Genomic DNA, 72,089 nt, shown 5'->3' with positions numbered 1-72,089 from the left:
CAATTAAAGTTACATCTCCTTTCCCTGAAAAACTAGTTGTTCTTTTTTTTATGTATGATTTTACACTTGGTTTTGCATGCCCTTTGTCAAATGTCTGATTTGAACCTGAAATCAGGTTGGGCTGTGGTTTTGGAAATGAATTGTTCAGTCAGGTCAGCTAATCTATAAAATCTAAGTGTGTTCATGATTTCTGTCTTGGAGGGAAAAAATCCCTTGTTCCAGCAGAACAACAATGTTAACGGTGGCCAAAGAGTAGGGAAGCAAGACAGTTTTTTAAGTATTCTATTTCTACAACATTGAGAACTTTTGAAAAATGAGAGCAGGAGAAGATACACATGAACAGTGAGATGTTTGAAGTGTCAAATAGATACTTCATGGGTCCCTTCCTAGATTTAGAGATTAGAAACACAATCAGAATCAGTAATTTGGATGCTTTTGTAAAACTCACTGATTATTTATCTTCACGATTAAGTGGCCTAAATACCTTTGTAAACTGCCTTCTTTGTTGCAACAAGGATGTGATCCCAGTGGGAAGTTGAGAAAACATGAATGAGATTTGATTAGGGATTCCTTCCTGTTTTAGGATAGCAAGCTTCTTGATTTCTAAACCAAGTGCTGCTTTTCAGGCAGGCCAAAATACTCTGTATTTGATACCGTGGGACCATAGTTAGGACACAATAAGGTGGTCATCAACCAAAAGGTTGGGAAACAGTTCTCTAGGTAATCAGTTCAGTGCCTTGATATTCTGGGCAAAGACATTTTGATATTTCTGCATGAATGGCTAGTGTTGCATTAAATGAAAGCTATAAATGTACACCCTCTATCATTAGTATGTCACAGTGCTGGCCATGGGCCTTAGACTGTGTTTGTTGTCCCTCCTCAACTGACCACTCTTGTGATGTTACGGACTGAAACAGGGAAACCACGGCTGTCTTCTGTCCCCTTTGCCAGTTTGTCCCTCTAAGGGATACCCAAATATTGCTGCGCTCCACTTCTGTCCCAGAAATGGCAAAGGAAGTTTGTACCTAAGGGGTTAACAAAAAACCACATTCAGCTTCCTCAAGACTCAGCAAATCCACATTTCTCTACTCTAGGAGTCAACCTTCAGAGCTCCCCTGCGAAGCAATTTGCAAATGACTGTGTTGGACAAACCTATTTTGTTTCCCTTGATTCCGAGATCAAAGTCCAGAGTACAATACTTTTGTATTTAGTACGTAAATCCTTCCTGCTTCAGAGGCATCCACTTAAAGGAATATATCGACTATATATATATATGTATGTATGCATGTATGTATCTATCTATTTAAAAGATTACATTTCTCACACAGCAGACAGAATGAAGAGCAGAATACCCTGCTAAAAGTATATTTGAGGGAGGGATAAACTCAGTAACTAAAGACTCAAATTCCAATTCACCAAGTAGGGATGAACTTAAAGAGACCCAGCGCTGACACAATGTGTTTGTTGCTCTTGTGTTTAATTTTCCTGCCCTTACAGTGTGGAAATTCATAGAAAGTCCATGTAAACCAATCTTGATACACTGCCAGAGTCTTACTGGTAACTCAGTAAAACACAGAAGCTGAACACAGCATAACCTGGGCAGGTGCTTCAGAGTGGGGCAGGAGGGATAGCAGGAGAGCTGCTAGAGGGCAGTTGTCCTAAAAGGCACCCCTCTTTCTCATGGCAATGGCCCTGACAAGCAAAGGGACTCAGCCAGTCATTCCTTTTTGGCTTGAACATAACAGCAGAAGTCCACATTCCCTCCCTGTGGCATCCAGGCTGTGCCATGGAGGGAGCTCGCGGAGGCCTGGGAGCAGCAATGAGGAGCCTGCCAGAAACCCTGCTGACTGCCAGCATGGTGTAACAGGGACATACCTCTCGGTGGAGGTGAGGGGGTTAATGCGCAGCACCACAGTTGCAGCCACAAGCAGAGAAGCACTCCTTTCCTGCCCCATCTCCCTGTATTGCTTCCCTGCCTCAGGCTGACCTGACACATTCTGGTCTTGCAGCAAAACCAGGGTCCTGCTCCCTGAAGCTTTTAGGACCCAGTTGCCACCGAAAATAAGAAGAAAAAGGTACCCAAAGGGTTGTTAGGGGCAGTGTCTCAAGTTCTGGTCGCTTTTAAAATGAGAGGTGCATTTAGTGTGAATGAAGCTTATAGGTGAAAAAGATGTAGTGGTGAATGCAGTTCCTGATATTTAGCGATGTGTCTTCTCTCTGAAGAGAGACAGCAATTAGTGAACTGCATTCATCTCTTACCTCTGACACTACCTCCTTCTGTGACCTTGGTCATTTTACTTTTCTATGGCACATAAAAAATGAGAATGCCATAGAAATACTTTAACAGGCTCTGGAGACTGACATTATTATAATATATATATATGTATGTGTGTATGTATGTATGTACGTATATGCAAATATATGCAGAGTTTTATTTATCAAGGTTAATTTTATTCCAGACGTTTCTTAATTACCATCATCAAATTATCATCATCAAAGGAGTGTTTTGACATCTCCCTTAGAACTAATAAAATAGTAGCACTGCCAGTATGTGGATCAATACAGAACTGTCTAGTCACAGAGAGAGAATATATACTCTTATATACAAATCTATTACTTGTAAAAAGCATAACAAACCGAAACAGAAAATTTGTACGTGTGTGGGCAAAATAAAGAGACAGAGAGAAAGGGAGAGAGAACAATGGAGAGGCAATGTTATACTTCATTTCTGTCAGTTCTTGCTATAAGTTTGAGGAAATGTCTGTGGAAATCAACGGGAGTATTCCTGTTGCTACCAGTGATCTCAGGACTACATGCAAGTCAGATCTTCAGAAGATGCCAGGACTGTGGATAGACAGCGAGGAATGGAGACACTGCTGTTTTAGTTTTGCTTCATTGCCTGAGATTTATACACTCTGTAGCAGAATAATTGTTCTATATGTTGAATGCATATCATATATGAAGACTACTGAAGAAATATACTTTTATAGAAGTTAAAAATTTCATGATGTGTAGCTGACTGCAAAAAAAAGTGCCTTTTCCCCTGCCTCTATTCCCCATGCATTGAAAAATTTCATCTTGCTCTCCCTCCAGGGTTTCCTTCCAAGTCGAGTGCTGCCAGGCCATTCAGGCTTGCCACGACACTGTCACAGTAGCATGGACCTCCAAGAAGCCAGGAGACTATGAGAAATGCAGATTTTCTCACAGAAATGTGGGCAATCTTACACATCGGGGGGGGGGGGGGTTGGGTGAGGTCCTAACAAAATTAGTGCAGTTTGGATTCACTACTGTTATTTGAGTATTTTTCTAGGTGTTGCAGGCCATCTCTAGGGATTTTTAAACATTGGAACTAGAACTTGAGTCCCATGCAGCTTAAGAGAGGAGAAAATTTAGTGAATGGGAGACAAAGTCAATACACTTTTAGTGAATGGTTTTTCTCTACTCTCTGGAGCAATTGAGTTTTTCCAGGTCAGAAATTTGATTCATCCTAGCACCCTAAGCCAGACTCTCCAGCTGGGATAAACTAGCAGAAGTGTCCTTGAGATTATGCCCATATATACAATCTGAGAAGCTGCCCTGATTCCTCTAGCATTTCTTCACTATGTTTTAAGAGAACTCTGCCTTTGAGGGAGATGACAATACAGGCAGAAAAAATGAGAATGAAGTAAAACTTGAATACAGACTAATTTGGATGTTTTTGTAAAGTCTTGCAGCCTTCTCTCCACAAACCATTAAGTCCTAATTGCCATACTAATGTTATTTTATATTGTAAGTGCAGCTCCCAACTCCCGATATTATGGCACCCAGCGGAATTAAAGCAGGCACTTAGCTTTACCACACTCTCCGCTGTAACCTTTTCAATCCATGATTATTATTCTGCCAATGCACGCTTGTTCATTATTACTTAAAGGTGTCATCCCTTTCACCAGGACGACATACTGCTGTGTAAATTAGAGCCTTAACTAACCTGGTTCAGTGCTGAAGCAAGCACCTTTCTTCTTACTAATTATGAATTAAGGGCTTCTTTTTTTTCCTGGTGGAATGAGTCTCTCTCCTTCATTCCTAATAAGGGCAATGCTGAGGTGGATTTAAAAGGTTCTTTTCTGGTAAAAGGGTTTGATCTGTGATAATCTCTTGTAATCTGGAGACTAGGAACAAACTGAGCATTTGGTTTGGACTGCAAATCCACTCTCAACTCTTTTTTTAAAATTTCAAAACTCATTTAAATATGCTACCTTCCTTTCCCATTCCATAGGGCACATCAGGGAAATGCTTTTCCAGTTAGGATTCAAATTTGATTAATTATTATTAGTTAATCCCAGCTCTGGTAATTACATTCCTCCTTCAGAAATTTCACAAGCCTTTTAGAAATTATACAGTATTAGGCTGCATGTTGCATGTTATAACTCTTTGTTAGCCTCAGAGCTGATATTCTTGCCCTGCCTGTGTATGGAGTAGAACCTGTGCAGTTCAGGAAAATCATTATTCCTTTTTTAACTGACCTTTAAAGCTCTTAGAATTACATTTTCCAAATAATCATCCGATGAATTTAATTTGTTTTGTTCTCAGTTTGTTTTCATTCATGAATTGCTTCTGACCTATCCCGATTTTAGCAAATCTTAGTCTCATTTGCACAGAATTTTGGAGAAAGATATTTTATTCTAGGAGTTGTATTTACAGTGTTCATTTCAGCTGCTGCATTCCCCATACAGCTGTTTGTGATAGATCAGATGTTGTTATTTCTACTCCCTCGCTGGATGAGAATAACTTTTTCTAAGTACAAGTAATGAAGAAGACATGATGAACAGCAAATAAAGAATGGTGAATATTTGTGCTCATGCAAGAGTAACTGTATGCTAATGGAGGTAGTGGTAGGAGGATCATTCCCCAGGCATTCATATGAACGAAAAATAACTGACATGAATATTTACGAACTGAAAATAACGTGGGATAGACAAGCCATAGTAGAACCAAACACATTTTGAGTCTGGCTAGGTTTTCACTAACACAGGTGGCAAAGAGAGCTTCATCTCCCCTTCAGCTGCTGGTAAAAAAATATCAGTGGACAATACAACCAAAGGAGACTTTTACCAGTACAGGAAAAGATTGGTCCATGGCTGTTTTGGAAAAGGCTGTTTTGGGAAATCCTGCTGGGGGTGCTGAGGATGACAGATGAGAAGACAAAAATGTTGTCCTGAAAAAGCAGTGTAGCAGCCTGTAGAACTGCTGTAATTTAGATAGGTCTCTAGCACAGGCTAACTAATTTTGGGGGTTGTGAAGCCAGTTAAGACCAGAAGAATGCAAATCCACCTCTGTTGACAATGTTTGGGGGTGAAGTTTTGTGCAGAAAGCACACATAAATATTGCTGTCAAGAGTTATTTCATATTTAGTTTTAATTATCCCACTCCAGTTTGTGCTTGGGGTATAAATCCAAAATAAATCCAGAATAAATCCTTTCTTGAATGGCTGAAGATTTACCCCCTGGTGTATTTCAGAGGAGATTCAGTCTAATGCAGAGGATTTCATTCTGCACAGCAGTAAGGTCCATCTGTACCCACCTAGTAGTATGCACAATAGGAGCATCCAGCCTTACACTGTTTATATTTATAGATATGAATTTTTATATATATACACATATAAACAGAAAAATTAAATGTATCCTAATTAGTTTATAAGACACATACAGTAGATTCTCCAGAATAGCCAGGAAAAGATGGGGCCTCTGAAAGGCACGACATCCTCTCCTCATGAAAATGAGATCCAGGTCACCTGTCCAAGAGACTAATTTTGAAGCTCTTCACCAGGTGTAATCCATATTAATGCCAGATACAATTTAAATGAGTGGCATTAGCAGTGAATCTAACCTACCTGACACAGTAATACCTTTTAGCTATTTGGAAACTGGGTCACCAGTTTGATATCCTTCTCAAAACAAGGATTATTCTTTGTCTCCTGCTGGAAGAATGACAAAACAATGGGTTGGTTTAGTCAGCATATTTTTGGTTAGTTAGTTAGTTTTGTGGTTGTTATGAAGAAGTTGTCCTGAAATGGGCGTCACTGGACTATTTATCAGGAGTGAAGAGTTAGCAGATCCTCTGATACTGATGTATGTACATACCACCTCTTGGGAGAACACTTGAAGATAACGAATGCCTTTCAGGAAATTGGGATCCTCAGTTTCTGTGTGATAAAGGAGCTGAATTCATCTGATCATTTTGTTACGCTGAATAATTCAAACATCTGTAATTGTAATCATCAATCTCTGTAGCCAACAACAAAATTGCATAAGGGTAACTAACTGAGAAAGGAATATGGCCAGAAAGTATATCAGCCAAAGTCTGTCCGCCTATTCTCTGGTGGTTTGCTGTTACCTCATAGCACCAGCTGTGCTGACGTGTACTGCAGATAAAAATAGCCTCTTGCCTAAAATCAAATGATAAATCAGTGAAGAAACAGGGAAGGGAGGAGAGGAGAAATGCAGAAGGGAGGGAATTGGTGGGTTCCAGAAGGCCAGGCTAGAGCTGTGTGATCCTTCCCTCATGAAGAAACTGGAGCTGTTACAGACTGGTCTAGATGGCAGAAGTGGAGCCACCTTATGGATCGAGCTCCCAGAGCCATCTATGACATACCCTCACCAAGGAGGGACAAGTTCCTCAATCTCTTTCAAGCTCACACTCAGTTCTTTTCCTGGCAGAAGTCCAAACCATGTGGGTCTAACTCTCTGACTCTGCTCAGCCAAGGTTGGAGGTGGTGCAGTGATTCAGGCAGCCAGCACCATTCACGTACTGCAGCCTAGAAGTTGCAACAAAAAAACATATTTCTCTCATCTGTATTCTTGACTTCTAACCAGTGCTAACCATTAGCCAACACTCAGTGTATCATGGGCAGTTACGTTTCAATCATTTGAGTCTGTGTAGTCATTTCAGAAGTGTTTGTGTAGCAGCCCAACCGTACGGCTAGTGAAGGCTCTCTGGCAGCTGCTCCCAACCATTTGTATTAACGGCCCCAGGACTGACTGCATTTTCACGTTCCTGCTAAGCTTTGCACTGGCCTTGCAACCCAGCTTCAAAGATCCACAATCCCATTGGGGTTTCTTCATTAGAAAGCCATCATCTTATGGTCTGTATTAAACAGGAGGAGAAATAAGATAACTTCTTTTGTTGATCTTAAATCTATGGACACCAGTTATTAGGGATCAAATTAGTACTGTGTTTTCTCCTTCTCATCTCCAAATATTACTACACAACCCTGCTATTGCAGTGTGCAATGAAGTCTTCTGGAAGATGGGATCCTTCTTCTATACAAATTTTCTATTATATGCATATTCAAGGTATTTGAGTGTAAGAGAGAATATCTGGTCCTTTGTTCTGCCCAAAGTCATGTGAGAAAGGCACTGTTAGAAGTTATGGTGATGGAGGGAGTTGCTTGTTTTATGGCACAGATTTTCATATTTGGTGAAGCTCCTATTTATTGTTGTTGTTGCTGTACACTTTGCTCTGGGTTTAGTGACACTGTGAGACACACAGGAGGTGCACTCTGGCCTCTCGCAGGCGAGGAATGTTCTCATCATCTCTGTACATACTCATCTATGGGCTACATTTCCAAGCTCCTCGGGCAACTCAGTCTCAAATGACAAAGCTTATCTTTTTTGCAAAGTCAGGCTTGACAAGGTCAGAGGCAGATAACAGAGGAAGAGTCACTCAGAACTCATTTTTGTCCCAGTTTTAATTCTAAGTTGTGCTTTGCTTTCTGGGATATGAATTTTGGAAGAAACTGTCTGCTTCCTTATGGAGGACAGAATAAGGACATGTTCTCCTTATGGAGAACAGAATAAGCCCATGAGGCTTGGGGTACAGCTCTCTGAATTTTTCCTGAAGATGCTTTTCCTGAAACAACTGGTGTTGAATCTATCACAGGGTATTGGTCTAGAGCAATTGATCCCAACTAGCCAGACCTAGCATGTTCCTACATTGCCAAGCCACCTGTCCATGCCTGTGACCTGCCAGTGATCCAGTGCTGGGGCTCCTGCTTCACCAGGTCCAGCCCTTGTGCATAAACACAGATTCCAGCAGTGACCCACCATGCAGTCCTCTGCTGCAATAACACTTGGATCTCATCAGTCCAGTGAGTACCATTTTTCTGCCTGTGGTACATCAGATTTATGGGTCAAATTATTTAAAGCTTCACATCTCTGAGTCATGTTCGAAGGAAGGAAGATTAACACATCTCCTCTCTGGATTTCTGTTTCAGCCTCATTACAACAGGGTAAAAAGTAGATGTTTCACAGCATGCAGGCCTGCCTGTACTTTCTCAGATCCTACATTTCACATCAATGTACCAATAATTCTGGCAAAGAGGGCCAACTTCCCTGAAACAATAGAATCTATTCTTTCTGTGCAGACACCCATCTTGTGATTTGACTCATAAAATGTGTAGGTGATAATTAACTGCTCAGTATTAAAATATTCCTGCATTGTTCATTGCAGAGAAGAGGATGGGAGTATTAATACTTTCAAAATAAACTAGTGCTGCTAAAAGGAACCCTATGTGAAAAGCATCATGAAAGACATCCATTCAATTTATCATTGCTCAAACAATATTTCAGGCAAACATGGCAGCACGGCTTATTAAAGGTTCCCAGCACATTCCCTTGGAGCTCTGGTTTTCAGTGGCTGAATTTTTATTTGGAAATTTTCAGCCAAAAGGATTCAGCTATTTTCAAAAGAAAAGGAATGGAAAATTTGTTTGCTTATATGAAAAAAGAAATCCGGAGACAGTTTTAGTGGTCCCCATGCTTTGAAGTGCAGCCTGGATAATTTGTGAGTGAAGGGACAGTGTGTCAGGTGTGCTTTGTGCTACTTTTAGGGAATGTTACTGAGACCTGGCCAAACCAAAAACCCATGAAAAAATATGCAGACTGCACATGCTCCGTGAAGACCTCATTAGATTTATCAATAAAAATCTCTGGAGACTGTGCATGCTTTGTCTCCTCGCAGCTCCTGTATGTGACCAAACTGCACATGCACCACCCCACAACAACGCAACTGGACTGGCTCCAGCTACGAGCTATGGATATTCCTCGGAAATGGCAGCTCCAGGCTAAGTGCACTGGAGCTTGGAGCTCATCTCTCCTGTGCTCTAGATAGCTCTCTAGTCAGCCTCGAGGCACTGTGGAGAGGGCAAAAACTGGATTTGGGCTTAGGAAAAGGAACAGGCTGAAGCAAAGAGTTTGATAAGCTACCTAGAAAGAGAAGTTTCTGCTCTCTTTCTTTCTCCTGTTACTATTTCATAAAAAATTTTGAATGTTTTATTGCCAAACCAGAAAAGCTCTACATAACAAACCATAAGGTTAAAGAACATAACATATATGGGTGCATGTGTTCACATAAGCGTGTGTGCATGAACACAGATGCACACATATGCTGATATATCTATATATATTTGTATCTGTGGCATTTGCCATCTGTTGGCAGTGTAATGCTGTGAATAAGCATCTGGCATTATTTCATAGAGTAGGGCCTTTTGACAGCTGATGCTAGGCAATGCGTACCATTGGGGATTAAGGAGCAATTAATTAGGACCAGACAAACATATCACAGAAAATAAAATCCCTATATTGAAAGCAAGAGTTTCAAGGTACTCTTTGGTTTAATTTTCATTGGGCCTAAGACCTAGAACCAAACTAAATATAACATATGTGGATGGAGCCCCTCATCATGTTTAAGGTAATTTAAAAGTAAAACATGTAAAATGTTAATAATGTCATTTGTTAATTCCACATTCAGAATATTATTACATCTCCAGAATCACCCAAGTAATGAATTATAAACACTGAACACAGAAGGGAGAGAGTCATCGATAATGGGCTCCAGGAAAATAGGCTTCAAGGAGTAGATGGGGGAACTGTATACACCATATGGTATGTTGTGTATTACCCATGGGTTAATGGGTACAAAACATTGGAAACAGATGTGACACTTAAGCTATTCAAAGACTAAGATGTGTTCTTTGTTATCAGATGGAATTATTCATTGGCTTCCCAATCTGAAAGTGCTTAAATCATTACTGCATTTATTGCATTTGCCCAGATGCCTCCAGGGGCTCTTTTTGGTCAGCTGTCTTTGCAACCCTTCTGCTGGGTGAAATGTGAGAATGAAATAAGCAGAGTCTTTTGAAACATTAATTTCTTCTCTTTCCAGGGCGAATCAGTTCCATGGACTGAGATATAAATAAGCTTAGCCAAGGGAATGCTACAACCTTTCAGTCCTGCATTGTGCAGTGCAGTGGTACCTTTCATTGCTTTGTTGTAATGCATTGCTTTATGAATGGATTAATCTGAATGGTAACCAGCTACTGGGTGGAGTTTGGAGAGATCTAAAATGCTATGGTCCTCTAAGGACAAGGGGAAAGCAAATCAGCTGATGTTTTCTAGGGCTGGCAAACTCAGAAAAGACATTTGAAACCAGAAGCATATTCTAATTCATGCAAACAGTAAGGAAGATACAAATTGTGAGTAAATAGTATGGTCGGCTTTGCTACTCGCATGTACACACACACACACACACACACACTTTCATATTCATATACAACCAGTAGATTCCCAGCAGTCATCAAGTAAACACCACATTATCAGAAATTTCAGAGTTTCCCATTTCATTATCTTGTTTTACAGTCTCCAGGATGATATTCTGGGGGATTTGGGTTGTTTCTTTTAGTAGGACTAACTATGTGCAGCATTTCATAGTGGAGTCATATCCTGTTCTTTCAAGTAAATGGCCTAATATATTTTTAGAAACAAAGTTTATGCTGCTATTACAGAAGATGCCAAAAAAATTAACTTAGGTTACACACCCATGTACAGTTGTCTTTAATTATTTCCACAGGCTTCACTTTGAATTTTGCAGCATCTTTAATTGTCCAGGCTCTTTTTTCAGAAGGTTTTTGTCGATCTATGTTGTTTTCTTTACTGTCTACACTACATGACACTTGCATCTAACACACAGTGCAGCTGCATGCCACACTACCACATTAATTTATGTGACAGCACTCTTACTTGAGGTCTGCATAAATTTCTCAGCATAGGGTTGTGGGATTGGGGGACTAGTGCATTGGAGCTAGCTCAGCTCCTCAGCAACATGTGAAAATATTTACTACACTCAGGTAAGTGGATATCTATATATCATTTCATCAGCCACTGATATGCAGTTGCCCTCAGAAGTGGAGCAAGGAAGAATCCATTCCATGCAGCAGCACTATACAAAAATAATCAAATACAGAGATGCTGAATGAGGTGCACACATGAAAACTACAGCAGAATATAGACAGGATAGAGCTTAGTCAGGGTGGGGTATTTGGAAAAGGACCATGGGATTGCACTCATGTGTTAGCAATTAGGGTGTTGATACAGGGTTTGACACAAAAGGCAGTGATGTCTGCAGCAGTGCAGAGGTCTGCTTGGTTGGTGGGGCAGTGGTAGTCTGAAGGATAGTCAGGATCCAGCAGTGCTCCAGGTACTACCATCTCAGGACTCCTGGCTGGCTCCAGTCATCTCTAAGGGTTGTGTCCATAGGGGTATTTGCTGTGGTCCTCATTATTTTTTAAAGCTTGAGAGTCTGTTAGGTAGGATCCTTCCCAGCCCCACCACTTGAGCACTACTGGGCACCTGCACTTGTGAAAAGGAGGGAAGGGGCAGGGCCCAGACTGCTGGAGGAAAGTTGAAGGTCTCTGCCAGCCTGGGAACCCTGTGCTGAGCTGAGGCACAAGAACATTAGCTCAGGGCTGTGTGGAGGCACTGTGGTCACTTTCTGATGCACCCTGCTGGTCCCTGCCTCCCCCAGGAGTCCCTTGGTCCTCATGCTCCCAAGTGTTGTGAGCACGGAAGATAATTGCTGGGTATGGGTTTCATTTTGCTCACTATTTGCAAATTTGCTGATGTGGATTGAACCTCATTCATTAAAGCTAGATGAACTGAAATCATGATTAACAGTTATAAATGCAGCTGTTTGTTAGATTGTGGACTTTATTATCTGGGTCCTTTGGCAATCACCTATTATTTTAAAATAGCATCTGTTGACTTATGTGTAAGCTTGTATGAGAAAGTGAAAGAGATGTTTTCCTTTTTTACAAAGAAGACGGTACTGGATTTTGCTTTTGAAAATTCATGGCTGCATATGCTACTAATACTGATGATGAACTCAACAGCTAAATTAAAAACAACCCAGATGTCATGTTCAAAGGGAAGCAGAAACATAATAAAAAGTAGTCTGACCACACTGCAGCATAATGAGTAAAAGAAAATCATTACATGAACTTCTTCAAGAGTCTTCGGTACAATGTAAATGTAAGTAAGTGTCATCAACAGTTAATAAGAAGCTGCCATCTGGACAGTTGGATGATGTAGACTCTGGCACTGGATGTGTCATTCCTCCTGAAAAGCATGAGAAAACCAGAGGCTCTCAAAGATGTTGCAAATAAAGTTTGCCTGGAACTCTTCTGAATATATAAATGTTGGCTGTGAGCCAAAAGCCTACAAAGTTAGTAAAAAAAGGTTTTCTCATATTTCAGCAGATTTCAGATCCAGGCTTAGATCACTGTTAAAACATATTAGTGATAAAGATCTGTCTTAAATATAGCTATAAAAAAAGATGGTTTTTTGCAAGTTTTTTTCCTATGCATTCCAAAGAGAGTTGTACCACTTGATTCCTACTGTATGTCTAAAATCCTGAAGACAATGATCATTTGAGGGAAAGAGAAAGCAAGCATATAACTTTTCACAATCATTTTTTAAACAATTATTGTTCCTTGTTTAGGTTTCAAAGCAGACCACAGCAGAAAAAGGAAAAACAGGTGCTTTGCTTTTCCCCAAGAATGTTTTTACTGTACATTTTTTAGCAAAAAAAGAAAATAAAGGAAAAAAAATATTCTGATCACAGAGATGTAATTTTCTAAAACTCCAAGTAAGAAACGTGACAAATACAAGATCAAGTACACAGCCATGTCACAATATATCTCTGCGCCTTTAAAAAAAATATACATAGAGTTTTTCATGTGTTATTTTCTCTGTGCCTTGCACCCTTTCTCCACATCTTTTACAAAATCATAGGAACAATGTGCAATTTCAGAATGGTTCCCAGTAGCTGATTGTTGGGAGACGACAAATAAATAAACAAAGTAAGGACAGTTGCAGTAGCCACCAGAATGCTGGAAATCACAGTAAAGTCACTGAGGACAATGAAATCAGTTGGGTGGGCCTTGTGCATTCCCAAAACTGCAGTAATGCTCCCCCAAAAGGAATCAGAGAATCAGTTTGCAAGCCCTAAAGAGCTCCTGTTCTTAGTTAGCAAGTACCTCAGTGAGGGTGAGGGACAGAGGCTTAGGAGTATATGGGGGACTGGGGAACAGCAGGCTGTAATGCAGGGGACAAAAGGGAGACACTATGTTCTGAGACATCCAAATTTAACTCAGTTTCCATGGCTAATTGGGAACATACTCAATCCCCTGAGTATGCACAAAACTTACATTTCCTGTGATTCTACTGATACAGTCAAGTCCTGTTGGGGCGACTGTACAAAAGAGCTCTTGTCACAATAGAGTGAAAGTGTGTGTTTTCTTTGTTTCATTGTCAGCTGAACAGAGAGCGACAGCATGACCTTTGCCAGAAGCAATTGGTATTCATAAAGTGGAGAATACATGGGAGACACTTTTGTTTTCTCTTTCTTTTTTTTAGATATGAAATCTGATTACTATTTTTCCTATCTTTGATAGCTAAACTCCCACAGATATCAATAGCTGCTGCAATCTGCCTTGTGCATTGACAAGCAGAGACTATGAAGAAGATGGAAAAAAGAGGAATTTTTTTTAAATTTATTAGCCCCTAGATTTCATTTTTTCCTAGGATACAAAGGGGTGGTGTTGGAGGTGGGTTATACAGTACATCAGAAATTTGACCTTTGTACATATCCTCCTTTTCATCAAGGGGATTGATGAGAGACTGAAAACAAAAACAAACAAAAAAACCCTCATGAAAACATACTTTCTGCTGTGGGGGAAAAAAACAACCTCAAACCAGTAACAAGGCAAATAAAAAAATCATCAAATCCCAACCAAAAGTCCACTCAACAAAAGGTATTATTATTTTTCCAGATGTCACTGTTAACACCATGATATTAAGCTTAACATTTGCTCTGATCTGTCCCTCTGGATGCCCTGTCTGCACTTTTGAGAATGTCACTTGCAATAACAGCCAGAGACATCCTAGCACCAGTCTTATATCCACAGAAGTGTATTTCTGAGGTTAAAAGAAGAGGGTGGAAAAAAACCCAAACCCTTCAAAATTAGATTTGTGCTGTTAAACCCATTTTACCTTCCTTGTTTAATCTTGTTTGACGGTTCACCAAGAGGCTGAGAAACTTTTGGAAAGCAATGCTAAATACAACTAGAAAATTCCTTGAAACATTCACGCATGGTTTAGCTGGGGCCAGACATGAAAGGTGCCATACGTGCCTATTCACATTTCATGACCTTCTTCCTCTTTATCCCCATTACTTATTTATTTACCTATCTTTTTGGCCATTATGATTGAGAACGTTCCCACCCCTCTCTTTTCAAATGCATGGCCCTGCAGCAAACCATGCTTTATCACACATGAGGTGAGAAGAGAGAGGGAGACACTGGTATTTACACTGTGCTTTCCATTACCCATTCTGAGCTCCCAAAAGTTCCTTTTGCCCCTATTAGGTCATTGTCATCATACTGCAAAAGCATGCCGTTCACAGAGAGGCTCCTCTTTGTCCAAATGTTTGTTATCTTTTTTGGGTAGGTGCAACACTGAGATGTGGCAAAGTCCCCCATGTCAAAAGAATGGCTGCGTTTAGTTTTGCCCTCCAAAGGCAATGTGAGGAGGCTGCGAAATTTGGACTCTGCTTGGCCCAGCAGTGGCTCTTTGTCCGAGTGGCGGGCCACTGTGGAAGTTCTGGAGTCTGTTGCATCCTCCTTTTTCTGACATTTCAGTTCCAGGGAGGCAAAAGCTCCCATTAGCCGGTCAATATTGTGTTTTGACCTAGAGGGGGGCCTCCACTTACTGGACAATGTGCCCTGTTCACTTTGGAGGCTATAGTCATCACAGTCGCGGTTATTCGCGGAGCTGGAGGAAGAGGAGATACTGCTCCGCATGGACTCACAGTTAAACTCCATAAGTTCATTTCTCACCACCACTTTGGGGTTGACTTGGGGCAGGACTCCATTCTGAACTGGTTGTGCTCCATTTGTTTGTGAGTAGACGTTGCTGACGTTGGACATCTTCCCCTGTGAATTGTTGCAGACCTTGTAGCGGACCATGAGTATAATAATGAACACCAATAAAGTTGCCACAATGATGCCTCCAATGATCAGAATCATGGTCCCACCCAGGAACTGGCTGTGGATGGACTGGCACTGAGGATAGTCTTCTTTGGTGAAGAACTGGGCACATCCCACAATGTTGGTGGCAGTAAGGGTCGTAGCTGTGTCATCCCACATTGCCAGGACACAGAGGTCATAGCCTGTCCCAGAAACAAGGTTGTTTACCACAAAGGCTTTGTTTGTAGCAGGAATCATCCTTTAAAAAGAGAGAGAGAGAGAGAGAGAGAGAATAAAATAGGTTACTCTTGACACTAAGGGAATAGACAGGAGGGCAGACATAAGAACAATGTGGTGTTTACTGTGCTGGGTCCTGGCAGAGATGAGCCAGAGTTATGAAGTTCAAACATATGTTCAAACTTCCCAATCCCTGTGGGTCCAGTATCCCAGCATTTAGCAATGCACAAGTTTTCAGGGCCATCTCTCTAATATGCAATAAAGGGTAAAAAAGAAAAAGCAGACCAAACTAGTCTGTTTTTTTTTTTCTCCTCACCTGCATCTGTCCTAATCTTAAATATACCTAAACCTGAACAAATAATTCAGAACAAAAATACCTGCCTGCAACAAGCAGTTCTTTCTGAGCATGCAAATGATCCTTGCCTTTGCTGAGTCTGAACCTGGCAGCCGTGACATTGCTTCATGGGTGCCTGAACATTTACTTTGTAACATCAGCAGGTTGCTTACCTTGTTAAGACAAGAGGCTACATTCAGGCTGCACATTTCCTGAAAATGCATGGCAGGCAGCCACCTCTCTCTCTTTCCCTGCTCCCCACCTCCTTTCCCCATCCTCCTACTCCCCGCTATGGAAAATGGCTCCTAGAAATGCAGATATCTACTTTGCCAGAGATTTCTCCTTGCAATCATCTTCCTCTATTTGAGTCAAAAAGAAATACTGGCATTGGCACTATGAGCTATGGAAGTGAGAGGAGAGGTAGGAAGATGCAAGTTTTTGGGTTTTTTTAACCTACTCAAAACAAAACCTAATTACAGCAAACTAATAGATAGACCCAAGCTGTACTCCAGGTTTGGTCATTTATGAGTGTTACTCTTTGCTGCCACAAAACTTAAGCAGTCATTTGCACCCATGCAAGGTTAGAGCATCGCTAGCATTCAAACTTATCAGATGGTAATGAACATGGTCTACCCCCACTTCACACTGGTGAAAACTGCAGCACAATAGTCAGGGCAGTGGCAAATCTCAGATTTAGTGCCTGGTGGGAGGCTAAGAATACAACCAAAGAGGTATCCTGTACATTTTTCTCTTTACCTCTCCATAATAATGGGTTTGAGTGAGAGAAAAAAGTTGAAATGAAAAAAGGAGCCCATTCTTACTTAGAACTACAGCTCTTTAGCATCAACAGCAAAGCAGCCCTCGAGGCACTTACACCACGGAGGAAAATGGTGTGAGTGCAAAGAGGAAGGCAAGGCCTGGCTAGAGGAAAACAGCATACTCTGCATGGGAGTGTCTGGCTTTCTTAGCCTCAAATAGCTATTGCAGTTAGCATAAATTACAGCACTCCAGAGGCCTTTCTGTGCAGTGGAAGGGAATGTGCCTGCACAGAGAAGCAGCAACATCAGGGCACTGCAAAGATGAGCTTCTGATCATCTTTGCATTTATGCGTTCACGCACACTTACACGCCCCTTCAGTGTGGCCACAGGCAAGGATGTGGCTCCTTTTTAAAAAGCAAACAAACAAACAAAAGAATTTTGTAAATAAAAGAAGTATCAGTGAGAGACAGCTGGAATAAAAACATCACCTGGTAGGTTTACTCAATGTTATATTTGAGATCTGTGGCACATTTATCATTGTAATAGAGCCATTCTGCACAAACACAGATGAGCTTTTCAGAATGAGCTGAGATCACAGAAAGCAGCCCTCCTGGAAAGCTCCAGATACATTTGCTAAAACAGTTGTTTATGGTCAAAATGGTTGTTCTGGAGTTATTTCGAATTGTTCTCCCCTCGCTGTGGCTCTTAGGACAACACACCTCCAGCCACTGTGGCTGGGGCAATGCTTGTCCTCTACTGAACTGTTCAACAAACTGTTTTGTACTGTCAGCATAACTAGTAGCCACAGAGTCTGGTACTGATTGTTCCTGTTGACTATTACTATATTTCTCCTTGCCTGAACTCTGTCCTAGCCATTACTGTAATTCACAAACTATTCTCCCATCTGTAAATAAGTGGGCCAGTGGGTTGGCAGTTATGACTCTATTTCTAGCTGGTATATGCTCTCACTTTTTCCAGCCTTTCTGTAAGCAGGGACATACTGAAAGCTTCAGAGGAAGGCCTGGTGTTGACTGAAATATCTCTGCCCTTGTTAGTGGTGTTGTCCCCCCACCAGATGATTCCCTCAGCTCTCCCATGTCCTGCAGATTGCAGGACCCCACTGTTTCCTGCAGGTCACTCATCCCTTGCTTTACGCCACTCTGAGGAGTGGAAAAGTTTTTCTTCTTTCTTTCCTTCCTTGCATAGGCTTCATATAGTCCCCATCCTGCCAAGGGGACTTCATATGCACACATCAAGAATGATATATGGAATAACAGAATCCTATCAATTCTCACATATACAGCTATATCTCATTTATTAACAGTGCTACTGACTGCTTCATATCTCGTGCTGTGCTACCTGATGCTATATTCCACATTCCACTATCACTCTGATCCACATGCTTAAAAAAGATCTGCAGCGCTTAAGTCTTTTAGAAGTTCTTTCACTATGAAACTCTGGTAAAAACAGGTACCACTGTTAGAAGAGAGAATAGTCAACCCCACAAAAAGGAGCCTAGGACTTTGGTCATAACTCTCAAAAAACAGAGCTATAGCACTATCAGTTAGAACAGTTCCTCTTGCCTTGCACCAGTGAAACACAGAGGTATCCTTATATTGTCTCCAAGCAAGCAGCAAATAACTGGGTTTACCTAATATGTAGCTTTACACATATCTTATGCATATAGAAATACAATAGTTCAGCCTAATGTACCATGCCAATTTATATAGTAAAGTATCAGTAAACACTGATAGCTTCAATTATTTACAACTTGTTCTCTTCAAATATAGAATACACACAGTCTTTCAAGGAAATATAACTGCCTGGAATATTTCAAGGGCTGGCAATCAGTGAGAGTGACACTGTAAGGCCAGTGCATTTTTGAAAATATGGCAGTGATGCAATGATGAGTCCTAAAGCCTGGCCAAGTTAACAGTTTTGATACTTGCCATAAAAGCTCCTCTTAGCCTTCGAAAGAAACTGAGTGATTTCTAAACTCAGTCAGTCCTGGCAGCTACAGCTGTGGTAGTACTGGGACTAATAATAGGTTTATAATGGAACACAGTTGCAATCCCAATATGGAAAAAGCAATCAACTCTCCATATACATCTACAACGAAGAATTTTGGATGGTTCTATAAATAAACTTCAAATGTTCTTGTAAAATATTCAAATTAATGTTATTGTAAAAGAACAGCTGAGCATAGGCATAAGCACCAAGTTCAAGAATACTAGGAGTTAAGTAACTAATCTCAGAAACAGCTTTCTAGCTTCTAGGGAAGATGATCTTGTTTTGATGAAGTTGCCAAATTGTAAGAGTATTTTGTGACTCTCTCCCAGCTTGAACCCACCCTTCCCAAACCTACTGCCAGTCAGCTATGATGGATGACAACTCGTAACATTCCCCACACCTAAAATCAATGAAGACACATTTTCACTCTGGGATACTGATGACTCTTTGATTATCCCCAGCGTAGGTAGCTGCAAGATGCCACTTCAATCTTTGGTTTACTCCAACCCAGGGGGAGGCTTTTCATAGATGCTCTGTACTTTACCACCATTAATCATGGAGGACCATTCTCTGCCATTTGGACTCAATAACTAGGAGTTGGGAGAAAACCAAAAGGAGTCTTTAAAATTGTGGCTGGTCAGCTCCCCCAAGAGTTTGTTCAGTCGACTTGTGGGCTAAACACAGAAAGTTGAGTTCAGGTAGTAAGAACCTATTGTCTGGTTCATTGGAGAAGATCAAAAACAGCTTTTGAAAGCTGAGAGCTTTTGAACTCAGAAGATCATTGTGCTCACAATGCTCACAGTCCTCAGATACCAAACCTATTGGATTGTACCAATATCTTGAAGCAAGGAGCCTGATATTGTTCATACGCTCTTCAAGGCAGTGTGATCTTGCAGAGCTGTTTCTTATCACAGAACTGGAGCAGAGACCTCAATTACACATAGCCTTATTTAGGAAAAAAAGAGAAACGGCTGACTAACTGCATGAGGAAATCAACAAGCAAAACACTTGCTTAATTTTAATCTGAGATTACTAGGATAGCTTTTAATGTGCACAGTTTAAGGAGCACAAGAATTGTAAGCATTGGAAAAGATTACTCAAGGGAAAGAAAACAAATACTCAAGCATAAGTGTAGTGACATTTCACAGCAGAGGATCTAAAAACAACCTTACCTCTACATATAGATAGACAATCCACTTAACAAAGGGGTATTTAAAACCTAATTAGAACAACAACAAATTTGAAAAGCCTCATGAGTCTTAAATCTCTTCTTTCTGAAATTTCACTGTGGTCCAGACACATATGACACAGTAATTTCTGTCTTTTGCCTCTATTTTATTTTTCTTGGGGCAGGAAGAGCAAGCAAATTTCCCCCATGCTGATGCTGGGATTTTGTTATCTGATTCTTAAGGTAGTTGCTGAACCATATCAGTGAAGATCAAAATAACTCAAGGAAAACCATTCATATAAGAACATGGTCTGACTTCTTTGAAAATCTTGCCTCTAAGGAATGAAATGAACATGGGTGTCCTAAAACTGACCTTCTTAATTTACAAAAAAAAAAAATCCTCTTATCTCACAGGCACAATGACATCACTTACTGAAAGAGGAGGGGAGCTACTGGCTGGGACTGGGGCATAGCAAAAGTGCCTGAAATGGAATAGCAGTAGATGATCCTGTAAGAATTTACATGTGATGAAGAGCTATGAGTATGAGATGACAATTTGCAGGGCTTTTGCAAACAATACTTTCCCTTCAATACATGGAGATTTATGTCTCATTTTCTGGAAGCACCAAAGTGAGACTGTAAGATCTGTTTTTTAAAAAGGAAGCATAGTTTTAGCACCCTTCTCGAATTCAACTCTATTTTCTACCCCCAACACTAAAAAGTCCTTGTTGTGTCCTTGAAGACATAACATATGTAAAGCAATTCTGTAATAACTCACTTCAGCTTGTGGCGATATTAAGAAAATTAGAAAATAAATGACTTAGAAATGCAGGAGAAAAAGTTTTGTTGCAGACTTCACTTATAAAACCAGATGCAAGTGCTCACTGAAGCTTGCAGAGAGTGAACTGGGCTGAGAATTTAGGAGACCTGACTTTTATTCCCTACTTTATCAGTTACACTGACATCAGGCTCTACTTTATCAGTAATTCTCAGTTCCTGAGAAATCATTTTGTTGTGCTGTAAGTCTCCTCATTTATAAAAAGGGGATAATGCCAGCAATTTCCTTTCAAAAGAGGCCTGTAGTATACGGAAGGAAATAGTAGATATTATGATTAGACTGTAATATACAAATGGGTTCTTTTCTTCTTTGTAGCATTGGGGATCAGTGAGAGCGAACTGCTGGTTAATACTGTGGTTATGCAAAACTGACAAATTAGAGAAAAGACAGATCAGGCTAATTGGCTAGGAAATTCTGTTCCTTTTCTCCATCATACGAGGGGTATGATACCATCTGGTCTTTGCTTGAAACTGGCTGCTTTAATGAGAGGACTGGCCAGGAGCTTTCAAGGTAATTCCTTTGGGAAGGCACTTGCATCTCCCCAGAGTCAGTTTTATGCTTACTCACTAGATTATGTTGCTTCTCTCATGGCCCTTTTTTGTATTATCCAGGGCCATACATTATCTATATTGCAACAATTTCTCTTTTTCAACTGAAAAGCATTTCAAACTGAAAGTCATGCTAATTTATTAAGTGCGTGTATCTGTAAAAAAGCCCGACTGCTAGGGCATAAACTTGCTGTGCCTAAACTGCTCTACCCAAATCCTTCATGTAGGTTCTACAGTATAGATGATGGGGTTCTGGTGCATGGGAATGTTTCTGGGCACTCTTTAATTTATTAATGCAGCTGTAGCCTGTACACTCAATGCAAAGTAAATGTTTCCAGTATTAAATATTGTCACCATGAACTACAAGTTTGTAATGGAGAGGGGAAAAGGAAGGGGAAGAGGGATGGCAGTGAGAAATGGCTACGGTTCTGTAAAATCTTATCCTGGTTATTTAGCACACTAACTTCCCTGTATAGAAATCCCTTACTGCGATAATATCAATCTCACTGCACCTTCCTAATCTTAAATTATCTCAAACACACAATTGCATTCACATAAGAAGTGCAAAATACCACCATCGATGATCTCAGAATTAAAAATTGATCCAAAAACGTTTAATACTGGAATCTGATGAATTTTGATTTTCCAGGGAAAATCTCAAGCTTAAATTAAAATCTCAAGTTAATTTAGTTCATCAGTAACTTCATCCTCTATTTTTTATTTATTTTATTTTTTTCCAACTCAACAGGTAATTCTTAAAGAATGATAATGCCGGCTAGGTCTCCTTGAAAGCACTGTAGAAAGGTCTGGTAGGGACCTGCTCCATCTTTCAGGTGGAGTGCCCACTTTCGGTCCCAGTGGGATTAAAGTGGGATGGTAGAGAATGGGAGGGAGGAAGTATCAAAAGTGACATACTGAACAGAGACTGGCTAAAGAGTCAGTGAGAAGAGTGGGAAATCAGAGGATGGACTTCATCGCTGGCAGAAATAACACATAAAAGACCCTTAAATCCTGGTGAATGTAACTTAGTGGCACACAGATCTTGCTTCTGAAAAATAGAGATAATAATGAGGTGTTATTTCAGGGATGACAGCTAAGGAAAGAAAGAATATCAGGCTGACATGAGCGAGTATGCAAGAAGAAAAGAGGATGATGAAAGTTGGTGGCTCTGGCAGTGTCAGAGCAGTAGAAAACAGGAGAAAGACAAAGGGGCTCAAAGCAGCCATTGGCAGGGCACTATCAGGCATGTGGTGACCATCAAAATGATGGAAGTAGATCAGTAGGCCACTGAATGGTGACCAAGATCACAGAAACAGATCAATACACAGCTGAGTGCAATCAAATGCAGGGGAAGGTCTTTAAGCAGAAAATGAGACAATCAGAAAGATAGTGAAGTGAATTAGAGCAGTAGGAAGAGTTTAGATGGTGGACAGATATTGAGAAGCCTGGAGAAAAGGGCAAAAAAGATCAGAAGAAGACTAGAAGGATCTAAATTGTACTGAAAATGTCACACATGATGTATTGCCCAGGAGCAAAAGCAAGGAATTGATGTATTTGGACTGCACAGCTAGCACTCTTCAGTGATGCCAACTTTTGTGATTTCCTTGAAAGTTTTATGGTATGTAGTGTTGTTGGCATTTTTATTGTTTTTTTTTTCCCCTGAAAGCCCCAGTTCCTGGAGTCACAGAATGAAAACAGAGGCTCAAGTGTTATTAAAAATCAAGTAAACCAACACTGAAGATTAATTTATGACCCTTAAAACTGCAAAAACAACAAAAAAAACCCTTGAAAATATAACTTCAATCATCCCAAAGACTCAGGAATTAAGAAACAAATACATAGTGCCAACTATTCTACCATGTGAAATCTCATAATTGTTTCATGCCTGATTCAAGACTTTTGAATCCGAGAATCTGAAAACGACATAGAGCTACTGTGACTTGCACCTGGAAAAGAGGACAGTTGTATCTGACTACTTCTGGTGTCCTGGGAATGAGACGGTTTTTAGTACTAGCAACATGGCATAATTTCTTTGTCAGTCATGCCAACACAAGAAAATGTCAGATAATACTGGGAGGTAGTCAGGCTTGTTCAGTAAACACTAACCCAACCCAGCATTAATATTTCCCTGCATTTTTTAATTTATCAGGTTTTGTGTCTTTATGACATACAATCATGATTTTGCCTCTTGATGGAACATTTATTATTAAACCCAAATCCCTTCCTGGTTTTCTGAATCTTGTCTCCTCATCACTCATGCATGCAGCTGCCCTTCAGAGAATCTGTCTTGTCAAATGAAACACATACATATTGTTTCATTATTATTTCCTAATTTGCTTACGCTCTTTTCTGCTCACATAGAAAAGTAAGAGGGTGGGGGGAGAAGATAGAGCCAAAAACAATTGATAAAAATCTGCCATGAAATGGTGGGCCAGGGAGTTACTGATAATGAATATATCTACAGAGCTACAGGGGAAAGAAAAAAAAAATAAAAGCATTGAACCTCTACCTCAGAGAATATAAATTTCTGGTGAGATCTATTAGACTTCTGAATGGTGTCCACAGGGGATGCACTAAGCCATGCAACAGGTTACAGAACAAAGCATAGGCTTCATTATTGCACGAGGCTGAGAAAGAGGCACTGTGGCACAAGGTATTCTGCTTCTCTCCATCACCCATTGCTCTAAGAGGCAATTCTCCTCTCCCTATTATTTCCATCCAGATTCTGGCCTACAGTAGGGATCCACAAGCCAGCAGAGCTGGTGAGGCACTTCTGGGTGAATGAAGACCACCAGACTCACTCTGTGATGCCCTGCATCAGGGAAGGTGCTCAGTTCAGCTCTCCAGGTGCAAGCTTCTGTACTGAGGCAACCTCATTTTGGTTAATGTTGGTAAGACAGCACAAAAAGGAGACTTGCAAGTTCCCTGCTCTACGCTATCATTTCTTTCACACGGACGTGACAGCAGCAGGCATTTGGTGCCCTGACCATTAACTTTAATCTCCTAAGGGAATACAGACATACCCCATGAACATTTGGCAGCACAAAAGATAAATTACATTCAATCAACCAAAGCTATTCAAATGCACAAAGAACACCTTTCACCTCAATATATCTGGGATACTAACTGCCTCAGAAAAAAATCCTCACACTGATTCAAATCCAACTAAAACATATTTAAGCTCATTAGCAGTATAAATGAAAGCCCACACAGTATTCCTGTTAGTAAATGTGAAGCTGAAGTATTTATAGAAACAATGCATAGCCATACCAATAAATTCACTCTGTATCATATTAATGTAGAGTCAGAGAGCTATCATAATTCTCAGCAGTGTTTTGAAGAGCCAGATTGTAAATCTGAGATTAATCAAAAAATACCTAAAGTCAGTAAGCTATTCTACTGATAGTCACAACAACACATTACAACACAATTTCCAAGGATGAGAACAGATAAAAGTTATGCATGAAAGGTGTGTTCAAGTCTTTGAAGAGTGTGTGTGACCTGGGACGCTGTTCCCAGGGTTTTACAGACAGATAGCCCATCTGCTTGGCTGAAGTGTCATGCTTATTTTCTCTCTCTCTGACCCAAGTAATTTTGAATTTTTTTTTACAGAGCTGAAGAGTTACACCAGAAAAGGTCATCTACCATACCAGCATGTAGCAGAGGTTCCTAGAAAAGAAACAATATTATAAATAATGAGCAAATTTAAGAGCTCAGAGGAAATTCATTTGCAAAAGGGATTCTGCTATTTTTCCAGCAGAACACAGCTGTGACAGTCAGCCACATGCTGTCCCTTCTTGCATGTTACAAGCAGAGCTGTCCGCTTACTTCAAGGCAATGAAATCTGTGCAAACGATAATGATAGGATCAAGAAGAGATGACTGGGATCCCATAGTGATTGTCAGCTGTTGACCTTCCTTTTCCATAAGAGTTCAGGTGAGCTGAAGTGAGGAGGAGAAGGATTTTGGGTGACTACTAGCAGCTTCTTCCAGGCTTACTATGCGGGCACTTGGTGCTAGCTTGCAACTCACATATCCTACAGGAACTCCATGCCCTACTACACAGGTTAATTTTATATCTAGAAGGTTGTGCTGGAATGCCACAAACCCCAGGCACTGCTTGAAGTGGTGTTCTGGCATGTTTTGTAATTGACTGGTCAAAATAAACTCCTGCAGGCTGTTCCAGGCTACTCTGTCACAAAGTCTTTTTGTACTGCTCAGAGAAGCTTGGTGCCAGCTAACAGAACAGCTAACAAGATTATTTTAACTATTCCAAATAGCAGAAAGATTCTTACAGATTGAGTCAGAAGTCTCAATATCAATGGAAACTCTGTGTATAAACTGATATACTGGCTTATATACAAATATATCTTAACATCAGTTTAAGACACAGTCTATATGCTATTATACAGTTTAATCATGTCTCATGTAAACATTCCACCAAAGTTCCCTTGGGCCCTGCTAACACTTCAGTAACTCAACTTGTGGATAAACTAAAGAAATCAGGAATGGTCTTCTCCCAGAATCCTGAAAACCTCTCTCACTAGGAAGCTGAAAGAATGAGTTTTAATATCAGTTGAGAGGCTGAGAGAACTGCATTTGCCAATTCTCCAAAAATGAGCCAAAGAAATGTCATCTCACCAAAGATACTGTCAGAGTATATACGTATATTCAGAGAAGAACATAGTCACAATTTAGCGATATGAAAGGGGACTTACTTGAAGAGATTTTTATCAGCACAGGAAGGTTGAAAAGCAAGCAGAGATCTGAGGAAAACTGAAAGATTGGGATCCAGCCCTCTAGCCCCTCAGCAAACATTTGAAATATCTTTTGTTATGTAAAATAGATACATCAGAATTGCTTGCTTCTTGTAAATTAGGAAAATTTATTGAAAAATAATAAAGGACGGTTTAAATAACAAACCTTTTATGTCAACCATCAAGCTTTTTGTTTCTGAATTAGAAGAGGGAGGAAATCTTTTGCAACAAAAAAACCTGCAAAATATGCACAGCAATGCACAAGGTAAAAAGAACCAAGATGATTCAGAGTGACTTTTACAATAACATTACGAGAAGAATATCTTTTCACTTGAAGAATGAGAACATAGGGTGTAAAAATCACTAAGGGTCAAAAGCATTGTCTCCTGGCAGGGGTGGGGGGTGGGGAGTATGGGCGAGAGACATAGACATGTAATAAAGACACTTCCTAAAGGAGAGGTTTGACATTGTGTCATTTTCTGGGTATTACAGGAAAGCAAAAGAAAAGGAAGGCTGGAAGGACTAGATAGGCTAGAAAGACATGAAGGCATATAGAATTTAGGAACTCTCTGAAAGAGACCAGAACATAGTTACATACTTTAAGTTTGTGACACCAAAATTAGATAAAAGCGTTTCTCTGCAACCAGAGACACCATGCTTCTTTCAAAGCTGAGGCTGGACTGAAGGGATACGCTGTGAAGAGGGACAAACACATCACTCAGTGAAAAGGAAGCTAAAATCCATCCAAGTCAGAAAACAGGCTTTCGTTTATAATGACCTCAGGAGGAAGAACAGAAGTTAATGGTAGACTCCACTAGTAGCACGATATCTTTCTAGAGGGACCTTGACAGGCTGGGGAAATGGGCAGAAAGGAACCTCATGAAGTTCAACACAGGGAATTGCAAAGTCCTGCACCTAGGGAAGAATAACTTCATGCACCAATACAGGCTGGGAGCCAACCGGCTGGAGAGCAGCTTGGCAGAAAAGGACCTGAGGGTCCTGGCGGGCAAAAGAAGATGGGGTCAGACTCTTCTCAGTGGTGTTCGTGACTGGACGCGAGGCAATGGGCACAAACTGAAACACAGGAAATTCCAGCTGAACACAAGAAAACACTTCTTTACTGTGAGGGTGGTTGAACACTAGAACAAGTTGCCCAGAGAGGTTGTGGAGTCTCCATCCCTGAAGATATTCAAAACCCAACTGGACATGGTCCTGGGCAACCTGCTCTAGCTGATCCTACTTGAGCAGGGGTGTTGGACCAGATGATCTCCAGAGACCCCTGCCAACACCAGCTATATTGTAATTCTGTGATTCTGGCCTAGAATTATGTTTCTCTCCTTAAGGGTCTTAGACAAGTGTCACAGATTTCTAGTACATGAACGAAGTGCACTAGAAAGTAGTTCACTAGTGTTCTTTACATGCTACAAATGAGACATAGAAAACTGACAAAAGTTGCCAAGGGTCATCTCATAGGCTAACAGCAATGCCCGAAAGTGAAGGTAAGCACTCCAGAATACCAGGCAGCAGGTCCTAACAGTGAACCTATTGCAGAGAAAAAAGCATAGGCAATATTAATTGGATTTTCTTCTTCCAGCTACTAGCATATACTTTTGAAAATATATATTTGGCCCTCCTTGTGTTTCCTCTCACTCACAGAAAGCAGAAACAGTTGGAGTGGAACTATATCCTACTTTTCAGCAAGGTGACATACTAAAAGGTAAGGTTACTAATAGAAGACTGCTCAGACTTTATTTCTCCCCTTTATTTCAGAGAACCACAACTGACCTGTGTAGGTTTGATGGTATGACGCTAAGAAGAGACTAAATCATGTTTTAACCTCTCCAATTAATTAAAGCTTTACCTGGGTCATGAGATTTACCCATGAGATTTAGAGCTTAAGTTACACAGTTTTGCTGAATATGGTTTTAGGATCAAATGGACTCAGACAATGCACAACTCACCAGCAAGTGAGTTTTTGCATGAAAACCAGTCACAACTCATGCTAGGCATGCCATCAGTCTGTGGATATCCCTACATCCAGATATGGTATGTCTGTTACTTATTTACCATGACTGATTATTAGTTATCGTGCCTAAGGTACTCACAATCACAGATATTTCATTGTCCGCCAGTAGAATGAAAGTCAAAGGAGCTTCTGCACATTACAGGTATCCTTTTGAAGTCATTACAGATAATGGAGAACAGTTTGTGAATAATTTCTTTGAAGAAATATTGAAACAGGTAAGACCTCCCTGCACTACTGAAAGAGTAGTGAAAGAATGGACTTTTTAATCTTTGCTTGAAAAACTTTCAAAGCAGTGAGCAATGAAGGAAAAGACTGGCAGACTGCTCTGCTCTGCAGACTTTCAAGTATAAAGGCTGCAAAACTATCTCTTCTTCACTCTGGAAAATCTTCCCTGAGCTTCCCTGTCGTAACTCCAGATAGCATAAGTAAGAAGGACATGCAAAAATGACACTGAAAGTTAAAAAAGGAGAGTATGGAATAAAATGCAAATCAAATACACAGTGATACTAAACCCACAACTTTTGCCCACTTGGAGAATACAGACTTGTTTGTCATCTCTCCTATCAGAGAAGGGAATGCTGTTCTCATCCTGTCAAAATGAGCAATAATAAAAATTTGCCAAATGTTCATTGATCTTTAGGAGAAAAATGGATGGACTGAACCTTGATTCATAATATCGAGCAGTATCAAAACCTGAGTGTGACCCTTCTGAAAAGACTAAGAAATATAAAGCCAGGATCTATCATTCCTAGAAAGGAAGGGAAAATAAATACTCTAAGAAAACATCACTCCATAAAAATCCAAGATCCCCAGCTTCTTGGAGAACACAGCCAGCACTGCATTCTAAGGTATGCTAGTTCTATGATTTCCTGTACGTATACTTGTCATAAGTGCTATCAATAAGGGCTTTTTACTCATCATTTCTAATAGCCAACGTAATCCTCCAGAGGAAGGTTAAATACATCCTTCCTTAACCACTACATGGGCTAAAGGGCTTCCTTACAATCTGCAGTCAAGGAAGAAAGAACTTTTGTTGCTCTTACTAAAGCATCTTCCCTTGTTTTCTCAATAAATAAGCACACCAGAAGTATGGGAGTGCAGCTCAGCTTGTATGAGCAAGAGAATAAGGTAGGCAGGAACTTTATTCTCTTGTGGAGCCCTGTGAAGGGATTGCTTCACGTGGTAATACTGCTGATTTTGGCTTCCCTAAAGTGAACTGGACTGGAAAAAGTCCTAAAATTGCCTCTGCACCACCGAATACATAGCTACTTGGCTCTGAGTTCTCTTTTCCAAATCATGAGTCCTCTTTCTAGGTTACTCTGAGACTGTGCTGTTCATGTGATGTATGGAGCTTGGCTAGGAACTACCCTCAGTCTGTGGCTGGATCTAAGCAAAGCAGTGTCTGTCTTTTTGCTTAAGGAGAAAATGAGGGTTAAACTTGAGGCAGAATCTTTCACTGTGACTGATGAAATGACCTTTCCTACCTTCTTGCTCAGGAAGTCTTCCAGCTTTGGAGTGTGGGGAGTTATTTTTCTGAAAGTTTAATTAGTCCTTCCTTGTTTCTCTGCCTCATCAAAACGACAGCAAGAGGAAGAATCACCAGCAGAAAAAATGACGCTGGTAAAACTGCTGAACAACAACTCTGACTAAACAAGGGTAGAGGATGTGGCCTGTCCCAAGGTGTCTCTAGGTAGAATACTTGTATTTCCCCCAAAACAATGCAGCAAAGGAAGCAGAATGGGAATTTTTGCTTGGAATGGGAAGATAAGAGCTGTCTCTTCTACTCACAGTCTGCTTGGGACCAGCCTTTGATCATGACTGAGCCTTTGTTTCCACCATCCTTGGAGGTAGCTCAGACAGGGTGCATGCCTGTCTTATTCCTGATGCTTTCGCAAGTAGATTGTACAGGTGAGAAAAATCCTATGACCAAGCACTGCTAAGTCTTTGTATCTGTTTTAGAGTTCAGGATTCTTTGCAGAAGAGAGATTTAGGGTGCAGTCCTTTGCTGGACATGTGCATGTCATCTTTGCAGGTGTGTATTTGTACTCTTCCCCTACACTGAGTGAGAATCTTTTTCCCTAGACCTGACTTTGGAAATATTGGCCCTGCTGTGACACTGCCAACAATTGTTTGGTGGCAGGAAAGGATCACATTCAGGGATGAAATGGAGACAGCTCAAGCACTGCAGTAAACTTCTACTAGCCACTGCTTTTCACACAACTTTTAGAGAAGTTACTATCTGATGTGTCTTGTGGGTGGATTATAATTAACTTATCTCAGCCAACAGAAACTACAGACTGAGCCAAATGATTCCCCACAATGTGTGTGCTTCTCTCTTCCACATTAGCCTAACTATAAGGCACAAGCCAAAGACTGAGTCTAGTTCTAAATTCATGTAACTATGCACCTAATGAAGGTATAATTCTGACTCACAGTGATTAAATTTCAGTGAAATATTAAAGGATGCTTAATTGGTTTTAGCACCTCAGCAGTAGAAAAGAATTTATTCTGTCATGACTAAACTTCATAACCATGTTTCAGAAAATTAGTTGCTTTTTAATGACTGTGCTGGCAACTTTTTGCAGTGCCATAGAAAAGGTGAATAAACATAAAAGTTCTTATAGTCACAGGTGTAATTTCCAGTCTCATAGTGTAAATACACAGTGACCTACCACAGGGTAGCAACTCACCTAGCTCTTGTTTTCTCCTATACACTCTGCACTTGTCTGTGGATACTGGCCCTTTTATTCTCCAAAGAGCCCCAGAGCATTCATACACATATTTCTGAATCTGCCAATATTTGGAACTTTTTTAACTTGGTCTGGAGTGAATCACTCTGCTCTCCCTCCAGCATGAAGAGAAGTGCAATTGCTGCTCCTGAACATATGGTACAGCCTAAGAAAAGGGTAATCATGTAGGAGTATATCCGTATGGATCACTTACCACACAGTCTCCACCGGAGAATTCTAAGAGATAGCATCTCTTTTTCTTTCTCAAAATGTTTGTGTTCAAAATTTTCTGTCTACTGTGTTCCAGCATGCTCATGGTTCCTCAAGAGAGGAAAGCCCACTCCCATTACAAGCAACCTTTTACCATTCTACTGCCAGGGACTAGTTATACCAGTTGCTAAAGAAAACATACAAAAATTATCCTCCTTTCTGTATTCATCATCCTAGATTTGTCCAGAGTCATTTCCCATAAGAATGAGATTTTCAGATACTGAAGTAGCTGGTGAAATGTTAATGAATATGTTTGTCTCTGAAGAGAGCAACTTGTAATCACTTGAAATGGAGATTTTCAAAGTTACAAATTTCTACACTGTTCTCAGCTTGAGAGATAATGTGGGCATGATGTTTGCTCCCAGAACAAGCTTCTCAAATTACAAGATTTGTTTCCCTCAAGAACCTATAAATGTCGTCTGGGAGACCTAGGTGATGGAAAAAAAGGATCACCATTTCGCAGGAATTCAGAGCAGTTTTATGCAAATACTTTGAGGACCTCAAAATGCTGTAATCAATATCCAAAATTATCCACTTAGAATAGTCTCTAATGGAAACCCTTTATAAAAATCAAGAGATAGCTACCCTAAGTTGAGGGATCACCTGGCTCTATTCTTGGGTACCAGACAAACAAGTGGATTTGGCTGATAGGATGTTTCTATGCATTGGATAACATAGATGTAAGGCTTGCTAGAGCAATCGCTACTGCAGGTGCTCACACAAAAGTTTACTATGGCATGACAAAAGAAGGTCTAGCTAACAAATCTGACTAATACACGAATCCCCTACCTGAGCAGAAGTTGCAAGGTTGATGATGGCTGATATCAAGTGTGCATCCTTTTCAGGATGGGAGGAAGAAAAACTTGCTATAGATATAGGATGACTCAGATAAAGTATATAGGACAGTATGGCCATAAAACATGATCCAGATAAAATGCAAATATATCAGTTGTTTTTCACCATGGTATAAATGAGAGTAGAGGCACAGAAATGAACACAGTAGTCTCAGGGAGCCTTTTGGCATTGAGATTGTTCACTCAGCCACCAGCACACTATGCCGTAACTCTTTCTCCAATGTTTATAAGCAGAGCTGTTTTAGGGTTATGCTTATGCTCATTAAACCTGGACAAACCTGTACTGCTGGACTGAGTCTGTTGTTATTTTTTAAAAGAAATCTGATACTGCAGTCTTTCAACTGCAGCCCTGCTGGCACTGCAGTACTTGAGACCTTGACACTGATATATCAATAACACCAGCAGAAGCAGCAAAGAGGAAGACACTGATGAATGAGTCTGGTGACCACTAACCATCCCAGACAACAACACAGCTAAAAAGACAGGTCTAGACCAGCCCCCTTCCACAGTGACTGATGGCACAGAGTGAAGGCTGAAAGGCAGAGATGTGTCTGCAGTGTTCAAAAGATCTTTGCATACAACTGTCCAAGGGACTGACTGGCAAAAAGCATCCCCAACCAAGAAAGTGCAGATTTTCATAATTTTCCCTCTCAGTGGCAGCCCAGAGCTGTAACTCCGATTCATAATTCACTCTTCTCAGTTTACACACAAGTAGAAATATCCCATGCAAGCTGAATCTTGCTAAGATGAAATCCATTGAAAAGATACCAGAGGAACAGGCTAGGTGAAGCTTAATAGTTCATAACTTAATAGCTTATCCAGTGAACAAACGACAATATAGAGACTTTGATCCTGCCAAGTGCTTTCTGCTCCCATGGGAAATTGCTCAGAGTTTGGTAGGATATAACCAGCAGTCTTTGAAATGTGCCTGGTGTTTTCATTAATTCATTACTTGCAGAGCTGTAAGGGGAGGGCTGATACTTAAAGACATGCACTGACTGAAAGTTTGACAGCCTTCTACGGTGTCAGTTACAAAGAGTCTGCTTAGTTGTCAAGGAAGGCAAGGCCACGTAATACCTATTTTTGATAAGGCCTAAGAAGATCCATTCAGCGTAACTGCTGTGACATAACTGTCAGTTAAAGTAATAGTTATTCATATTCACAAAAGGTAAAGCAATTGCAATTTTAATGTATACAATTGTAGTCACGTACGCTGAGTTTAACTGAACCTATTGACTTTACTGGAAGATTTGATTGGCAGTTTGACTGCTTTTACATTTTTGCCTTTATAGGTGGCTGGTTCACAAATGTTAAGAGCAGTATGGATGGTTGTGCACATCTAGTCTGACCTTTTGGACAGCATTGTCCATCATAGGCTTGGAAGTTTTATCCAGGGATTCTTCCACTGAGCCACAGCACACTGGTTTAAAAAGACACCTAATCTTAAGGATTCCTCAGGGAATCAGTAGCCCCATCTTCTTCTACTGGCTAATACTGCAAGGTTAAAATCTTGCAACTCATTTCCAATTTTTAGCTCCAGGCTGAGAAACATAAACACTGATTTATGTACCTGCATATAAAGCCAGACCAATAAGTTAATAACGGATGTTGAGACAGGGTGACAAAGCCAAAAAGGTGTTTTTTTTCTTTTGGGAGAGTCAGAGGGTAGTATGGACGTGCATACTTGGGGGAGGAAGGCAGGGATTTGCTGAGATTTGGAAGACAGTGTCATGGGTGATGGATGGCCTGTTAACAGCTAAGATGGCTGGCTAAACAGCCTGTGGCACCTCATAAAATAGTTGAAGGATAGACTTGAGAAAACCCAAGTAGACACAAGCAATCTGTACCAGGACAAAGTGAACATGAAGAAGAATATTCAGAGATTACTTGAGGGAAAAAGTACTAGGACAAGTGGTTGAAATCGAAGGGGATGCACCGGGTAAAGTGGAAAACTAAGCCATTAAACACGTAAGAGGAAAGAGAAGGATGTCCCACGTATTTAAAGCCAGTTCTGGTGTGCCCAGACACAGGTCATTTATTTTGTAGTCAGTCACTTAAAATGTACCTGTGGCTGTGATGTACTTTTATGTGTTATTATTATATTAAGAGACACACTGAAATAACATTTAGAAGCTTCAGCTGAGGGCCACAGGATCACATAAATACATAACAACATAAAACCAGTGTCTTTGCATTTAACATGTTAGTTGAAAAGTTTCTATAGTAATACTCAGTTCTAAGGTGTCTCTATCATCATTTTGATCATCATGAACTCAGTGGGGGGAAGCCAGTATCACTCAGCCTAAGGGTTTTGTGCAGTAGATTTTTAATGCTTTCATGATAAGGCATTTTCAAAGTTTTTGCTGCCTAGACGAAATAAAGATGACCTTTATGCTTTACTTTTCTCTATTCAAGGTCAACAGCGGTTCTGTGATCTACTGACAATGGCACATGCTGCCTACTGAGGAAAGGACATCCCATGGCTGTCAGTGATTAATAGTTGTATTTCATTCTCCCCAGAGCCATAACTCACTCAAAGCTTCAGCATTTGAGAATGATGGAACTTCCCTGGAATAGATAAATCCATAAATCCTCCCCAGCCACCAAAAAATTGCCAGCTCTCTAGGAGTTTCTTCACAAGTCAGGCTATAGTTTTCAGATTAATATGTGCATGTAACAGAAGAGGGGGAAAAAACAGGTCACCAAGAGGAAAAATCAGAGAGGTAATTTAAGGTTACAGTTACTTTCCACACTCTGTTCACTATTGTTCACTTTGCAGGAAGAAAATGTCAGACAGGTGGACATCATGTATTGTCCACAGTACCTGCATCTGCCACAGTAAATTCATTTGCGATTGTGCTGGGAAATATATTCTGAAGCACGGGACTTCTCCCCAAAGCATCCATATAAAAATATCACCAACCAGTCTTCAGAAGCACTGCCTGCAGGAAAAGCGTATCAGTCACATCATTCAGAGTTATATTTGCTGACTTTAGCTACCAAAAGTTTTTATTCCTGATAGCTCTGTAGAACAAACTCATGTATCAGAGAGAGTGGGACTGTGTTTAGGCTAATGTATCATCTACAAATGGCTACTATGCTCCAGTTACAGCATATTTGTTGCAGGCGACATGACAGGAATAAATGTGCTAGCAGGGTTGGGGGGAAAGGCAGCAGAGGGGTCTGTATGGTCTCTGTCTTCTGCATGGGCAGCAAATAGACAGGGCCCTCCAAAGGGAGAGGCAGAAACCTGAATGATGCTCCTATTCAGACTCCATCCTTGGAGGCATTTGTCCCCTACTCCTCTTGAAAATTGAAGTGAAGAGGGACTGGCTTCCTCACTCAGCCACTGAAAGGTCCATCTTCCCAGCTGGCCAAAGCTCAAAATTCACTGGTGCTGAGAGGGAGAGTCCTGTCTCCTGCCTGGCTGCACCAGGAGCTGGCCCTGCTGCCCAGGGGCTGAGGCGAGTCAGGCTCACAGATCCGACTGAAATGTGCTCCCCAAGGTGCCAAAGAGCAGCTGTCACGGAGCTGTTACAGCGGGCTGGAGCTGGCGAGGGAAGGCAGGGGTGGGAGGAGGAAGAGTAACCCTCCTTCAGCAGCCAGGTAGTCTCAGATCAGTTTAAGCTGACTGTGCAATCACAGTCTAAATTAGATGCTGAAGTCAGGTGATACGAATACCTCTCCTGGGGAGCCAGGCAGTGAGTTTGTGTGGACTGTCAGTCACAAACAACGTTTTTGTAAACAAAACAAAAGGCATGTGAAATTGCCAAAATGCTAAGTGTAGAAACTCTCCGTTATACACCGTAAGGTTCTGCTTTGAAGTTCACAGTAGAACTTTCATAACAGAAAAATTTCCTGTAGGTCTCAGGAGCTGTAGTTAATTTGCACAAATATTTTAATCAAAACTAAGTAGTTTTATTTGCATTTTTTTTAAAAAGTGTTCATGGATTCAAGAAACAAAAATTTAACCTTTTCAACTACTCAATATCAAAAACTTAGGGAGTTTTTTTTTTACTGTTCGCTTTTCAGTGAAAACCTATAAAAAATAATGGAATAGAACATTATTTCCTAAATATTTTCTTTACCTGTTGTAAAATTTTACTTTACATTTTGAGTGAAGAAGAATTTTAATTTTATAGGAATTTTAGCTATGGCCTAATTTAGCAATGGCCTAATTAAGAAAATCTTGAATATGGCTTTGAGTACTTTCTTCAAAGTTTTGGTGCTTATCCAAATCTGACTGAACGTCAGTGAAATCTCCATAGCTTCTGAGGATGCAAAATAGAACTGGAAACCACTGAAAAAGGCTGTTCTGCTTCTATTCTTGGCCCACTCTATAGCAAGAGAAAGCACCTCATGTTATTCCAGTGCTGGAGCAGAGCAAATACCGAATTCTTAGAGAACTGTTAGTTAACCCATCCTTAAAAGCAATACTGCATTTCTTATCTCTAGGCCCACATGGCAGGTTGCTTCCACTTTTTGATTATCTCAACTGTATTTGCCATTATGTACATGAATGACAGATACACCAGGACCATCCCACACAGACTGGCAAATCATGTCCTAAGTATATATTCATCTGCCAGTGTTCAGTAAAATAATGGCATAAAGGCCATCTGGAAATACTGACGTCAGAAGAGAGAGCAAGGATAAGCTTGCCAGTCAGATCATAAAACGTGATCCCAGATGACTTATCTAACATATACATCCCAAACAAAAGAGATCTGCACAGAAATGTCAGAAGTCATACCTGGCATAATTAAACTAATTAGCAAAAAAGCTCACAAAACTTTCAACCTGATTATGCTGAATAGCAAGTAAGCTGAGGACATCTCAATCTGGTCATAAACCCCATTAAAACACAAGTGGAAAAAGGGGATCCAATCCTAACAGAGTCTGTTGGCTGAGTAGAGCCACAAAGGCTCTACTCAGCCTCTTGATTTGTAGCTAAAATCCATGGGTGAATGAAATGAAAGAGAGTAGAGATTGCATTAATCAAAGTTACATTCAGCTTATATTTGGGAAGAGGAAAGGAGGGGAGAAAGATAAAGAATTTTTATTTCTAGTTCCCAGATTGATCCCTCTGCCTTTATGCATGCTTTCTTTGTGGTCATATATATGACCCTTTTCGTACTGTATTTTCCATCTTCATTCCTCTCCCTTTAGCTAAGTGTTATGAAGCTCTGTGCCTTTTTGAACTGGCATTAAGACAACATGTAAGAGACAGCACCCTAGATCAATAGCATGTATGTCACCTGGTTAGTTATGTAGGCACTGCAAAGGAAAAGGACAACACACTGTGCACTCAAAATTGAGCCAAGCATCTGGAAAAGAAGGGGCTTTGCTTTTCATATATGTGCAAAACTTAGCAGGAAGGCTGCAGCTGGGATGGGACAAGTGTGGAATTTATTGCTAGTGTCAGAGAGTGATTGAAAAATGTGACAGCTTCCAGGGCATGAATTGTAGTAGGAGATCTTAGGTTCCTTGAGCTGTAGTGGACTGCTTCGGCATAAGGCAGAGCTGTTCAGTTTCTGTCCAGCAGAGGGATTCATTACTCACACCAAATCATCCTGTCGCTGAGTTAGCTTGTGTAAAGTGCACAAGTATTTTCCATTAGCTCCATGTCTCTTGGTCTTTCAAAGCTATTACAAGAACTAACATTAGATATACCTCACAAAACCATGGTATTCTGAGGGCAAAGGTGGTTGAATACCTCAAATGAAACATATTCTTAGTGTTAAAATAGGGGTTTCTGCTAGACACAAGTTTTTCTTATTTTCTGTCAAGACAAATGAGAATGAAAGTTACAGCTGCAGGCACTCACAGCACTCTTCCTCTCCCTGGCACCTGTGATGGGTGCCCTGGGTCTGGACCTCACTCTGCTCCTCCACCACACCTCCGCTCCTTTCCCTTTCCCTCACAGACAGCCTCCATTTCCCATCGTGCACCCCGAGCTTTTCTGTACCATCGTACCATTGCCTCGCCACTGTGGGTGCTGAAAGGAGGGAGAATATGTTGGGGTGTGAAGCATCCTGTGGTCAGGAGAGAGAGCGAAGTGTATATGACAAATTTAGGAAGCTTTGTTTCCAGAAGGAGAACCACCCCCGGGGGCATGATGCATGGTGGGGATAGAGCTATCACTCCTGAGGCTCTAACATCCACAAAGAGATTGATAGCAACATTTCCACATTTCCAAATGAATTATTTTAAAAGTTTTCTTTCCATAAGCAAACAAAACAACTGTTATGGAGACTTTTCAGCCTGATTCTTGACAGAAACAGATGTTGCAATATTGGAATTTCCCATGGGACAGATATTCCAGGGTTTGTTCCATTTTAACAGGAATAGAAAATAAACTTGAGTTGATATATGGTTTTCTTCTTCATAGCTTTTGCAGAGGCAGGTGGCTGGAGGGTGTTCCAGACAGATGTTGCACACTGCCGCTGTGATTGTGAGACCAAATAGTATGAATCTTTTTTCTTTAATTAGTTTTTAAATCTGTTCCTTTATTCAATGTGAGGAAAATCAATTACTCTGCAGTTTTGTCCCATCACATGACAGATAGGTTTGCTTTGGGTAAATTGAGGCACCAGCTTCAAAATTTCCATAAGAAAACATCTTCCATTTGGTAAACCAGTAAATATGACTTGCTTTGAAAAAGCAGCCTAGAGGTCTTTTGAGTATACATCTCTATGTCACCAACAAGTTTAACTAGGGTTACACAGAAAAGAGGAAATGGCAGAAGCCAGGAAAAAAGTTCTGATTTGAAGGTTCTTGCTGATCACATCCTCAAGGTCTTTCTCTAAGCAGAAGGATGGACTCTGCTTCTATGGCTAGACTCCCTCTGCTTCCCTATGAACATGGAGTGCTTCTGAACTGAAATCACATAAAGAGGGGTAGAAAACAGGTTTCAACCTGGTACAGACATATATAGCTTCAGTAACTCATGTACGTGATGCTCAGCACACACATTAATCCAGTCTTAAATGGAGAGGTGAGGGGGCCAGTAAACTTTCAGGAGGTTGATCCAATGTTGACTACCAAAGCTAGAAATTTTTCAGGAGAGGGCAGATAGACCAGTTTGCCAGTCTTCCTGACTCCACGAGCCACAGCCTGTATACACCCGAGAGCAACAAGATACATACCAGACATTTCTGAGTGCTGATGAGGAGGGGAGGCAGGAGATGTTTAAGGTTCCCCCCACAGAACCTCTTTGTCTTATTGAAAGCCAGGTGGGCTGGGCACACATCTGGCTCCCAGGGTGATATGGCAATGCTCACTTCTTCCTGCATGCCACTACAGGAATACCCAGAACCCTGTATGTTGCCACAACCCGACTGCTGGTCTCAGGACCTAATCCTGCTATGGCAGTGACTCTCAAACTATTTCTGAGACCCATGCAGCTATAAGGTCACAGCTCTGAGCTAAAGTGTGATCCTGGCCATGCTCATACTAAATGCAAGATTCCAGACATTTTAACAACACCCTGGCCTTCTCACTGTGACCTAGACACATCTGAGGGGGGACCAAAAAGAATGAAGAGGAAAACTATACAAGCCCAAATGGGCACACTGAAAGTAGTGAGATAGGAAAACAGCCTTACTAAGACTTTGCCCATTATCACCTTCAATAGCTGATCAATGTCGAGTGACCTTGAATAGATAGCTACAGAATAGTAATGAATAGGGGAGTATAGTTAGTGATCATCGCTACAAGGTGATATGGATTTTGAAAGGAAGTGATAGGACTTTGTGTGAGGTAGGCATCACTAGAAAAAACTTATGTTACAATTCCACACATTACAGCAACATAAACCTTAGTGTTATATGTACTAATCAGGCCAAGGAACAACTCTCCTTGCATGGTTCTCTGTGCTATTCCTTGTATTCTTCAACTTTTTCAAGAAAGCCCAGATATATAATGAAGACACAGCTTTGATTCCATTCACCTGTAACTTCTAGTTCAGGCACCTCTCAGTGATGAGCTAAATCTTTGTCTACAGTAGGGCTAGCAAGAGGAGCAAGATTTATATTCTGACGAACTAATGCTGCCCAGGAAAGGGAGATCTTTTCGTTTGGAGATCCAATGGAAAAATCCAAAAAGCTTTGCACTTTCTAGATAAAACGTGTCCTTTAAAGATGTTAATATGAAAGTTCAAATCACTCTTTTGAAAGAAAACAGTATTATTGTTATTATTTTTTACTCTGAAGCCAAAATATCAACTAGCTTTTGCAGGAAGTTTTGTGTCACTGTGCTACTCCCAGGAGTATTCCACCTCTGCCCTCCAGAGTGCTGTTTCTTTCACTATAACCAACATATTCATAAACCCCAATGAAACCAGTTATAAACACCTGTGATGCCACATAATGGAATATGCAGAAAATTCTAGGAGAAAACCCAAAAGGAAGCTGCTTAAGAACAACTAAATAAAAGGATTTACTCTGAAAAATACTCCAGCTCTAGCATAATTAGCTAATTAAACCACAGCCAATATAATTATCTACTCTGAGAGAGCCTGGATGGGGAAAACAAAGTGAAAAGGTGAAACAAACAACAATATTATGTTTCAGCAAAAACAAAAATAAGAGCTAAACCCTCAGACACTTCCATTAGTCAGAGCTTGTATAGCACAAGTTCTAGCCACCACTTAATCCCACCAACCTGGTGTGGTACAAAGATGTGGTACTGAGCACCTGAAACGGGACTGTTACATTCCCTCAGGCTTTTGGTAGCACTCTTCACAGGCATGAATCCTGCTGCCAGTGTTTATACCACCTTTCCTTCCCCTTGCAAACACTCTTTCACTTTCAAAGGAGTGGAGTGTCCCCCGAGAAATAAAATGGAATTTAAACTACTAGACATATATATAGCCTTGTGTCCTCGATGTGCCTCATCTCCCTAAGCAAATCGCACAGTTGTCAAGTTTCTATCTCAGGTACTTCTACACTATTCAAGCAGAGAGATCACAGCATTGCTAGTGCCACTGAGGATGCAAGGAGGTTGTTGCCCTGCTCTGCCACTGCCCTCCACTTGGCCAGCAGCCTGGGTGACAGCAGCCACCCAAGGTGGCATAAGGTCCTGGGCAGGAGATGCTCAGGGTCCATTGACAGTGGCCATTCCTCCTTCCACCTGCTCACAGAGCAGGGGCACTGTCAACATGGTGCCCAAAACAACAACCAGAGGAGGCTGCAAGGAACAAGGGATGGAGGAGAGAAGCAGGGGCACCCTTGGCTCCCTTCCCTGCTGCAGCACTGCTGAACACCAGGCTCCCTTCTAGGTATGAAAGAGAAGGGACATGGGGAGGCAGACTGGTTTCAATCCAGCTACCTTCATTCCTCCTCCCCTCTCCCATGCCCTGTCAAGCCATGACCCTCTGTGCACAGGGGAGGGAAGAGGAGGCACTGAGCTCATGACCCATCCTGGCCCCAGAGTACCCAAGCTGCACTTCTACCTGTACATACTCAGATTAGCAAGATTCAAGCTCATTGGCATGCTGCTGTCCCAACTCTGTTTGCAGTGCAATGTCCTGGGAGGTTCAGAGCACTGTGATCACTGCAATGTATCTTTCTTATTCTGCAACAGGCTTCAGGAGAAGAGAAGCAGGCTTCCCCCTCCCACCCAGCACAAGCAGAAGGACTGATTCATCAAGCCTGACTCTTTGAGGCAAACTGCCAGACAACAGAGCTGCTGGTGGGGTGCCTCTGGGCTGTCATCTGCCCATATGTCTATCGGGCAGCTACTGCCTGTGCAATCCCCACTCTAAGAAGAATTCAGAGCACGGTTTGGAATATCTACATTTGAATCAATTCCACAATCCAAGCTGATTAAACAAATAAATAGATAATAATAAGAAGAAAGGTTTGGGGTTGAGCAAACAGCTCTTTTATTTGTTTTCTTGTCAAAATGAAATAAATTGTGAGGTAATAAATACATTACAAAATTTAAATCTAGGCAAATTCAAAATAACACACAGGGAAAAGGAGGTGGGAGGACAGATGGGCAAATTCAGCACAAATTCACACCTAGTGCTGGCTGACTCAAACTGCTCATCTCTGCAAATAAACTAATCTGTAAACCAGGAACAGCTGAGCAGAGGAGGGATTATGGTACAGCCGTACTGAGTTGCATATAGGAACGTTCAGGCTACCCTAACTCACAGCTGTAACTCCTAATGGATAAAAGCTCTTTCCTGTCTGAGGATCCCAGGGTAGGTATTTCTCTCTCTTTCCTAGTACCCCATGTAGCCTACTTTGTTGTCATAGCACACAGCTGATTTTGCTTCCACTCTGCAAAGCACTCAGCCAAAGGCTGAAGCCAATTCCCATTTCCTTTCTGGGCAACATCACTTTGTGGGATTCTTGTCAAGTGCTCTGGGACCCAGTATAATCACACTGTGACTCTAATGACATCAGTAGGGCTCTTACAACAGGCCAGAATTTGCTTGCTGTCTAGACTTCTTTTTCTCCATCTGCAAAAATTGGAACATTTCATTTTAAACATAGACATTTCTCAATTGCATTATATTCTCAAGGTTTCTTTAGATCCCAATACTAGCCTGTTATCCACAAATAGGATTGGAGGTCCTTTGTGCTTGGCCCTATTACAGATTATTCTTCCCTGTACTACTCTTTTTATTAGACTGTAAGACATGATATATTTGGGGGGAAAGGGTAACATGACAATGGAATAACTTACATTATGTTTTCAAAGATACCCATTACCTCACATTTTCTTTCTTCACCATTTAAGCTTTGAGCTACATTTTGACTGTGCCCTTTTAAGAACAAAAAAGAATAAATGACTTCCTTGTAGTACAAGCCTTCATTGAAGACCTACAACTACTCAGAACATTACATGGAATATGAACCTGATTTCTAGACTGTCTCAAGTTTTAAGCTTCTCAACTTGTATGAAATCCTCCTCCCTCAGTCTTCCCCAGTCAGAGCATTAGCAGAAAGGCTACTCACCAGCACCATCTTAATTAAGCCCCAGAATAGGTTTAAATGAGAAACAAATGTTGCATTTACCTTGTACTCATCACCTGAAAAAAATTTTCCTCGCTCTGAGTGCATATATTTTGTTCAGAAAGTCTGCCTATTATAGGCAAGTGCAAAAATAACTAGGCTTATAAAAAACTAAAGCTAATGAGGACTTATTATACCATTTAATTGGTCTAGTGTATTCTCTTTCTTTATTTTTCCAGTACTGTGTCTATTCCACTTGCAAACTTTTCAAATGATGAATTTTAAATCATTTCACCAAGGAAACAAACTGTATTATTGCTATCATATGTTAAGGTTAACTAGCAGAATCACTGTACAGAAAGGCATTGTCTTTCTGTAAATAATCTGAACATACAAGCTGAAAGTCTGGTATGCAAGAGATAGGGTATACTGGGAAATTCAGAACTAGGAATTATACAGGTGAGTCTGCAGCTGGGGCAGTAAATTAAGGCACTTGGCTTTGGTTGTGTTTGTAACTTTGGGCTATTCCATCCCCCCCCCCCCCCCCCGGCTCTTGTTCTTTCTTTATCCTGGGCAGCAGTAGACTCAAGAGCAAAGAGAGTTTCCTCTGTCTACCCTCTAGGTTGGTCAGAAGCAAACTGCTTCCATTTGGACTGCTGCATTAGGCAGATGCTCAACATTATAAGCTAATAAGCTCTGAAGATATCTGATCAGGTAGGTATAGGCTGAGGATGCTTGATGACATGCCCCTCAGCACTGCAGGCTACAAGCTCACTGAGGAAAGGCATGTTTCTTATTTAGGTTTGTCTGGGGTCTATTGCCATAAGCATTTGATAGGGTCCTGTAGTTAACTAATAATATAATTATACCCAAGACAGGGGGGATAGCCCTTTGGCTAAGAGGCAGCCTTCTGCTGGCTGGCAGCTACTGTTTAGTGTTTTGATTTGTGTGGGGAATGTTATGTCTACTCACAGCATTTTCTCTCACTTTCACTTTTTCACGAAATCTGTATATTGTTTCTTGTGTTCCTTCCTTCAAAGCAAAGTTCACCTGCACTGCAAGTGGCATTTGCTATCAATTATTGGTGGTGAAACAAAGCAAACAGCAAGATATTGCTCCTCTTTTTCTCCTTTTCAAAGACAGACTAAACTCAAAATGCTGCTTTTTGTTTGCTTGGAAGCCTATCCTCACCTGGAGGGTCAGTGTTCCGCTCTTGGAGAGAGGATGGCATTGCAGGGCAGTAAGTGTAACTGCTCAGCTCTGCACAATCCCATTTCCAAGCTGTTCCTTGGGGGCAGAGGGCAGGGGCCAAAATCTTGTCTGCCACAGCACTCTTGCCAGTGGACAAATCTGAAAGCATTTGGTGACAGACAGTCAACAAGTCTCTCAGAAACAAGTATTTCTGAACATCATTCAAGAATATAATACTTGGGCTACTTTTTCATTGTCACAGTGGCAGTGAAGATGCTTCTGATCCTACTTGTTTTCACTCTTTCCTGTGTTTCCTGTCCTTGCAAATTTTCTCTTTTGTACAGAGCAGCTCTACACACTTCAGGCTCTCCTGGAGCTTTACTTTCATTATCCTTTTCTGAGCTTCATGGAAAGCTGAGAAATCTCTGTCATCATCAGACTCCATTGTTTTCTTTGCATCTTTTCGTGTTCTGAGGTAGAAGATGTGAGGAATAAAGGAAATGCCTGTGATAGTCTTATGAATGCTAAATATCTTTGTCTCTCTCATGGGTTTGATAAATAAAGCATTCCTACCCAAAAAGTTATGCATAAGATCTTGCATGATCCCACAAATAATACCATCAGTCAGAATTCAACTGATAAGTGCCTGAGACACAATAAAAGGAATCTGCTGCAGGAAGAGCAGCTGAAGCCTTTTCTGAAGGAGTACATCCCCCAGACTGGTCATTTTAGCTGCCCTCCTCCAAGTCCTTAGGATCTTGGAAATCTAAAAGAAAGACAGCTTTGAAAGGAGTAAAAAGGCTTCCTGTGATTTAAGAGGGGAGCCATGCAGGGTACTGGGTCAGACAGTCCAGGATGCAGGAGGTGCCAAGGCACCCTGCCTCACCTAGCCCGCTGCCTGGAGCCTGTATGTGAGTGAGTGGGAAAAGAGTTAAGCAAAACAATCTCAACCTGGAAAGGCAAATTTTAGAAATACTATATGCTTTCAAGCTTTTCTTTTTTTTATCTTTAACTCTCTTGTAAAACACCTGTGGATAAAAATAAATCATCCTCTCCTTTGAGCAGGTAGTGTTCTGCTACTGCTTTTACTACTGGGTCACCAGTCTTGAAGGAGGTTTCTTAATCTGACCGGCTAGAGATTACCTGGGTTTCTGGTGACCCAGTTAAAATGTAGGGTGAAGTGAGGAGAGGCAGGAAGTTCACAGATGTAGATCTAGAAAGGCTAGGGAGTAGTTGCCACACTGTCATCATTGATCCTTTTTCCATGATGCATAAACTGACCTAGGCATCTGTAGCTATGATCCAAGTCCAGGAAGGAATTAGAGTGGTCAATCTCTGGCATCACCTGAAGAAACAAAACTCGGACATCAAGTGGAGCATCTTGCATGCTTTAATGCAACTTACATACAGAGAGCATGGAGAAAATCAAGTCTCATGGTTTGCACTGTTGGTCCCTTTGAGAAGAGACCACACTTTGTTGTATGGGTACATGCTGCCTCTTAGAATGAAACCCCTAACCAAGACTGGCACTATTGGAGGTGTCTTCCCCGCTTCAAGTGGACTTGTAACACATAGTTAACAATAGTAACAGCATTGAGAATGCTGTATTTTCCCCCAATAATGACATTAAGAGGGAAAATTATCACCTTTGAAATGTGATGAAGGGCTTTATTAGAAATGCTCTAAAAGCTACTACAGGACTACTCCCAGCTGTGATTCTGTAGGCAGTGTTGTTTCTTCCACTGGTTTACTAAATTAAGTAGAGCAAACTATTTACCCTCCTTCCTCCATCTGCGTCTCTAGAGAATAATGATAAGCCCTAAAACACAAAGTTTTCAGGCTGAAAGAAAGCCCACAAGAGCCAATAGTGGTTACTCTCTTCATTTCTGAGGGCTTTAAGTCAAGCCTTCAGCAAGCATTTAATTAGTTAACATTTGTAACTATCAATGCTAACTATTATTACTTACTGACTCTGAATGACATGAGAGGTTGTTACTATTAACCAGTCAGCATTTGGCAACAATTTTTACACAGAGCAGCACATGAACTGCTATAAATTCAGCCCAGACTTAAAATAGGAAAGATAGTGGCAATGGTGCAGCTGTCTGCTGGCTTGTTAATATTCATGAATGGTATGAACCTGAATATGTTAAAATTTTTCATTTAGATATCAAAATGTTGTCTCACCTGGAGATTAATCAAAATCTTATTACAGTAGTTCATTTTGGCATCAAATGTTTAACTCTCTATTGCAATGACGGGCGGGGACAGCTCCTGGCATTTGGGTTCAGAGTAGCTAACAGAGGGGATGTGACAGATGTTATGGGCAAGCACTAGCTCATCCTGAATTCCCCTCAGGTAAAAATGCTGAGCCTTTGATGAGCTAAATAAATAATTAGCAGCAGACATAAAACAGGAGTATGGCAGTCTCATACTGGAAACTGATTCTGATTCCATTTCTACCTGTATAACACCCCAGACTGTGGTGGGCTTATTTCTGAGAAACATGACAGGCGCTGAGATGAGAATCAGGCTCTTTGCCTTTATATTCAGCTCCTGAGGCAGTGCTCAGGGGTACAGCTGTAACATACAGACTCTCCCTATACCTCACTAAATGTTATTAGACAGTTGTTTAACTTTAAAGGAAATGGGAATGCTGCCAAGACAGAGGAAGGTGTTGTCCTGCCAGTCTTTGTGGCTTGGAGTTTTTCTTCCTCTTCTCTGCTCATTTCTGAAGGGCACCACCACAGCAGCAGGGTAGCTGTTGTCTGGGAAGCAGCAGTGTAAGCTGCTGCTCACATATGCTCATGTGCTTCTCATGTAAAGGTAAATGTCTTCTGTACAGTTAGATGGCCATTTAGTATTTTGTCTTTCTGTGGTGGTTATCAAGCAAGAAAATAGTGGTCTAGGCAGTGTTTGCATGGTTGGTGTTTGCTCATGATGGACCGGACTGCCTGTGACCAATGGATTTCGTATCAGCTGCTGTATGAGCAAAACATGATGCTGACAGTTTGTCACAACAATCCGGGACCACTTTAGTGACAAACTGAAACTATAAGGCTTTTCTTTAAATCTTGCTTAATTTCATATATCCACTCCATTATCTGGCAATACATGTAATTTTTGCCATTTTTGCTGTATTTTCTTTTCTATTCTTCCTCAAAGGCTTCCTATACAAGGAGAAGAAGAAAAAAAAAAAGCAAAACAAAGCAAATAATAAAAACCCTGCCCCTGTACTTCTGGCAAGAGGAAAAGAAAAGACTTTTATGAAAATTATTTCAGCTGAAGCAACCCCCCTCCCCAACCCAGATTGTAAGCTTTTGTGAAGCAGCTTCTTTATTATGTCTAAGGCCCTTCAGCAAGCCTGCACATGCTAAGAATCCTCTAGAAGGAAAAGCACTCCATTGCTACAAACCACTCTCAGGTAATTTCAAGTACCAAATGTCCATCTCAGACTTTCTCCTGTCCTGCTTATAGGAGTTTTGCGTCTCTTCAGGAATGTGACTTTGCATTTTTATTTTTATACAGTTGCTATCTCCACCTGTCAAACATAAATGATTAATTCATGATGATTAAAGTCTTCGTATGAAAGTCTTTCCTACCAATGGTTGTTTTATCCAGTGTTTAAATATAAAAATGCTTTCACCAAATCAAGGCTTGTATACTGCATACAATGCAGTTGCAAAGGCTCAGCTTCATCTGTTGAAGCTGAGGAGTGGTTTTCACACCAGCCATGAGCCACAGAGGACAGTTTAATACCTAACAAAGTTTGAGACAGGGATGGAACTGAAAAAAAAAAAAAAAGCAGAAGAGTGGAAGGCATTCACCAACAAGTCTTCATCTATATGAATCTGCTCTCCAAATCATAAGTATAGATGTTCAGGCCTTTCAGAAGAAATGAATCCTCTGTCTTTTCTAAAGCTATCTACCTCTTACTAGAGAAAGTAAGAGAAAATTACGTAATCATGTTTTACTACAGCATCAGGCTGTTGAGATTATTTTCCCTGAATGGACAGGACAGGGCTTCCTCTGTTTTCAGTCTTTAGCTGGCAGACCTCCACACAATAAGCTTTTGTTGCAAGAAGCATTAACAATCTAGACAGTGGCATCCCTCTCTGAGGCATGGGCCCAGCCTGGTGTTCAGTGCGGTGCTGTTGTTGGGGGGGAACATCTTCACACATCTTAGATATTTCTAAGGTTTCAGCATCTTTTTCACAAAGTATTTCTTATTGGCATGCAACTGAACAGAAGAATGGGTAGGTATGTTTATCCCATGGTGCTGTGGAAGTTCAAACTCAGTTAATTACATCCTACCTTGTTAAAAGTATCTGTAAGTGTGAATGTTATACTTTGTTCAAAAAATGCTGTTGCACTGTCATCTGACTGCCAAACTGCAGCTAATACTTAACTAAGAGGTGACTGGACAGCAGTGGTTGGTGGAGTGATCTCTGTTCAGCCAGTCTGTAAAGCACTGGCAGTGAAAGGAGCTGTGTAAATCATTACTATATTGTTTAAGTAATCAAATCCATGGGACTATTGTTTAAATAGGCTGGAGATGTGGAGCCATTTATTCATATTTTAGTGCCTAAACTGACTGCTACATAAAATATATATTGAAAAAATAAGCTATCAAAAATATATAAAATACATTTTTTCCAGTGTTGAATTTATAAGCTAGGGAGAATGTAATGCTACAGTAATTCTTAATTTGTAGAGTTGTGTTTTATCACCCCTACTATGAAATACTGCAAAATAAAACAGGCCTAAATCTGTCATAAATCTAATGGCTGCATCACACTTCAGATGCACATTTTTAAGTGGCTCCACCATTGCTTTAATTCAAAATACAGCCAGCAAGCTCAGTGTGACCAGGAAAGCTCTACAGACTACTTTCGTTTTTATTCATCTTTTGAAATTATGGTGAATTTCTATATAACACTAACGCCCGATGGCCATAACTGAGATTTGGTCCCACGTCACGCAGGGCGCTCTCCCATAAGAAAGTCTCTGTCCGCAAATGGTTTACTTGAATTCAAGTGTTATGTAATGCTCCATCTTAATCATTCATGACTACCCCTGTTCCTGCAGACCACATCATGACTTCAAAGGAACAGGCTCCCTATCCATCTATGTGGGCTCCCGTTTCCATAGTATTTTCTCACGGGTTTATTCCTGTGAGGCAAGGCAGCGCTGTCACCTCCATGTTACACAGGGGAAACTGAGGCCCAAAGAGACTAAAACCCGTCCTTTTGTGTCTCCTCCTGTGCCTTCTCCCATGCCCCCGGCCCCGCAGCTCCCCCCTTCCCTAAACGCGCCCGCCCAGCGGCTGGTGGCGGCGTTGGGGCACAGGGGCTGCCGCCACCCATTGTGGAGCCGGCTGGAACTGGCTGGGACTGGCTGGAACCGGCTGTGACCGGCCGGGGCAGCTCCCAGCCTCCTGCCACGCAGCGCGCCCAGCACCCCCAGCTGCCCAGACCTGTGTGCGAGCACAGTGGCTCACATGAATCGGTTTTGAGAGGCGCTTACGCATGTATGTGCGCCCTAGGGAGCCTTGCAGAGGTGAGGAAAAAACCTCCTGCGGCCTATATGTGTCCCGTGGGCCACCAACAGGGCGGCTTTTCTCTCGTAGCCTTCGTCAGTGAAGGAACCGTGCGTATGGACTGAAGGCACAGATAGTGACCCGCTGTCGGCTTTGCTCTCTGTGGCAACTGCTGGCCTCTTGATGTAACCGACAGTTGCCATCTGCTCTGTCCAGGGCAGCATGGGTGTGAAGGGCACCAACATGAATAGGAGAGATTATCAGTGTAGGGAGTGTCAAGGAGGAAGAAAGGTCAAAGGAATAAGCAACACAAATCAGAAAAGGGAAGAAATACAAACAAGAAGTAAAAAAAACCAAACAAAACAGTCCTGTCCCCCCCCCCAAAAAAAAAAAAAAAAGAAAGAAAGAAAAACAGCTTGAAGAAGTCTGCCTAGGGAGAGGAGTTCTGAGTCCGGTTCTAGGTGAAACAGAGTAATTCTCTTGACAGCAGGATTACTAAAAGCAGTACAAGGACAAGTCAGAGAGAGAAAGAGCTCACTGGGACCATGCATAGATCAGTATAGCAATGGTGTCACCTGCCAGTGCACCTGACAGCAAGAGCTCCAGCGCAGGGTCCCTGCTGCAGCATAATTTTTATACAAGTGCAGGTCCAGACACAAAAGGCAAGTTTTGTGTTGTACCCAAAAGAGGAACCATTCCTTCTGCCAGTGATGTGGAAAGCACAAGATATGGCACCTCGCCTCTGAGCAGCCTCACATGTTAGTTCTTCCGCGCCAAAATTAAGTGCCATAGCTGTCACTGCAAGCTGACATTGACCGAGCTGTCTTTTCAAGGCATTTCCACAAGCTATCACTCCCTTCCCTCCAACTTCTCACTCTGGGAAGCCATGTAGAGCAAAGTGCTGATCCAGACCTGCCTTCATTAGATCAGTATCAGAAACATGCATCCTGCATCCACTAAAACTGATAAAATCCTGCTGTTAGCTTCAGCAATGGCCCTGAGACAGAAAAGACAAGGGAAGGTCAGCTGGTGGAAGCAAAGAAACAGTGCTCCTTCCATTAATACGAGTAACGATAGCATTAGTGTATCAAGAGCCAAAAGCCAGATTGTGATATCATTTCTGCTCAGTGAAATCAGGCGAGTTGATAGGAAACATTTGTCGCTATTTCCCAGACTTTTGAATTTTTCTGGGGCCTTTGCACCCCATTGTGATCTCTTTCACACCATCTACAGCTCATGCAAGAGGAATCCCACAGCTGGGATGGAAGCAGAAATGGGACCGGTGTCCTACGTAATGATCAGGAGACACATTATTACCAAAAGGATGTGTGTGGGGGGAGGACTGCTGTTTTCACACTTTCACTATGAGCACAATGTTTATGAAAAAAATTGAAGAGAGAACACAGCAAACTTTTGTCTTTTCTGCATACAGCATTTCTTATCAGCAAGGCAGGATTCCTTCTAACTAAGCACAGCCAGTGTGCCTGAGTCCTGACATATCCATGTATCTTAGCTTATACTAAGTGCCCATCATTTTAGTAGCTAAGCAGTATCCCAGCCCATTTAGCACATACACAGCATTTTATAGAGCAAAGCACTGTAGAAATTGTGTTCCCTTAGGTTTTTCTACATGCTCATTGCAGTGACATGCATCTGACCAATTAAAGCAAAACAGCTTTAGTTAATTAACTCTAAGGGACTGAGTAGTTCCCTGGCTGAAAGTCATAAGAGCTGGCTTTGATGCATGTGAGTGCCAATGATTAACTTTCAGACATTGGACAATTCACTTATTTCATCTTCCTATGCTTCACTTTTCCCTGGCGCAAAATGTAGGGAAATAAAATTTGTTTTCTTTTGTGAAGTGCTTTTGAGAGCTGTGAATGAAAAGAGCTACACATAGTCAATGAATCCTCACAAAGTGCCTATGGGAAATTTATGTAAACAGCACTGTTCTCACTGTACTTCTGGAAAAATGAGACACAGCCAAGTAAAGTAATATGGCCAAAACCTCACTGAGAGGAAATAGAGGGTACAGGATAAGAATTTAGGGTTGCTTGAGACATCATTGACTGGCACTTGTTCCTCCAGACAAGGCTGGCAAAACAGCATCTTCCTCTCTCTCATTTCTTCTAACAGCATCTAGTTTTCACCTCTCCAGCTGCTAGATTATATGTCATCTCTTTTGTGTTGCTTGTCTTATTTACCCTGGCCATCCTACCCTCAGTAAACAAACATATCGGATTGCTTCCAACACCTGACAGCCTCCACAAGTTTCTGTTTCCAGGGATATTCTTGTCCACTGGGCCAAATTCACTATATGGTGTCATATGACTATGCATACCCTTCAAAGTATTTTTCTTCAGACTTCTACTGGGCTCAAGATCTTAAATACTGTTGAGTTTTTGCCAAGAGCTTTGCCTCAGCAAAAATTGGCACTAGCATATTTTCATTCATCCTGTTCCTAATGTTCTACCATTATTTGGTTTTATCTTATTCTTTCATTCTACTTGACTCCACATAATTGCAAGTCCCAAGGCTAACACACCACTTCTACAGTACATTACCCAGAGCAAGGCAAATAATTTCCACCTGCTAATTGATTTGATTATTTTAACATATTTTTATAATTGAGCAATGGAAATGAACAGAACTGAGTTTCCTCAGATTTATTCAGTATTTGAATAAATATTCTTTAAAAACAAATCTTTGTACTTGCTTGTCAATAGTCCTACTTTTGGCAAAGAGTGTCAAAGTCTGGAGTAGCTAAATAAGTCACTTTATTACTTCTGCTCTTCAACTGACTGAGTTACAAGTATTTCTGGCACAAAATTTTGGCCATGTCAACTTAACATTCAGTTCTGAAAACAACTTTAAAATTAGATTTCACTGCATGAGAAGGGTGAGCGAAAAATGTCAAATGAGCATTCACCATGTCTTGTTTTGACTTTTCCAGGGTAGAGAAAGCTACAATAAGGTAATGAAGAAAATAGGAATGTTTGTTTGGGCGAGGGAGGGTGACTACTGTGATTTGCAATTGCCTCAGCTCTCATTGCAGGCAGTAGGGGAAGGGTGCAGCAGTTTGCAGGCCAACAGTTAATAACCACAAGCCTATCATGGAAAGCCATGTCTTTGATTGTATTTTGGCCAGGATTTCATGCTCAAAGTAAAATTAAAATGCAATCCCAGGATTTCTCCATCAGATTCATTTTTTCTTCACTGGGTTCAAGATGCTTGCAACGAGTTTGTGTGTTTGGTTCTGTTCTGACCTAAGATTCTGACTTCTGCTGGTAGCTCACATATATCCAAAGACAGACTTTAGTTCAATACGTCTAATATTGCTATCTCTGCAATAAGAAGGCAGGAAGGGCTGGTTTCTAGAGATTCATCATTAGCGTAGTACATCAATCATTTTTCCAAGACAGAAGGAAAAAGCAATAACACTATATTTTCCTGTTCTGTTAAGCAGTTTCCTACCCATTTTTAATCCCTAAAATATATTACTTCTTTCTTTTTGATGACTTAAGTTCATTGCAGAATGATTCTTGTTTTACATCAACAAAAGTCAAAAGAGTTGTAGAACTGGAGGAGCATAATGAACATTCAGAGCTTGCTTTTGAAAATATCTGTCTCTTCTTGTATTTAACATGGTATAAAACATTAAATGCTCCAACGCTGTCAGCAATTACAGTTGTGTAAAACTGATGTTAGTGAAGTAAGAAACAAACTCTTTCATATAAGTGAAAGATCTCTTGCTAACAACCCTGAATGTTGAACCACAGAATAATTAGAGCCTGTGTTATGGGTAGACAGCACAAACTTACTCCCACATTTCTTCCTCTCTCAGTAGTATGTTTCAATCCAACCTACAGGAGAAGGAGATGGAAACTTCTAGACTGTCAAGTTTTGCTTACTTTGTTAAGCTTAGTAAAGATGGTATCAACTACGGTAGTAATTTTTTTCTAAATGGGAAAAGTTAACAAAAACAGTTGATGTTAGAAGATGCATGCTACACAGATTTATAATACATGACTTGAAATGGACAGAAAAGCAATGGACAGACCAACATCAACTGACAGACTGACAGATGTAACACAAATTTATCAGACAACAGTAGTTTTTTGGCAATGACCCTTCAGTTCAAATTCAAATCAAGGACAAAAAGTAAAAGACTTCATATCCTACTTTACTCTCTCTGCCATCATCAGAGGACAAACCAGCCATTGCAATTACCTGTAGATCAGGACTTCATCATCCGAGCAATTATATTGCAGCTGATACATTTTTACCCGAGGAGCTGACTTGCTCACCGTCCACTTGACCAAAGCTGAGGTAGTCGTCACATCTGACACCAAGACAGCCCGTTCTGGTGGACCTTTTGTTTCCCCTCGATTAGACTTGCTGGAGCTGGTGATGTCTGAGAGCCTGGATTTTGGTGGGGCTGCTCGGCCTGTGCCGTTGCTGAGGTGAGGGAGCTGAACAATTGAGAGCTCAATTGTTGCGGTCGACTCTCCAGCAGCATTGGCTGCTATGCATGTGAAAGTCCCGTAATCCTTGGACGTGGTGATGAGGATATCTAGGGTGCCATTGTCGTAGACAGCCGTCCTTGAAGAATTCCCAATGAGACGGTCATCGGGGGCCACCCAGTGAATGACTGGGGTGGGATCCCCAATGGCTTTGCATTTCAGTGTGGCAGTTTGCCCTTCTAAAACCAGCAACTTGTGTGTATGTTGGGTAATAAGAGGCGGCTCACAAACAAATTCTTCTTCCCGTACATACCAGAAGTACCTCCCCTTTAGACCTGGAGGGGAAGCACAAGTTTCCATATCATCATCTCTGTCAAGTCGCCTTAACCACAGTAGCTCACAGTTGCAGTGCAGTGGATTGCCCCCAAAGCTGAGAGACAAAGGTGGTGAAAACGGGGTAGCAGCTAATGGAATTACTTGAGACCTGGCAAATATAGGATCGGGGGGGAGCTTCTGAAGTCTGTTGGATGTTAGATCCAGTCGGGCCAATTTCTGAAGATCTGCAAACGTCCCCTCTGTAATATAATCTATCAGGTTATGATCCAAACTGAGCTGGTGCAAGTTTATCATCTTCCTTATAGATTCCCAGGGAATACTTCGGAGGTTATTGTAGGAAAGATCCAAGTCTTCCAGTGTCAGCAAGAAATCCTCAAAGGCTTCATCAGAGATGCTGCTTAGCTGGTTGTTGTTTAAAATCAAGTGCTGAAGGTTAATTAAGCCTCTCAAAATATCCTCTCCAATGTCAGGCAGCCTGTTGCTGTCCAAGTGTAAAGACCGAAGGCTCTCCAAGTCAGTGAAGGAGTAGGGCTGTATGTAACTGATGGTGTTTCTGGACAAAGTGAGGTCAACAAGTCCAGACATATTGGCAAAATCCTGACGGCTGATATTGATGATAAAATTTCCACCAAGGCGGAGTTCAACAGTCCTTCGGTCTATGTCTAGTGGTACAAATAGGAGACCCTTAGAGGGACACAAAGTCCCCAGTGACTCAGACAGGTTCTGACAGACACAATATTTAGGACAAGCGTTGACCGTAATAGCCATTCCAAACACCAGGATGCTGCAGAGCAATTTTTCCATGGTAAATCACGCAACAGTACCTGCAGGAAAGGAAAAGAGTTACAAGGAATATTAGCAGTTATGATATAGCTACCATTCCTGCTTGATTTAGATAACATCTACCTCCAGAGAGACTTCCCAGTGCATCCTCTGAGGAGTCATATCTAAAGTGTACATCATTCTGGGATGGGAAGATTAAATGTTATAGAAACATTTTCCCACATAATACATTTCTGTCTTTAAAAAAAAAATGTGATTTTGGTTCCAAATCTGAATGAGAGAGGAATTCTTTGCACTTATGCCTGGTAATAGGTTCTTGTAACTACCTATTCTCTAGTTACCATTTTATAATTTTACATTGGGTATCTGGAAGAGGACAAATCCTGCCATCAGAGTGCATGGCTTACTTAAAACCCTGCAAGATTTCATTTGGAATAGTGCCTGCTTCTTTGAGGGTAAAAGCTGTCTTATAGTAATTACATATTGCTGCATAATAATGTGGAATTAATCTTAGGGTTGAAAGAGCTGATTTTATGGATAAAAATAACTGCATATTTACCCTTCAGTAATGTGCTTGGTAACGACTGTGTAATTATGACCAGTCCTGGGGCAAGTCAGTTCACTTGCCTGCCCATAATAAAATTTATGAGAGATAGCGTAGGAAGCAGAAGTCACTTGCACAGTCATCACCTGGATTCATGCTGCGCTCAGCCACCCTATTGGAAAGATGACATTGTTGAGCTCCAAACAGAAGAGATGTAGGGGAAACCTGTGCTGCTTTGGCTTCTGGCAAGCCTTCCAACACCCTCTTTCTCTCATGCTGCAGTCCTTCCTGTTGTAGTGACAGCTGAGCTCTCTTCTGCATCCGCTGGCCTCCATCAGATCCTGCCCATTTCCCTTTGCCCCATTATCCCGTGTTTTTCTCAGCTCTCACATGCTTTTCCAACTTGAGCTGTAAGCGGTGTGTCTTTGGAGAATAAACAAAGTATATTTACAGGCTGATTCAGAGGGCCAGCTGTGCCTGAAAGAAACTGCAGCCCTGCTTCAGGGGTGGGACCATCCTCTTGCATAGTTTTGTTGGCCTTCCTCCTAGCCACACAGGACACAGGTAAACCTGCTTTCTTCCCATCTCTCCCTTGCCTAGGCCCTTCTATCAGGGAGGGCTGAGGAATGGCAGATCATTCATTTCTACCCCTCATTCTCTCTCTGAGGCAAGGGACAGGTAGACAAGGAGCTACAGTTTTGGGAGGTATCTCCCAGACTTTTTTGCCTAGATGGGGTGGTTTACTCTCTATTCCCCTTACTTGTGGCAGTAGCTACAGACACAGTTCAGGCTATAATTTCTGACACAACCATTTTGATTCTATTTAACCTGCATTACTCCTGCCACATAACTTTGCATCACTGTTCTCAACGCTTGGTATACATCATGTCCCTTCTCAGTCCACAGGTGCTCATACGCTCAGTGATTTTTGGCAGTACTGTTTCAAGAGCAGTTATTGCACAAGAAGAAATGAGACACCCTCGTGCTTCATCTGTTCCCCTTACAGTGGCACTCTTCCAATATGCCAGTGCTGGGTTTCCTGAGGACAAGGCCCAGAGGACGGCTCTTGGTGTGCATGTACAATAGCTCTCCATGCCCCCACAGCCTGCTACCATTTCTGCTGAGTAACAGCTACCCATCCGCTGCTGAGTAACCGCTATCCATCTGCTACAGTAACCACTGTGAAGGAGCTTGTAATGCAGTCCTCATGCTAAGATGTGAGGTTGCAATAAAGTCACACGCACATTGTAGATGGTAGAGAGTCATTTTCATCTAAATTTGTTATGGAGGATGTTACTGCTGTACACACAATAGGATAATACACAATATCTTATAAATAGCTCCAATAATTAGCATTATGAGGCCACTCAAAATTAACAAATGTATGACATGACACATATTTCATGAAGAAGTTACCGTGCAATTATTTACGCTTAAGCACACAGCTAAAATGACAGTTGCTCAGATGCTTTATAATAATTTAAAAAATATACAAAGATTAGTTATTAATCCCCCAGTAACACACACCAAGCACAAAACAAAATCTGTCACCTTAGTAAATGCTTTTTAACTCTTTAAACAGGGCTTGCTCCAGCTCTCTGCAAAGGAATAAAAACTAGGGCCTCTGTGTTTGGGGCCCTGGCCCAAAGGTGGCTGATTCCTCTTGTGCATAAGGTGGTTTTGTATCCTCTCTATAAAATATGTAACACAACTGGAAAGAAGGAGTTATAGAAATGCAAGATGTTGATTGCTGAACTATGTATAGTATGTTTTTTATGGCAATTTTTTTTTGAATGTTGAGATGCTAGTAATTATATAACATTACTATTTTATAGGAGAAGAAAGGATTGAAGCATCTGTGTTTGCTGAACTCTTCAAACAAGATGAAAGTGGGATAGTTTTTAAAAGGATGGCTTGAGAGGAGTGATCTTACCTTAAATAGTAAGAAAAAGGTTACTGGATAAAACGTTTGGAGACTATCAACTGTTATTGATGCAAATCTGTGACATACTTAGCAAAGTGCTATAAATATCCCTTACGTAATTATCAATTGGTAGTTTACTAACAGGCAATTGGCTTTTTGAATCTTAATTATATTTGTGTTCTGCAGCTTTAATTTAGTGTATTACCCTACCAGCTGAAATGATAAACAAAAAGTTAAAAAGGGGGAGAAATAGATACAGTTAATTAGTAATAAGCCCTTTCATAGCTTCTCCCTCATCTACATTCCCACCCTCCGAATATCTATTCAAAAATGTGAATGCACACTTACAAGAGCAGTGTCTCCTTTAAGTGTCCCAATTCTCTAACCACATTTTTTCCAGATGCTGTTAAATATCACAGTGCTTTGGGGACACAGTTGACTCTAAGCATCAGTGAAAAGCATTGTAAAAAAAAATGGGGGGAGGAACAGAAGTTAATTACAGAAAATAGGCACTGCAACACAGAGAGGAGGCTGTGAAGCAGAAGATCTAAATGGCAAAGTAAACCCTGATGGGGAAACCATCTGTGGATGGCTTGAAAGCTCATCATCTGTGTGCGCTTGCCTGCGTATGAAGAAGGCACAGAGAGAGTGCTACGTGCAGGGCAGATCAGTAACATCTTCAGTAGGATGGAAATATCATGGCAGCTGTCATTCTGATTGAATACATGTGGAAGTATTAATGTAAATATTGCTTCTCTACTGTGGAAATTTCCAGCCATTGTGATCTGTTGCCAGCATTGGTATTTCGAGTACTTCTGAGCCTGGTACATAACTTGCTCTCTAACATAGTCCTTATGGGATCAGTTCACTACACAGCAACATTGCAGAGCTGAAACAAACCCAAGAAGCTACAAATAGGACAGTGGAGAGAACAGAGGTGGGCAGGGGGCTTTACGGAGAGAACATTTGGGGCTTTCATAGAGGAGCTGTTTTTCTTTTTTCACCCAAGAGGAAAACAAAATACCTAGGTCACAGATGACTTAAATATTCTGCAGACTGGACACTTATACTAGTATCTGCTAGAAACCCTCCCACAGGCCTGATAATTGCTAGTTTCAGAGGCAATGGGGGTACAATAAGAATTGTTATGTTTTCAGTTCTGGTAACTTTCATATAAGACAGAAAAAGTGCCAAGGTCTGGTTTTGCTGACCAGTTTGCTCACCTTGTTCCCAAATCTCTTGTGACCTGCAGTGCCAAGCATTTTACAGTCTGTTAATGGTAGCCTTGTGAGAAACTCACTATTCTGATTTATATTTAAAAGATATCTATCAGCCAGCTAAAGTAGATTTCTCACAGCAAGTCAGTAAATCTGGCAGAGCTCCTGTCTCAGCCCAAGATGAAAAATAGCCCCTTTAGTCCTCTTATAACATGGATTGGTATGAATTAATATGAGCAAGAGTCATAAACCCTGGTCTTTTGTATTTAAATTTTCCTCATAAAGATACAACTTCTGAGATTTGGCATGTCATTTCAGGAATGTCTCCAAGGCATTTTTTAATTCTATATTCATTGAGCTTTGCAAATAAATTCGGATAACTTTTGCATACTATGGCACCAAGTACAAGGTAACTGTCAGACAAATAAAGTACAGCTGCAGTATACAGACCAACAAAAAAAAAAAAAAATGGATGGATAGGTGGATAGCAGTTCCTGTTGTACTATCTCCTAGTGCTCTGGAACCTAACTTTTAGGGACTCCGCGAATGAGTTTAGGTACTTTTCTTTAGCTTTACTGGTGCTGAGGAAGAGCTGGGGATTTCTTTTTTCCTAGGAGCTACCCTTTTACTTTTGCTTAACCTTTTCTTATCTGTTTACACTGAAACTGTGACTACAAAATCTACTCCATAGCTATAAGGCTTGAAAGACTGCAGCAATGGAAGAAGTTGCATGGATATTCTCTGACACAGTTTAATCTGCAGCACGTAAAAGGGGATGGGGTAATGTCAGGACAAAGATTTCTGCTTAATCCTTGCATTGCCAGAAACTGTGTGTGGAAATTTACTTAAGTCACATGCTCCCTGATCCTTACAGGTAGTTTATGCCTAACTCACAGGGATTACTATGTCAGTAAGGAATGTAAATGTCTCTGTCCATCAGGATCTCAGTCCTCAATGCTGCAGCCATTGAAACATGAGTTCTGTGTTATGCCATTGCTACTTTTGTAAGCATCTGTGAGACTGCTTAGGTGTTTAAAGTATGTACCTAAGTGCTCGCAGTGTTAAGGCTTCAGTGGCTCAAATCACCATCTCCAAAATGAGGATACTTGACACTACTTTTGTTTAGCTTTTCTCTTTTATGTTTGCCTAGGTTCGTGCATTCCTTGGGAATTAGGCTGCTTACCATCATGCATACATATATAAACGGCAACTTAGATTCTTCGGTAGACTTTTTTAGGAACTGGTGCTATTGAAAATAATGAATAACATTAATATGTGAAGCACTTTCTTTCTGAAGTGCTTTCTCTCTCCAGCCATCTTACATTTTATAAATCATGGAAGGGGGACATTTACAAACACACACTTCTCCAGGTATTTCTGCCTGTCTTTACTAAGCTCCACCCATATTAATTTGACTAATATTATTTCCACAGTAACAGAAAGAAAAAAAAGAAGAAAGAAAGACCAACTGAAACTGAATAAAAGAAGTAACAAACAACGTGCTGTGCTGCGCATGGGCTGAATTATAACAAATTTATTGCCTTTTGTACAACTTGTTCTTCAATACTGCAGCCATAGCAAGGTTGCAACAATACATATTTTGCTATCCTAATACCATCATGGAGTTCATTTATGCATTTTATTTCATTTGAGTGCTGTTCTCTTGTTTCCAGCTTTCCCAGGAGTTGGAAGTCCTACCTGCTCTGTGTTCCCCAGGCCTGGAACCAGTTCTTGCTTGGAAGTATGTATGCAGAGCTATGCTAAAGAGGTGTATGCCTCCAAATTAAATTAGCTCATAGGATGGTCTGAAATGCAAGAATGTTTCTGTTATGACTGCAGTGTTTAAAGCACTGGTTTTAGTTCGATCCAGAACAGAGGCAAAGATAAACCAATAAAAAGCAATTTTCAAGAGGGCTTACTCTGTGAAGACTGATCCATTCAAAAGATCCCCGAGGAAATAACCCAGTATTTTCTTAGGCAGGGCTGCCTTACACAGGAAGATGTTCTTCTCTTTCAGTCTTTCATTGCCAGAATTTGTGTGTATTTGTGTGCATTTTGGGGAAACTTGGCTTCAGCCTGGGAAGGGTTTGGCTCTTTCATAACTCTTTCCTGATTTTTCCCTGCCTCTAGTCATGCCCCCATGTTAGTGTTTAAAGCACTAACACTTCACCCAATTCCTTTACCATCCCCAGGACTAAAGCAATGCATTTATCAAAAGCCCAAATTATCAATGTAGGTAATCAAGTGCAGGGATGGGGCAGATGTAATTCAGTTGCAAACCGAGCATCCCTGCAGCACCAGGCTATGAGGTAGAACATGTATTTACACACTGCAAATTTCTATTCACTGCAGGATTTTCATAGGAGAAGCTGTGACCTCACAGCAGCTTTTCTGCTGGAACACAGGACTGTAACACTAATGGTGTGTGGCAAGAGAGCCTCAGTTTAATGCAGATAAATGGTTTCTTCCTTTCATGTCTCCCAGTCTACTGAGGCATCACATTTTTCCCATCGAAAGCAGCACTTTCCATATACCCTAAAAGAACAAATCCATTTGCTAACGTTCTACCACAGTTAATCCTTGCAATTAGTCACCTCTTCACATTTCAGGTTACTTAGGCTAGAAAAAGAACCATAGGTGCTTCTATGAAGGATTAGAATCTGTAATACTTGAAAGACGGTAGTAACCCCAACTCTTATCAAACCTATTTCAGGGTCAGTGAAAAACACCAGAACAGAGTTTTAAATAGACATAGTTAAGTTATTACTAAGTGCTGTTTAGGTGACCTCTTGAAATACATGGAACAAATTCCCTTCCTTCCTAGAGTCACTTTATTGTGATGTACGGACAGCAACTGGAAAGCATTTTGAGTGCTAATGGAAAAGTGTACATGTGTGCCCATGTGTGTGCATGAGGATTTTAGTGTTTCACAGTGGTTTTGACACAGGAGAATCATAAAATATTTGTTGCTTCTCTGCAAAAGATATGGACTCCCGTCTGCTGAACAACCTGTGTGTCTAGCTGCTTTAGCAATCTTAGAGCCCTTACATCTCCAGTTCCTAAGAAGTTCAGCAAAGGAGCTTAAGTCTTGAGGACAAGAGGCACAAGTCCATCAGGTCCTACCTCACTTTCACTAGCGCTTTGCTGAAATGGAGACATCATTATAAGCCATTTGGTTTTGAGAAATGTGCAAAATTACTCAAGCTTTTGAGATTCTTTTCCTGAGAAAATAAAACTTAGTGAACTCATTCTGTATACTTTTAAGCATCTGCCTGTCTGGCACTTCCCTACAATACACCCAAAGAGTACAGGTACCACTACTTCATTATGTCTAATTTCTAGACCTTGCCTGATCTGACATACACAACTTGAAACTTGGACTAAAACGCTTTCCTTCTGGGAGCACATCAAGAACACAGCAAAAGAAATACAGGCTTAAAATTCCACTTAGCAATTAGCCCAAATCTCTTGTGCTGCAGAAGGTGGAAATTTTTACTCTAGAATGATGTTTACCTCCAATGCTAAGGTCAGTTTCAGTTGTATCCATCCTGAAGTTTGCGGTTCAACTTTTAATTCCTGAATGTTGTTTTTAGTGACTAAATTATTTCAGTCCTGTTGAGTGGATTAGGTGCGTTGACAGGTTTGGTTTACACACTCCTTAAAAAACATGCTATTTTAGGTAAATACCTAAACTAAAAACACAATTTCAAAATGAAAGCATTATATTGCAGAAACACCAGAACCAAGCATTTTGAATGCTTCATTTCATATCTTTTCTAAAATCCTCTTTTGAAACCAGAACAATTTCACAAACAGGTTTGGCCAACATGAACTGATACATATCAGGAGGTAAAACTTCTGGCCAAACAAAAAAAGTTGTCTAGCTTTAGCTAGAACTCATGAGTGGCATGTTGCAACCTTAATAATCACAGCCAGATTTTGTTGACAAGTGTGATTTTGCCTGTGAAAATGACTGCACTTGCATTATTAAAGCAGAGACTTTAACTGCTTGATTTGTCAGGACAAAAAACTGTTTTGCTACCTGAGTAATTTTTGAATAGGCACACAATTCAAATATGCAGACAGTTATTTGTAACAATACAAAAAGAAACTGAAGAGGCCATTTAGAAAAATTCAAGTGCAGACATCTGGTGAACAGACAGGCAGACTGAGGTAACACCAGTTGATACCTGTGTATGCACCTGTATTTACATCAGCTGCATGCAGCGTCCCTTTTTTCCCCCACAGAAGGCGCCATCTGTGAATTGCCTGAACTAACTGACCAGAAGCTGTGGCCGTAACAGAAGCCCCAGAGCAGCCAAGCAGTTACCTGATTGCTTCTGGCCAGAAGACAAAATATGCCATTCCCTCAGGCACAGTGGTGCATTGCACCAACAGGCCAAACTGGTTTTCTAGAGCTTTCCAGCTCAGCCACATCTGTGTAGGGTGGTGATTCTCCAGTGAAAGATGCACAGGAAGTGCAGAACATAATTTTCAATGGCACTAATTGGAAACAGCTTTTTTTCCCCCCCTTAGACCATTTGCAGGTTGTTCATTTTCTTCTATTCATTTAACACCCCCAACATATATCTTTGCCCTCTGTTTTTAATGCTGTGTGCCAGTCTCCATCAGATTTCATCTACAGACTCATGAGTCAGGTAAGCCGAGCCCCTTTTCTATTTTTAGCTATCCAGTTCATTTATTTATCTGTTTCTTTACAGCAGTCCTGAATTTAGCTTCATCAGCACAACAGAGAAGTTACCATTAATTCTGGCTCTTATTCGTTTTGAACACATAGAAAATCAGCAAAGGCACGAAGGAGCAAGTCTCTCAGAGATACTTTCTATGGTGTGTAACAGTTGTCCATCAACAGACTCTGTCTCTTTCTGCATATCCAGTTCTAGGCCCGTTATTATCATTTGAGTCCAAATTCCCCTCTGCTCTGAGCCATAACAGCAACTCCTCAGGTGGCTCTTTATCCCAGGCTTACTCTAATCCTTATAAAAACCTTTATATACTCCTATTTCCTTCCACATCAAAGGAAAGGAGGGAATAATTAAAATTGGGATCCTCCCCTTTATCTGGGCTTTTTTTTTTTTTTTTTGGACCCTTCATTAAGCTCTAGAGACAAACTCTGTCCAACAGCCCTTAGGCAGTATTCTTTACTTGCAGTACATACTGCAGTTTTCCTTTCATGTATAGCCTACACTCACAGAGGCACTCTTAGGAAAAACAAGGCATATATACAAAAAGATTTTTTTCTGATGTTTATTGTAAATTTAATTGGGCACAAAATGTTACATGCAAAGTTTCTGAGGTGCTATGAAATATGGGCAAGAAACTGGAGCATAAGGCAAAAAAAGACCACGCTCAAAAACTATTGCATTCATTTTTGCTGAATGCCCAAAATTAGGATTCCAAAGCATGTTAGCATGGGCATCCAGTAATAGAGGCCCTCTATTTTAGGGAATACACCCTTAAAGGTTTGCTTATGGTATGGTAAGAAATTGGCAGACATCTGAGAAGGGAACACAAGACCCCTACTATCCAGTTGCATGATTCAACACACGGGCTGCACAGCCTCCAAGCTCTTTCTTCAGCCTGGCAAACTTTTCAGTATATTTTCTACCCTTTCATTCAGTTTGGATGGAACTAGATTTGCCAGTTATATCTTCTCTTTCTAATCAATCACTCTCACTTCCTGATTCTCATGAAGTAGGATCATTTGCTCTTTCTTTGAAGGACTTAAAACCTCCATTATTTCTACCACGTGACTAGTGTGTTCTTAAAGTTGGAGATCATGTCGTATCTGGTTATGCAGTTACATATTTCAAAACTGCTATGTCACTAGACAGGAAAGAGAAATGAAATATGGACTAGGGATAGCAATACCTATTTTTTCATATCAGACTCTCAGTGCACTTTACAGAAGGGACTGTTATTACCCAATTTTTACAGATCAGTAAGAAGAGGCACAATCTGCCTCCAAAATCTTGCCCAAGATTATTCAGCAAGTCACTACTGAAAAACCCAGCCGACGGGCGAGTGAGGAGTTAACAGGACTGAAGTTTGTCAATTGATATGCAAAAGAACTGATACGCACAAGAACTGATGTGCGCAAAGCTGCTGAACGGAGGAGTTAACAGGACTAAAGAAGTCTACCAACCGATATGCGCAAGGATTGACGTGAGCAAGGCTGCGGAATGGCAGCATTAACAAGACTGAAGAAGTCTGCCACCTGGAATCTGCACGGACCCCCGGGGAGGGAAGAAGCAATACGGAGGTGTTGTGGTCTTGCCTTGCTAGCAGGGTCCTCCCGAGCAGACAAACAAACAGTCCTGTGATTGCGAAACTCGCAAAAAGTCAGCAAAAGCAGTGTTTGCCCAGAGCCCCAGCCGTACAAAAAGAGACTTGGGAGCTAGGAGAGTTTGAGCAGGGACGGGAACGTGACCTGATCATCCTCTCCGGCTGGACCGTGAGTATCCCCCCCCCCCCCCCTTTTCCTGGGACGCTGGGTGAAGGTAACTCCTCGAGGTTGAGAGTCTTCTCGCTAGGAGAGTGAACAAGAAAGCTTTCAAGTAGGGATAAGCAGTGCTTCCAATTAATAGCGCAGTAATCTACGGTTTCAGGTTATCCTTTCTAAATTAGTAACTGATGGTTTTGTGTTATCCTTTCTAAATTAGTAATCGTATTATTTTAATGGATGTTACTAATCCAAGAACTTGTGTGAGGAAATAAACTTTTATATTATTATTGTTATTATATTACTGTCTCAGTCATTGCTATCGAACCTTCATAGCGTGACAGTGCGACACCAGCTCTTTTGACTCTCAGACCTTTTTATTGAAGAGTGATGTTTTCATGTATAAGACATGTCACTGCAAATCTGGCCTCATGTATAGCATTGGTGTAATTATGCTGAAAGGGGAGACTGTGGGGTCCGGGGAAGAAATTTAGCCTTAGTACTAACTCCTGGATGACTTTACCACTGTCTTGATAGGTAGCCTTGGGTAAGATTTACTTAACTTTTCTTTCTCCCCTGTAAGATAATGATAAATCTACCTATTGACTTCTACTAATCAGTTGCTTGCAAGGTACCTGGAGATTCTGTGTGTGTAAAGACAGTCTGTGTGGAAGACTATCATCATGGCCCAGAAAGAGAGATCAAAGATAAGAGACAACCTTTACAGCCTTTTCCTAGGCAGGTCACTCATTCATTATCAGTTCAAATCTGGCAATGAACAGAAGTCAGAGGCCATGGATGTCTGTGCAAGGCTTAAGTGATTTCAGTCCTTAGTACCTAGCCTGTTGCTGTAAACTCCCACAGCTCAGAAGTCCTTGAAAGAAACATTGCCTGCTTTCTGGATATCTCATGTTTTTCTACTTTGGTGACTTACCCATAGCTGAGGGTCTCAGCATTCACCAGTAGTAAGTACATAAATAATAGAATATGTTTCTAACTCTCCTGTCTGTGGAGAAAACTTGATTATAGCAAATGAGTACACCAGAAAACAATACCACGAAAGAAAATAGAAGATAAACAAAAAGCACCCCAAATCTGTTACTGCAGAAACAACGATAATACAAACATATCATTACCTTTCAGTCATCCTGATGAGTTAATGCGGCCTGGCTCAAGGTTTTGAGTGTTTGGCATTGGCAAAACTGTACAAAGTGCTACTCTTTCCCTGTCAAACACTGACTCATCTGTGGGGACCCTGTCCCAGGAAAGATAGGAAGTCTTCCAGGTGAGGCTGAAGGGAGGTGAGTGGAAGGCACAATAAAGATAGCTGCTTTTCTGCTGCACCTGGTGTATTTATTTATGAGGAAGCAAAAGCCTTCAGTCCCCAGGGCTCTCCATATAGCACCTTTCACTGGCACTGAGGCAGGAAAAAAGAACAAGTCTCTTAAAATTAAAATGAAGGGAAAACATGCCATAAAATAAAACATATAAGCCCCAAATATTTCAAATATATATTCTGCTTCACTTCGCAGTTTCTGCCCACCAACTACTCACAGAATGATAGTCTTATCAGATAATAGCGTCCAGCTGCTATATACTGCATTTAAATTTATATCGGAAAACAACAGGCTCCATTACCCAGGGATTTTCTTGTTGCATTCCTAATACTGTCTTTCTGCATGCTTTATTGTTCCTCATTTCCTCACATGTGCTGCTTTCTAGTGTGTGCTAACACATCCTAGTATTTGTTTCAAACATTAATTTTTTTTTTACTTAATCTGCCTTTGACTAAATGTCCTTGTTTATACCTCTAAGCATTTCCTGCTTCTCAGACACCATCTCTAAAGCTGCTATTTCGTATGGTCTTTGTTGCTGCCTTCTCCCTTTCTGCTGCTCCCCCTGTTCCTTCATCCCCTAATCATTTGATCACTGCAATTCTTTGATGTGTGAGTCTTCCCGTTCAGGCCCAATTTAATTATGTTTTTCAGAAGACTGACCTCTGTGGTCCCAATTTTTTCAAGACATTTCCTTCACTGATCCAGGGCCAGATCCCTGTACTGCCTATTCTAAACTAGATTCCTGATATTAGAAGCAACCATGTATTAGTTCTCAAGGTCAGTTTGCATATATCAGCAGTTAATTGCACTGGTTTATTTGCAGTGGATACAAAATAAACTCTTCCCTGCCCTTAGGTCTGGATGAATTAACATAAAATTAAGGCAAAAACCATTAAAAGTATTTTCATACTAGAACAGAAACACTTGCTTCACCATTCAGAAGCATCCTCAAAGAATAGAGCACTTTTGTTAGTAAATTGCAAGACAAGCCAGAGGTCTGTATATTTAAGCTCTGTTGGGTTATTATGAAAATGAAGTCCACCACTGTGGGATTCTCACTTCTTAAAATCTCCTAACATCTTCCATTCTGGAAGTAATCAGCAAGATGTTTGAAGCTGCTTTAAGGTGGACAAGCAAAAGGTGTGGTCTCAAGAACAATAAAGAGCCCTGTAGAATATTTACAAGCAAAATACAAGCTGTTTTCACTGCCCACAGAGTGGATAGAAGCTGGTGCTGTTTATAGGATACCGGTTTGATATATGTGAAAAACTCCCCTGTATGAGCAAAAAATTGCATTCTTTGATTGGCAGTATAAGTTAGGAGGCATCCCGTCTGCAGCAGAAAAACTTATGGAAGAACAAATGCATTTTTTTATTCCAGATAAGGAAAGTTGCAATCTTGCAGTCAAGAAAAGGAAGAAAAGAAAAAGAAAAAAAAAAAGAACAAAAAAAAAGAACAATATCCATGGTGATTGCAGCTATTCATTTCTTCCACAGGGTCTATGGTTAGCCAGAGAGCCAAAGAGATGCAGAGCTGTGCCAACAGCACAGTAACTGCACTGCGTCACCAAGCTGTGCATGTTCAATGAACACGAGGTGTGGCAAAGGTCTCTTCGAATTAGACTGAGCTAATTAAATACAGCTCTATCTCTGCTTGACAAGATCTGCAGATGCCTCAATCCACTTTGTCCAGTTCTACCCAAGGATGATGTCAAATCTGAGTAGACCAGCATGAACATGTTATCCTTGCCTGCTGCCAAAGTTAACAGCCTGAATAAGATCAGCGAAAGTGTTACGCCTGACCCTGACTAGGAGGTGTCAAAGAAACTGAGCCTTCTAGATAAAACCAGAGCTGCTTTGTGATCACTCTGTCATTTCCTCAAAGCAGAAAGCTAAAACTAGGATGGCATATGTGCCATGGTGAAAGAAGAGGTGCCAGTCTCCTGAACTTTAATGTGAGAGGTGCTGATGTCTAGGGAGAGAGATCTTGACAGTTTTTCCCTCTTCACAGTTGACGCAAAAACCTATTGCAAGATACTGCCATTCATGTTGATGGAAGATTTTTTGCTTGGGTTGAACTTCTAGTTTTAAATAGAGGAGAAAAGTACCCTCACCTCCCTTATGCTATCCATGTACTTACAAACACACAACATGAGAAACTACAGAAAACATAAGTGGAGACAATCAAAGAATCATAATTTGGAAATAAAAGAATAACTCTTGGGTTATCTATCCTACTGTCCTACATTTCCCACCTGTGTTTAAATGACCAAAGCAGCACATCTCTTTCCTCAAAGAAGCAACACCATAGCCTAAGATCTTTCAGTCTCAGAAGCATTTTATAACATCCGAGCCCAACCCAGTCTCCTGAAGAGACTCATCTCCCCCACTCACATCCAAATCATTCCCCCACTTTTGAGTTCACTCGCAGCAAAGACTGCAAATACATGTGCATCCCTGTAATGGCAAGTCAAATGGGAGGAAGTGGGAGGGAAACATCCAGCCTGCAGGGAACAGTTGTTGCTTTTCCCGAGTGATTTTTCCCCACTCAGACTGCCTCTTGCCAGTTGGTTTATGGAGGGTGTTATTCACCTGTCCTCTCCTTTTTCCAGGTTAAGTCCTGAAGTCTCCATTCTTCCCAAAATCTGTGGAAAGTTTGTCTGAGCAAAATGTGAGTAAGAATTTCAAGACATGGACCTCTGAGTCAGATTCCTTGAAAGGGCTACAAAAATGGCAAAAATTCCTGTTCAAGCTACACAATCATGTTGACTGGGACCTGTGTCACATTAACATCTCTGTTCCCCCAAAACAGGGGGGGACAGTGGTACCTGCTGACACTGATAATAGGGATGGTGAATATAGCATCTGTAGCAGGCCTTCTTCAGGGTGTTACTGCCAGGACACCAGTAAGTTCTTTACATTTACTTGCCCAAAGAATCTTCATAAATCTCTGAGCTGGCTGGATAGCCTTAAATAATAGCAACAGTGAAACCTCTTCTGAAGGTATTGCTCAATCTCATAGAAAATTTTCTTTACTTTTTCTCTCTCCTCAAGAGCTTACCTTTCCTTCTGGATTTCTGACATGCACTAGAGTATACTCATGTTCCCTTTCCTATTTGTCTGTTGTAAGGATGTACTGTGGGCATGCTAGGTGCCAAGGAGTCTCTCATTTTCTTGGTGACAACAAACAATTACTAAACTGGAGCAAATCAAAGGGAAATGCAATCCAGACAAGGGCTTAAGGGTTAGGATACTTGATCTCCTTTGCAGATAATTCATTTTGTGACCTTCTCTGGTTGCTGTCTCCCTCTATGCTTTATTTTCCCCAACTGTTGGATAGCCATATTATATTATCCAATATAAAGTACTTAGCCTCAGAAAATGATATTCAATGTAAGATATTAACATCATTTTGGTGATGATGTATTGGGACCTAGAACAAAGAGAGCAAAATAGGAAATGTTAAATCTACATTAATGTTTACATAGTTAATTCAACTGCAAGCCACATTTTTGCTAGCGCATACCAAGAGCGCAGCTAACAAAGGCAGCCAATAGATGCAGCAGTTCACACAGAACGGTGCACAGAGGGGTCCAAAAACTCTGCCTAGGGCTCTGCATTGGCAGTGATGTGGGGCAGGGCATGGCCCCATCACCCACTGGAGCAACTACCCTGGCACATTGGAGGCCTTGACTCAGGCCAAGCTCCCAAGGGAGACTTCGCAGGTCTGGGGCTGCAGGGGTGCCTGGGGCCTCTTGCTGAGGCTGGACCATGGTAGATGGGCTCCCTGCCTGCAGGAGATGTGCATTGCTGGAGAATCTGTCTCACCAAGTAATGGAGTTTCAGGAGGAGGTCAAAAGGCTGTGCAGCATCAGACATTGTGAGAAAGAGATCAACTGGATCTTCTCCAAAACCCTGCAGGTATGTACTACCACCTTACTACTCCTTGTGCTGAAGGAGGGGTAGACAGCATCTGTGTTTATCAGGTTGGGAAAATAAGATTCCCATGATGGCAAAGACTGGAAGCTTGTGATTTCTTGCAACAGGAGGAAGACCCCCTGCTCCCCTTGCAGCTCTGCACCTACAGAATAGGTTCAGTGCCCTGGCAGCAGACAAGGGCCTGGGAGCTCTCTCCAATGAAGCATCCCAGTCAGCTGGACCTGAGCCACACAGCAGCACCAGGAGGAAGCCGAGAGTGACAACAACGGGAGACTCCATGCAGCAGGGATCAGCTGTCCACCTGACCTGCTTGTCTAGGGAAGTTTACTGCTTGCAGGGGGCTCTTACTGGTAAGACTTCCCTTCAGCAACCCCAGGTTCCTGAGACCAGTGAGAAAGTCTGGAGCAATAAAGACTTACACTCAACAGAGTAGGATCAGGTTAGGGAACATTTAAATAAACTGGACATGCACAAGTCTATGGGACCTAATGGGATGCACCCATGAGTGCTTAATTATCTTTGGATGGTCATGGCAATCAGAGGAATTTTATGAGGACTTGAAGAAACCAAATGTCACTGCTATCTTCAAGAAGGGCAAGAAGGAATATCTGGAGGACTACAGGCCAGTCAGCCTCACCTCAATCCCTGGGGGAATGATGAAGTAAATCCTGATTCAACTTTGTGCAGAGGGATCGGACTAGATGATCTCCAGGGGCCCCTTCCAACCTCAACTATTCTGTGATTCAAACTGGTTGCATATGTTAATACCACATATTTAAAGGGCAGGCCTGATCTCAGTGCAAAGCCAGAATAGCTTGTGCCCTTGGGCTATTTGTAACGTTACTGCTCTCATGCACAACCTTGAACATAATGGAGAAAAGTAACTAGACTAGTGGACTCTATAATAATCAACTCTATTCATAAGGAAGTTGTAGTGAATTTCTAGTGAAGATCGTTCTATCAAAATAGCCCTTATTATAACAAGTATCTCTTGTCAGAACACACATGAACAGCTTCTCCCATCTGTAGTCCAGGCTCAGGCACCAGGCAGAGCCGAGAAGTGTCATCTTTGAGGGATCAACATTCTGGATACAACGGGAGGTCAGATTGCACTGACATAAATTATGGTAAAGTTTTTGCTAGAAATCAATCCCTTGTCAGAATGACTGAGAATGATTGCAACCATTTGATAGTTAGGGAAGCAGGGGTCCTAGATCCCCCCTTTGAGCTTATTGCCCACTTTGGAAATCAACCTAAATTGCACAATTTTTTTTGCAATTTAGGACAATTGTGGCAGCAAGCAAAGTCATCATCTCACTTTTTCCTAAGCCTGTCATGGGGAGTGTCTGTGTGTGTGTGTATGCATGTGTGCATGAAGGAATGGAGAGTTGTACTTGCCATTCTAAGAAGAGAAATGGAGAACAACAGGAAAATAGGCTTCATTGTGTCAAGGAGACAAATAAGGCTAGGTATTTCAGTCTCACTGACTTGTCCTAGCTTCCTGTCTTTCCTGGCTTGGTA

At 41.1% G+C, this 72,089-nt stretch overlaps 1 protein-coding gene across 1 annotated transcript; it reads right to left on the bottom strand.

The window, feature by feature from the left end:
* Positions 1-13,850: 13,850 nt before the first annotated feature.
* On the bottom strand, positions 13,851-55,182 carry LRFN2 (leucine rich repeat and fibronectin type III domain containing 2). The gene is made up of 2 exons (XM_067294707.1): positions 53,794-55,182; positions 13,851-15,596 (listed from the first exon to the last, which is right to left on the bottom strand). Exons 1-2 carry the CDS (start codon positions 55,164-55,166, stop codon positions 14,678-14,680), a joined length of 2,292 nt encoding a protein of 763 aa, XP_067150808.1. The 5' UTR covers positions 55,167-55,182; the 3' UTR covers positions 13,851-14,677.
* Positions 55,183-72,089: the final 16,907 nt, after the last annotated feature.

The sequence above is a fragment of the Apteryx mantelli genome, chromosome 3, assembly GCF_036417845.1.
Source record: "Apteryx mantelli isolate bAptMan1 chromosome 3, bAptMan1.hap1, whole genome shotgun sequence".
In the NCBI taxonomy this organism is placed as follows: Eukaryota; Metazoa; Chordata; class Aves; order Apterygiformes; family Apterygidae; genus Apteryx; species Apteryx mantelli.
The sequence above is the reverse complement of the archived record's forward strand: the minus strand, read 5'-3'. Positions and strand labels throughout refer to the sequence as shown.

Bases quoted from the DNA above. Each gene is read 5' to 3' on its own strand.
- LRFN2 (XM_067294707.1), bottom strand. From the start codon at position 55,166: ATGGAAAAATTGCTCTGCAGCATCCTGGTGTTTGGAATGGCTATTACG. The intron at 15,597-53,793 runs GTAATTGCAATG...CTCTTTTTAAAG, and splicing joins GATGAAGTCCTGATCTACAG to GATGATTCCTGCTACAAACA.